Source organism: Dermacentor silvarum, chromosome 1, assembly GCF_013339745.2.
Source record: "Dermacentor silvarum isolate Dsil-2018 chromosome 1, BIME_Dsil_1.4, whole genome shotgun sequence".
Classification (NCBI taxonomy): Eukaryota; Metazoa; Arthropoda; class Arachnida; order Ixodida; family Ixodidae; genus Dermacentor; species Dermacentor silvarum.
The window spans coordinates 284,164,567-284,236,655 of NC_051154.1; the positions used below are offsets into that span (position 1 = coordinate 284,164,567).

The following is a 72,089-nucleotide window of genomic DNA, read 5'->3' on the forward strand; positions in this document are numbered from 1 at the left end:
AACTCTGCCATGAACACGTGGTACAGTCGTTCACCATCGCATCGCGGACACCAGTCTCGTTCACCACAAACACGTCGCCCATCTTCCCGTTCGCCGCAGCCACGTCGCCTTTCTACACCTGTGGCGTTCGACCACGTTCCTTCGGAAAACTAAGAACTGCAGCCCTCGGAGGTGGTGCTGCATTGGCAACTACTGCAGCAAATCCTCTGTCTGTGCCCACAAAGAGAAGTATAATTGACGTCAAAGTAGACGGCGTACCTGTCCAAGCACTCGTCGACACTGGAGCGCACATATCTGTGATGAGTGCTTGCCTACGTAGACGTTTAAAGAAGGTCCTCACCCCAGCAGCTGCACAAGTGCTTCGTGTGGCCGACGGTGGCGTGCTGGTTGTTCTCGGAATGTATACCGTACGTTTAAGTATAGCCGGCCGCCCTACTTCTGTTCTCTTAGCTGTGATCGACAACTGCCCTCACGACCTTATCCTTGGGTTGGACTTTTTATCCAACCATATTATACTCTCATCGACTGCGCAACCGACGTCCTTCAGTTGGAACTGCCTCAACTCGCCGATGCTCCAAGCACCGCGCCGCCACCGCGCCTGGGCTCGCTTCAAGATGTGCGTCTGTCACCCGAGGCAGTCACTTACGTCGCTTTGACCGCACAGCCACAGGTTCCTGACGGTGAATATGTGCTTCGCCCCATCGTCGACGTGCTTTTGAACCGAAACGTTGCTGTTTCGCATACGCTGATCACGGTTACGAACAATGACGTCGTTCTCCCGCTTCTGAACTTCAGCCTGTGCCCTCAAGTGCTTCCGGCCGGCATGTTCTTGGCCAGCGTTTCTAATACGTCCGAATTTGACATTGAGAGTATGGATGCCGAGAGTGGATTATTAGCACCAGTTGCAGCTCACAGCTATGATTCTTTCATGGATGACTTCGCCAAAATGATTGCAACTGACCTCACCTCTGCTCAGGCCAAGGACCTCAGTCTCCTGCTCGAATCGTATCTTTGATTTTGGCGACCGCCCTTTCGGCCAAACATCTGTTGTTCACCACCGTATAAACACTGGAGACATGAATCCTATTCGTCGGCGTCCCTATCGTGTATCACATGCTGAACATAGAATAATCCAATCAGAAGTGGACAAAATGCTCCGCAAAGGGGTCATCGAACCATCAGCTAGTCCTTGGGCTTTGCCAGTCGTCCTCGTGAAGAAAAAGGATGGTACCTGGCGTTTTTGCGTCGACTATCGCCATTTAAACAAGATCACGCGAAAGGACGTCTAACCATTACCACGCATCGATGACGCCTTGGACTGCTTGCACGGAGCTACATACTTCTCGTCCATTGATCTTCGATCCGGCTACTGGCAGATTTCTGTTGATGAAATGGACCGCGAGAAGACTGCCTTCATAACACCTGATGGTTTATATCAGTTCAAAGTAATGCCCTTTGGCCTATGCGACATTTGAACGAATGATGGACTCTCTTTTGAGAGGCTACAAATGGACCACCTGTCTTTGTTATTTTGACGACGTTATTGTTTTTTCTCCCAAGTTCAGCAGCCACCTTACGTGACTGGCTGCAATCCTTGCGGTCTTCCGAAAAGCCGGCCTTCAGCTGAACTCTACGAAATGTCAATTCGGGCGCCGTCAGATTACCGTGTTGGGACATCTCGTTACGCAACCGGTGTAGAACCAGATCCGGATAAAGTTCGCGCCGTTCGCAGTTTCCCTGTGCCTCGTTCTGCTTCTGACGTGCGCTGTTTCCTCGGCCTGTGTTCTTACTTTCGCCGTTTCGTCAAAAACTTTGCCGACGTTGCTCGCCCTTTGATAGATCTTCTAAAGAAGAATACGCCTTTCTCGTGGGACCCGGAGCAGGCTCACGCGTTCGCCTCTCTCATCGGTTTTCTGACCACCCCTCCCATACTTGCCCACATTGATCCATCTGCACCGACCGAAGTCCACACTGACGCCAGTGGCCATGGCATCGGTGCTGTTCTCGCCCAGCAGCAGAATGGTACCGAGTGCGTAATAGCTTACGCCAGCCGCCTGCTCTCACCTTCTGAGAGGAATTACTCCATCACCGAGCGTGAGTGCTTGGCTTTAGTGTGGGCTGCCGCCAAGTTCCGGCCATATTTGTACGGCCGCACGTTTTCGGTCATTACACACCATGCCCTCTGCTGGCTGTCTTCCCTCCTGGACCCGACAGGACGGCTGGGTCGCTGGGCTTTGCGGCTGCAGGAATTTTCTTTTATTGTCATGTACAAGTCTGGACGTCTGCACAAGGACGCTGACTGCCTCTCTCGTCATCCCGTGGATCCTCCTGATCCTGTTGCACATGATCCGGAGACGTGCGTGTTGGCTTTCACTGACATGTGCGACATGCGCGCTGAACAACATCGCGACGAGTCCTTGCAGGCCATCATCGCCGCGGAGTGCAATCTGGCAGCACCGACGGCCCGTGCCGCGTGTTCGTGCTTCACGACGGCTGCATTGCGTTCGAGCGTCGTCGTATTCGTCCACAGCTGGCGCGTTTGTACGCTCGTGCTCTGCGAGGTGAAGAGGTTTTGCGTGCTATGAGAGCGAGAGAGAGAGAGAGCGACGCATTCACGGAGCGGGTCTCCTGGAACGCGATGTCGGCATTGGAACGCTGTGTCGGTGTTGCAAGCTGCGCTGTGCAACGCGCAGTTTCGGCCGTAAATCCGAGACGCACGAAAAGAAATTATCATCTACATGAGTGATAAGATGAAAAGTTCGCGTGCACTTCCGGGAAAAGCTGGGCTACGATCACACAGCTTCGCTGTTTCAAGCGTTGCGCGGCTGAGTGCAAGGATTTTATTAGCACTATGTGTGATATTATCGAACCGGGATACAATTTTTGTGGATGATTGTGTACTGTGTGCAAGGGCATCTAATGAGTCATTGTTTTTATTGGCGGCCGACTTGAAGCGAGTATAAAAATGGTGTGTCACTAATAGCATGTTCCTAAACATAAATAATTATGTAGACATTAGCTTCACTACAAAAATGTAACAAAATCAGACATAAGTATTTGTTAAGTTGAAATAAAAAAAGTAATTCACCAGTGAAATATTTAGGTCTTATGCTGTCAGATCGAGGATGGCTCTTGGTCATAACATGTTAATACCGTAGTTAGAAATGCAGGGAATGCCCTTCACTTCTGGCAACAAAGTTTAAAACACACAAGTATGAACGTAAAAGAGTAGCGTAAAAAACAAGTTTTACCAATGTTGGTGTAGGCATGCCCTGTGTTGAATGCGGTTTCTGATGTGCATATCAATGCAGAATTGGGTGAACGTTAAAGAAACCCACGTGGACTAAATTAATCCGGAGTTCACCACCCCAGCGTGCCTCATAATCAGATCGTGGTTTTGGCACGTAAAGCCCAATAAATTTTTTTGCATAATAATGCTCTAGAAAAAGTCCAATCCGTCGCGACACTGTTCGACCTGGGGATATACAACCGCTTTCTAAGTGTAAGAGGAAAAAATAACGACTGGATCCTTTTGCTTTAACAGGGAAGCAGGTTACGTCTTAAGCTGCTTTATTCAATCTTTCATAATCATATTAACACGTATACATGTTTATCTTTCACCGGTTACCGCTTTTCACCGGCTAACAAACGTTAAACGTAATCGCTAGGCACAGGACGCGCCTGCATGTATCGGAAGTCTCTCGAACGTTATTGATGCTTCTATCCGTTGTCCCTTGTCACCGACGCCCATGTAATCTCATTGTATGAGCGATGCGAATTATCTAGAACTTTTTCGAAGACACGCGGGTACCAAGGATTATTCTGGCACCTTCGATGACTCATGTATAAAACCCGACGCGTTTCGCCGCTGATCAGATTTCGCCGTTCGCCGTCTGTATTTGCCGCTTTCGTTGTGCTTCGAGTGTAGCTTGATTTTGTGGGCCTGCAAGGGTTCGCCGTCAACGCGCCACGTCCACAGCTTGGCGAGCGGCCACGTGACATCGCCGACTACCTCGCCAGAGCCCAGTGGCAATCACGACGACCCTCACGCTCATGCCGTTACATCTCGACGCATCGCCGGCTGTATGCCGGCCCAACCCGGGGCCGATCCCCCAGCCCGTACCCGGGAAACTAAAGGCAGCAACCGATGGACGTGCGGTTGCTGTACGACGCAATGCTGAAGATACTCCACCACCGACGAATCATCATGACGAGGTATCAGCATAGCGCCTGGCAAGAGCCTTCACGACAACACTTCGCCGCCGAAAGTAGACCTACCAACGCGACGTAGCAGCAGCGCAGCAAGCCGACGCAGCCGTCATCCGACGCCACGACTTAACCATAACGCCAGACGATGGTCTACTGATCTAGACGTGCGATTCGATGGTCATAATGTCACCGCTCTGGTCGACACAGGAGCAGACTATTCCGTCTGTAGTGGCGAGTTCGCCGCGAAGTTGAAGAAGGTGAAAACGGCCTGGCAAGGACCCGATATCCGGACAGCGGGATGACACCTAATAACGCCGGCTGGAATCTGCACAGCGCGAGTCACGGTAAACAACCACACTTATCCGGCGAGCTTCTTAATCCCGCAGCACGGCTCCAGGGATGTTATCCTAGGCATGGACTTTCTAAACCAACACGGTGCAGGCATCGACTTAAGGTCCAAGTCGATAACGCTTTCAACGCACAATGCGATACCACCGGATACAAACATCAGTTACCATGCCTTGAATGTGCTAGAAGAACAAGTCACCGTTCCGCCTCGCTCCAGCGTAAGGATTTTCGTCTCTACCGAAGTGCATGCAGACATGGAGGGCGTCATCGAGGGCGATCATCACTTACTGCACGACCGTGAAATTTGCGTTGCTAGAGGCATAGCTGAGCTACGTGAAGGGAAAGCAAGAGTGATGCTCACGAACTTCAGCCACGAATACAAGCACATTAACAAAGGCACAACGGTCGCCTACATCGACGAAGTAGTACAAGCCAGCAGTGCTTTCGCCTTCACGGATTCTAGTGCACCTGCACCGACGACTGTAGTACCTGAACCAACTTTCGACGTCAACCAGAACCTTCCCAATCATAAGAAAGAACAGCTAAAAGCTCTGCTCCTGCAATACAAGGACTGCTTCTCGTCGTCGTCAAAAGTTCGACAAACCCCTGTCGCTAAGCAGCGCATCATAACCGACGAATATATCCGCCCACTCCGTCAGAGCCCGTACCGAGTTTCGGCGCGCGAACCTGAGGCCATAAGGCAACAAGTTGACGAAATGCTACGGGACGACATCATCTAGCCGTCCAAGAGTCCGAGGGCGTCCCCCTGGTGTTAGTAAAGAAGAAGGATTTAATTAACGCCAAGTTTCTGCGTCGATTATCGTCACCTCAATAAAATCACGAAGAAGGACGTATACCCTCTCCCACGTATTGACGACGCCTTGTATCTATTCTACAACGCAAAGTTTTTCGTCAATGGACCTCAAAACCGGCTACTGGCAAGTCGAAGTCGACGAGAGGGACCGGGAGAAGACTGCCTTTTTAACGCCAGACGGACTGTTCGAGTTCAAAGTCATGCCGTTTGGTCTGTGCTCGGCACCTGCGACTTTCCAACGCATCATGGATAATGTACTGGCAGGCTTGAAGTGGCAGACTTGCCTCGGTCTATTTGGACGACGTCGTTGTGTTTTCCTCAAGCTTCGACGAACACCTCCGGCGCCTTCAAACAGTTCTTCAAGTAATCAAGACCTCCAGACTCACGTTAAAGCCAGAAAAGTGCCGCTTTGCATACGAGGAGCTCTTGTTTTTGGGCCACGTCATCAACAAGTCTGGAGTGTGCCCTGACCAACAGAAAACTGCGGCCATCGCTGACTTTCCTCCGCCCATCGACAAGAAGGCAGTCCGTAGATTCCTTGGACTGCGCGCCTATTACAGTCGCTTCCTTAAGGATTTTTCACGGATTGCTGAGCCACTGACGTACCTCACGAAGGTCGACGTGGAGTTCAAGTGGGAGACGCCGCAAGTCGAAGCACTTGAAGAACTGAAGCGACGCCTGCAATCGCCGCCAATACTTGCACATTTCTACGAAACGCCGATAACGAAGTGCACACCGATGCAACCAGCGTATATAGGACTCAGCGCCGTGCTTGTGGAGAGGACTGATGGACTAGAAAGGGTTGTAAGTTACGCTAGCTGGTTGCTCTCGAAGGCAGAAACAAATTATTCCACAACCGAAAAGGAGTGCCTCGCCATCATCTGGGCTACTTCAAAGTTTCGCCCCTACCTCTAAGGCAGGCCCTTCAAAGTTGTGAGCGACCACCACGCCTTGTGTTGGCTAGCTGACTTGAAGGATCCTTCAGATTAACCCTTACGAAAATGTCAGATATGGACTGATATGAAAAAGGCCATATATGGGCATATTAAAAATTGGGCAGATATGGCCATATATGGCATATATAACCACTACAACGGGTATAGAATTTTATATGAATATATCTCCAGTCAAAAATTCCATCCGGCTATCAACTTACATGTTTGTTGGCTAACACTAATTTCAGACCTTGATGGTCTACTAGCCAATCGACATACAAGTTTACAGGTCCACAAGCCTACAAGTCTACTACCTGTCTACTACCTATTCTACAGTTTGTCGGTATGCCATTGTATCAGAGACCACTGTTCAAATGAGTATTGTTTATTGAATTGATAAATTTTGACTGTGATTGCATTACAGTCTTGCAGTCTTAATTAGAATATATTCAGTGCCTTTAAATACTAGAGTATGCCAATCGGCACTAATGATGGCTCACTGCATAAATATGCTCACCATTCCATCCAAAACTTCAGGTCATGGTATGTGTGTGATGTGGAAATCACATTTATAACCTCTGAAAGCAATATTAGCAGAGATAAAACTTTATTGCAAAGTTCACTACTACAGCACATTACCCCCAATTGCTGCAAGGGATACCAGTCCACTGCTTTCAGTCTCTCTTCCATAACCTCCTTTGACACGGTGTCGTCCGCATTGTGAAAACAGCTGCACAAACAAATGAAACATTATTGCCATAAGACAGAAAACTAAGTACAATACTTGTTGCGTTGATTAATACACGGAGAAATGTTGAGTAATTGAGCACAAACATTTTTAAAGGAGCAACAAGTGGTGAAAGCAGTACAAGTAATATTAATGACTGCTTTGAAGCAGGCTTTGTGGCCGGCGAAGGGTCAATTGGAAGCAAATGCATATTTTCAAGTTATTGTAGGCCAGGCACACCAAGCTGTTTTCATTAGACAGATTTCTATTGAGTGGCAGCAATAATCCCAACATAGCTAGGCGTTACTGCGTACCTGCTTGCTTAATAATAGTACACACCGTAAGTATGCACACAATGGAAATTCACATATCCCCCCCTCCCACACAATGACCGCACTTGTAACTCAGCACTCCAACCGGTGGCCTGGTTTTGACTTCGACTGATGATGATGGCCAGCTGCAGATGCCAGTCGCAGTACCAGCACTGGAGCTATCTAGTGCTATATGCACAAAGCTAGTATTTTTCCGTTTATTTTTTGGCAGTCTGGACAGGTCACGCCACGCATGCATGGAGTGATCAGACTGCTAGCGTGCCACATGAGGTCGTAAGCAAGCTACAGCACCCGCTTCAAGCTCAAAGCATTTCAACATACTTTGTAGAATGGCAGTCGTTCGTTGAGCAGGCACTTCAGCGTCAACTAAGTACACATCTGCCGTTGGAAATGGCCACATGAAAAGCTGAATGCTACCAGCAAGGCAAACAGGAATTTACGCTGACCGAAGACTGATGTTTACCTGCAAGTTGAAGTAGCAGTGCTTTATAGCTCAGAAGCCTCAGGATACACAGCTGCGCTGTGTAAATTTAAATGATACACAAGGAGGCTAGCCGACTTACAAGGAAGCAGGGCATTCCAACTACTAACTTCAACGCAAGCGGCGATTGGATGATGTGCTTCATGTGGCAGCATGGGCTTCATGAGAACATGTCAGCAGCTGCCTTCTACATACAAAGAATCACAGACTTTCACTGTTTGTGATCATTCCCTGACACCAGGAGGCAAGTTTAAAAGGCTGCCAGTGGAACTGTTGTGTGCATTGGTCCTAGAGGCACAGAGTATGATTTTTGATGACACTGTCATCAAAAGCTTCAAGAGAACTGGCATCTGAAGCTCAATTGACACCACTAAGGACCACCTACTATGGGATGACACTACTGAAGTTTAAGAAACTGGAGTGCCAGCCAGAAGTGCAGATTTCTCAAGCTCAAATTCTTATTTGGAATGTGTGTTTTCAAGGTTCGAAAATAAGACTTGGCCATTCTTGTAAGTTACACCTATGTTTGATTCTTTGGTAGCTGGATTTTTGACACAATCTTAGTCTGCCGTAGATTAGGCTGAACTAGGTGGCTGTGGAAATTCACTTAAGAATTTACCCTTCATATAATTGTACCCTCCAACTTTTTGTCATTTTCTTAAGTGTTTAAAACAGGAATAAACAAACGAATAAAGAATACCGAGTGCGTATGCTAGTTCCACAAAAAGTATGCTGCAAAGTTTCAGCAGGACAAATTTGGCTATGCGAATGAGAGCTGCACTTGCCTCAAGGCAGCCGCGGCTGAGGCTCTTCAACTAGGCCGTCTGTGGTTGGACAATAGGTGCCCAGAGAGCACGCATGAAATCTTTCAAGATGTGAACCCTCACAAGAAGCTGAGCACCAGCCCAAGGGACATCTCTACCCATCAGAAAGAAACGGAGCATTTCTGGCGGCACGGGGATTTGAACTCGGTACCTCCCACATACGAGGCGGATGCTCTACTGCTATACCACTACTGTGGTAGATTCATCCAGTTAAAATGGTTGGTCATGAAGACCTGACACCGCTTTAGCATCCAAGAGAACAGAAAATTGGGCAAGCTGTTCATGGTTGAAATGTTGAAAGCGGCATGGACAAACGCAGACAAAGGAGTGCTTGCATTCCCTTCATTTATCTGCCCCTCAGTCTGCATTTGTTTTTTAAAGGGACAGACAACCGCTCAGAATATGAATTGAGATAACCCCGCGGATGGAAAGATCGTCTATCGTATTGGCCAGAACGGGCCCTGTTTTTCTCATTAAACGTGGATTTATATTTTTAATTCTTCACTAAAAGTAGTGAAAAATGACCTTTGGCACCCCATGCGGCAAAAACATGAACCTAATTAAGAGGTCTACCACGTGACTTGCTACCAGCGTATGCTGTTCCTGGTCTTTTTATTGATATTGAAATGCAGTAACATTCTTTCTATTATAAGTTTTTTCTAACTTACAATGTGCAGATAAGCCTTCGTTTGTACTGAGTAGAAAAGTGGTGCTGCCTTCGCCTTCGTTTTCGATGACTTGGCTTGGCTCGTCTATCGACTGAATAACGACGATGGGTGCCAGCCAGCCATGACGTAGGCGTGTACTTGGGGGAAAAAACGCGGTGCAGCTATAATACAGGCCTGTACAGCAACGCAAACTCATTGTACCAGTCTATTTACATTTAAAAGTGGCTCGAAATTGAAAATATAGGTGGTTAACCACAGTTGCACTTTCTCCAGTGAAAGCAGGACGATGGGTGGCTTTCACAATTTGCGAGGCGGGCTATCGGCATCGCTATCACTTCTCAGCGTTGCTGGAGGAGGGACTCCTATTTTTTTAGAGGCTGCTCAGATCGAAAAATTCTGCTTACAAAATATCCACGCACTTTTGGAAGTAACCGCTGCAGATGTAAACACTACCGAGGGTGAGCTTTTCGTTGCGCCATAAAAAGCTGGGTCCATAAATATCGGTTGTCAGTCCCTTTAAGTGCTGTAAACATTCTAATCGCTTTAGCTTTACCCATAACAGTCTTGTTTTCATTGTCGACCTATTACAGCACCTTGCATTGCGTATATAGCACAGGATGACTAACATGGGAGTGCCATGTTGCTATAAGTGATTGCCATGTACTTAACACCAGAAAAATTTATGGGGGCGGAATGGAATAAGATGAGTGTCTGCAGCTCCAACATTGTCCCATATTAATATTATTAAGCCCTTGTCTTCTAGGAGCCTACTGGATAATTAATAGGATAGGAACTTTTCCTTGTGCATGTTGAGAGCTTTATTAAATGCATTAGGAGCAACTTCCTGTTGAATATCTGAGTTTACTTGTGTTTATGCATTTCCATCACGTGCAACACATGCACATGTAACACTCGGTGTAGCTAACCACAGCGTCGCTGTTCGACCATCTTCACGAACTGGAAGGGGCGTGGATTTTTTTTATCCAGCGGCCATGCCCTAGCTGTCTACGTAGTCTCCGACGCCGTTCAGAATTGGAGCACATCCTCGGTCACCTCTGCAGAGTCGCTCAGTTACCACGGTTGCCATCATAGAAATTTAACAGCGGAGCTGTTTAAGCTTGGCGAAATTCCGGTGTGCAACGCTAAAATTGGTTCAGCGAGGAGGAGCCACGCCTCTCGCGAGCCACGCGCTACGGTCGCGAGAGGTGTCTGGTCATTGACGTCATAGCTGCGCCGAGCACGTGTTCAGCAGAGTTATGTGACCGCACAAATGAAAGCGTGTGCGCGCGGCGTCCGGGCATTTCACCGCTCTACCGAGATATGGCTCGACCTAAGCGCACCTTGGCGCCGGAAGAAGAGGCTGCGCGACGAGAGAAGCCCCTTAAAGCCACGCGGGAAAGGAATCGCCGGCTTCGTGCCGATCCAGCCTACCTCGCCAACAAAGCAGCCGATATGCGACGCTGCAGAGCCCACCTGGAATACCAAGAAAGCGAGAATCAAGCCAAGCGTCAACAGCCAGTCTTGCAATGATAGCTATAGTCTTGCCCTGATAGCCTAGCCTTATGTCCTGATAGCCCAACCTTGCCTAGAAAAAGACAAGTTAAGCCACCTTAAGCCTACATCAACTAGTTGCTAAGGGACGTCGCGCAGCTCCGCTATTTCTTCACACTTGGCACCACTAGTGTCAAGCTGGCCGCATTTTTTCCCCACTATATTATAGTGAGAAATTCCGTGGTGCTGGTATGGGTTCCAAGAGCTCGCCATTTTTGCACCTCCTCAACCATGCATATGTCTTGCCTCTGCGGGGTCTCTGCCAACCAGGGGACGATGGCGGGCAACTCCAGGTGAAAGCCACGTCGCCGTCGGTAAGGGGGGGGGGGGGGGAGGGCAGCATCTGACATGGCCAACTGAGCCTTGCTAAGATCGGCAGTATTTCTCTTTCTGTTTTAATGAATGGCGGAGGCTTTATGTGGGATGCTAGACGGGTGCTTGCACGCGATGAGTGTGGGTGAGTGAGCCGTATATAAAATAACGTAGACAAGACCGACCTTGTTTGAACATTTACACGCAGAAAAAAAAGAAAAAGAAAGAGGGCTGCATAAACGTTACTATAACGCATCACAAAGCATCGTTGGGTATACTTAGCATACCCCCCCTCCTCCCCTTGTTTAGGGCACATAAAAACACCATTACAAGATGTAAAAACATCGTAAATATTGTTGCAGGAAGAAAGCAGGCCCAAGAGTGTAGAAGGATGTATATTTACAAGCGAAGAAATATGGCGTTCAGGCAACGGCCAGAGACTTCGTCTTCCTCTCGTTCGCGTCACCTTCTTCTTTCCCTTCACCGTAACATCACCCTCCCGGTGGGGTTAGCTCCGTCCCGGTGCAGGTTATGGAGCGTCGCTTAATGGGGAGACATAGGGCTTGAGCCTGGCGACGTGAACAACATCGCTGGTGACGTTTGGGGACACTGAAGGCTGACCGACTGGGGCGATCTCGTATGTCACGTCGGACAGTTGTCGTAAGATCTGGTATGGACCAGAATAACGGGAAAAGAGTTTTTCCGACAAGCCGACTCGACGTGAAGGCGTCCAGAGAAGGACAAGGGAACCAGGTGAAAAATGGTGGTCTCGGTGCCGAAGGTCGTAGCGTCGTTTTTGAGAAGCTTGCGAGACTGTGAGGCGATGACGGGCGACCTCTCGGGCCTGGGCGGCTAAGGCAATAGCATCGCGAGCGTAACCAGTCCTGGGTGATTGTACTGCGGAAGGTAGCAACGTGTCGAAGGGCAAGGTGGGGTCGCGGCCATACAAAAGGTAAAATGTGGAGAATCCGGCAGTATCGTGACGGGACGAGTTGTATGCGAAAGTGATGTACGGTAAAGCGACGTCCCAGTCGCGGTGATCGTCAAGAACGTACAGGGCCAGCATTTCGGTTAGTGTGCGGTTGAGTCGTTCGGTGAGGCCGTTCGTTTGAGGGTGGTATGCGGTAGCGAGCTGGTGTTCTGTAGAACAGGAGCGGAGCAGATCATCGACGACCTTCGAGAGAAAGTAGCGGTCGCGATCCGTGAGTAACTGGCGAGGGGCGCCGTAGTGCAGGATGACGTCGTATAGTAGGAAGTCGGCGACATCTGTAGCGCAGCTGGTTGGCATCGCTCGTGTAATGGCATATTCGTGGCATAATCTGTTGCTACAGCAATCCATTTGTTTCCTTTCGTATAAATAGGAAAGGGGCCAAGGAGGTCGAGGCCCACGCGGAAGAAGGGCTCCGTAGGGATAGCAATTGGTTGAAGCAAACCAGCAGGAGGCATAGCAGGCGTCTTGCGGCGCTGACACAGGTCGCAAGAAGTGACATAACGGCGCACAGAGCGATAAATGCCGGGCCAGAAGAAGCGGCGCCGCAGGCGGTCGTAAGTACGAGTGATGCCCAGATGTCCAGCAGTAGGAGCGTCGTGAAGTTGCTGGAGCACGGCCAGTCGAAGGTGCTTTGGAACGACTAGGAGCAGCTCCGGGCCATCAGGACGAACACTACGACGGTATAAAGTTCCATCGCGCAAGGTGAACATCCGCAGAGACGGGTCATTAGGCGAGGAGCTGAGGCGTTCCATAAGTGTTCGAAGAACAGGATCTTGGCGTTGCTCGTCGCCAATATGGAGAAAGCCGGAGAGAGACAGAATACTGATGTCCGAGTCTGCATCGGTATCGTCCGGTTGATCCACGGGATTGCGGGACAGGCAGTCAGCGTCTTTATGCAGGCGCCCTGACTTATACGTAATAGAAAAAGTATATTCTTGTAGACGCAATGCCCAACGTGCAAGTCGTCCAGTTGGGTCCTTCAAAGAGGAGAGCCAGCAGAGGGCGTGATGATCGGTTACGACGCAGAAGCTCCGACCAAAAAGGTACGGCCGAAATTTCGCGACCGCCCATACGAGCGCGAGGCATTCCCTCTCAGTGATGGAGTAATTTCGCTCGGGCGTGGAAAGAAGGCGGCTGGCGTAAGCGATGACATGGTCGTGGCCCTATTGACGTTGAGCGAGGACAGCGCCGATGCCATAACCACTCGCGTCAGTTCGTACTTCAGTAGGCGCAGAAGGGTCAAAGTGTGACAGAATCAGGGAGGTTGTAAGCCGCTCGATCAGGGTAGAGAAGGCTTGCTCCTGCAGTGGTCCCCAAGAGAAAGAGGCACCTTTCTTAAGAAGGTCAGTGAGAGGGCGAGCGATGTCGGCAAATTGTTTCACAAATCGCCGGAAATAAGAGCATAAGCCCAGAAAACTACGGACATCGTTTGTGGAACAAGGTACAGGAAAATTGCGCACAGCGTGGACTTTCTGTGGATCAGGTTGGATTCCGGCGGCGTTTACGAGATGGCCGAGCATGGTAATTTCACGGCGACCGAAATGGCACTTGGAGGAGTTTAGCTGAAGGCCAGCCCTGCGAAACACAGAGAGTATGGTCGTGAGGCGCCTCAGGTGGCTCTCAAAGTTCGACGAAAACACAATCACATCGTCGAGGTAACAGAGGCATGTACACCACTTCAAGCCGCGCAGCAGAGAGTCCATCATGCGCTCGAATGTAGCTGGCGCATTGCATAATCCAAAGGGCATGACTTTAAATTGGTACTGTTACCGTACAGACCGTCCGGTGTGACGAACGCGGTTTTCTCGCGGTCCATCTCGTCGACGCTAATCTGCCAATAGCCGGAGCGGAGGTCGATTGATGAAAAGTATTGGGATCCGTGAAGGCAGTCAAGAGCGTTGTCAATGCGAGGCAGGGGATAAACATCCTTCTTTGTTATCTTGTTGAGGTGACGGTAGTCAACGCAGAAGCGCCACGAGTTGTCTTTTTTCTTTACTAAGACAACCGGTGATGCCCACGGGCTACTGGAAGGTTCAATGATGTCCTTGTCCATCATCTTGTCAACCTCTTTCTGGATTATGGCCCTTTCTGTCGCGGAGACACGATATGGCCGCCTATGAATGGGGCTGGCGTCACCGGTGTTGATGCGATGCGTGACAACAGATGTCTGACCAAGTGGACGGTCGTCCAAATCAAAGATATCCCGATAAGATGACAGGAGGTGACGAAGAGCTGTTCTTTGCGCGGAAGGAAGGTCAGGGGCGATCATCTTACAAACATCGTCCGCAGGCGTCGAGCACGAAGGAATGGGTGACAAAGGTGCGTTGGTACTCAGGAAGGATTCGGAGGCCAAAGAAGAAATCTCAAATTCATCCAAAGGAGTGATAAGTGTGACGGCAATGCCGTGTGGCAGCACATGCGTCGAAAATCCAAAATTGAGGATGGGCACCCGAGCGCAGTTTTCGAGGATCCGGATTAAGCTCGGTAGGGCAATATTTCATGACAAAACCACGTCAGTAAGCGGAGACACGACGTACTCGCCATCAGGTACGGGAGGACAGGGCGTCAGGAGGACATTGGTAGCCGCCTGTGGAGACAGCCGTGCAAACTCAGCAGAACATAAGCGGGGTGAAGCACAAGTTGTTGCGTCTGCGTCGGCAGGAAGCGGCAGATCCAGCTGTACAACACCTGCGGAGCAGTCAATTTGGGCAGTGTTTCGAAAGGAAGTCGAGGCCGAGAATTAGGTCGTGTGGACAGTGCTCGAGGACGATAAATAAAACAACGCTATAATGGCCCGCAATGGTCACACATGCTGTGCACATTCCAAGAACAGGTGAAGTACTCCCATCGGCGACTCGCACAGTGCACGGTACGGCGGGAGTCAGAACCTTTTTGAGCCTTCGGCGGAGAGCAGCGCTCATAACTGAAAGCTGCGCTCCTGTGTCAACGAGAGATGTGACAGGAACACCATCAACTTCAATGTCCAGTAGGTTTCCACGTGTAGGCAGGGTCAACAGAGGATTTGTGGGCCGGGTCGGAGTTGCAGCTTCACCTCCGGGAGCTGCACCGCCTAGTTTCCCGAAGGGAAGCGACCGGTTGCAGATGGGGACGAAGAGCGGTGAACGAGAGGCGAACGGGACCGACGGCCTTGCGGAGACGAGGAGCGGCTGGATCTTGGTGGGGCACTGTCGGCGTTGATGTTCCGAGGCGGCGTGTAGGGCGAGAAAGTGCGATTGTCTGGTACTTGGCGGTAGTGACTCGGAGACGACCACCGAGGAGACGACGACCAGCGATTACGGCAATGACGGGCGATGTGTCCAATACCGGAACAATTAAAACAGATGGGTCTGTCATCCGGTGTGCGCCAGTCAGCGGGGTTGCGGCGGAGTGGCGGGAAGCTTTGCGTCTGGGAGCGAGCGGCCGGAGAAATCTGGTAGGTGTTCGTATGGCGGACCGAGCAGAGAGATGGAATGCCCAAACTCGCTATTTCTTCCCGAACGACCGCTTGTATAAGCGAGATAGCGGGCACACTTTCCCGACAGTCGGAACGAAGTGGAGCCGGAGCCATGGCCTCAAGCTCACGGCGAACGATACGCGTTAGATCTTCTGATCCTGTCGGCTGAACGAACCGCGGCGGGTCTGCGCACGAAGATGTCGCGGCGGTATTGGGCAGCCTGTCGAAATGTTGAGGGACGCGGCGGCCTTTCGCTTGTTCGAAGCGCCTGCACTCCTTTATAATTGCATCCACAGTGGCACAATCCTTACACATCAGGAGATTGAAGGCGTCGTCTGCAATACCTTTTAGTATGTGACCAATCTTGTCCGCCTCGGTCATGGTGTTATCAGCCTTGCGGCAGAGAGCCAGCACATCCTGTATGTACACGACATAGGATTCTGTGGACGTCTGAGCGCGGCATGCAAGTTCTTTTTTTGCTGCCAACTGACGACCGACAGGTCTGCCAAACAGGTCACGCATTTTTTCTTTGCAGACATCCCAGCTTGTTAGGTCAGCTTCATGCGTATCGTACCATTGCTTCGCAGTTCCTTTCAGATAAAACATGAGGTTTGCTAGCATCATTGTTGGACCCCACCTGTTGTTGTCGCACACTCGTTCGTACATCACAAGCCAGTCCTCGACGTCGGTGTTGTCCGTGCCACAAAATGTCCCCGGGTCCCGCAGATGAGTGAGGATGACCGTTGGCGTGGACTGCTGAGGCGTTGTCGGTTGTGTCGGTTGATCTGCCATTGTGGCGGCAGGTAGATGACGTCCACTGCGAAGTTCCGTGATTGTACCCAGCACCTCCACCAAAATGTTGCAGGAAGAAAGCAGGCCCACGAGTGTAGAAGGATGTATATTTACAAGCGAAGAAATATGGCGTTCAGGCAACGGCCAGAGACTTCGTCTTCCTCTCGTTCTCGTCACCTTCTTCTTTCCCTTCACCGTAACAATATATTACAAACACTGCTCTCAAATGCTTGCAGAATTTTCTCCCAATTCGTCATCCGTTTGGCAAACGCATTACATTGCAGTCACGCGAATTCAATTGAATACAAACTTTTTTTTCGTTTTCGAGCCAGTTTTTCAAGCACTGCGTCACTGCAGTTTCGTCTAACACGGATTTTAGAGCTCATCCTAAGATGAATCGTGAGAAGACAGAGTTGTACGCCGCGAGGTTAGACATTATAGCGGCTGGACGGCGTCGGAGCGCGGAAGCTCAACCTAAGAATAGGCGGAGATTTTCCAACAGCGTCAAGCTCATTTGTGAAACGGCGCCGCTGAATCTCAGTCTTTATTTCTGGCGGTAAGGTTAAGATGTCCATTGTGTATACCTTTAACGTATTCATACAAGCACAGAGTTCGCTCTCTGTCGTTATTTTGAAAACATAATTCGCGATTTCTTTGTGCAGTCAGATTTCGAGTTATTCGCGAACTCATGTTTAACATACCTATATGGCGCTTCACGTGCCTGTCCATCCACTCTCTACACCATATTACATCTCATTCACGCCGAATTGCGCAAAGATCCACGTAGATATATCCCTTATATCAATTTTCTCTATGGAAGAAACGCACGGTGAGGCACCGGTTCTTCTTTCTGGGGTTTAACGTGCCAAAACCAGTTCTGATTATGAGGCACACCGTATATGGAGGGCCCCGGATTAATTCTGACCACCTGGGGTTCTTTAACGTGCACTACAACGCAAGCACACTGGCGTTTTTGCATTTCGCCTCCATCGAAATGCTGCCGCCGCAGCCGGGATTCGATCCCGCGATCTCGTGCTCAGCAGCGCAATGCCTTACCTGACTGAGCCACTGCGGCGGGTGCGAGGCACCGGTTGGAATTCACATTCCATTTCAATAGTACAGAACAGGACTGGCACTGCGAACGAGAGTTATTGGTGGCTGTGGAGCTTAGCAGGCCAGCAAACTTGCGGAGCTGCGTATTCGGAAGAGACAAGTTGCCCTCTACACAAGAGTATAGCTCGGAGCTAAAAGGAAACCTTTCATAGGTTTTCTCGGAAGGGCAGGCTAAAGCGAAAAAAAAAATGTCTTGGTCCACTGGTGCGATTTCTTTCAAACACGGCAAGGCTTTTATTTATTTATTTATTTTGTTGCAAAATTTCTATATTTATATATATAGAGAAATGCGAAGCTACGTGGACACATATATAGATTAATTTATATATAAAGTTATAGAAATATTTATATATAAAGTTATATTTTGCATGAAACTGCCGGAAAATTCCACTTAGTTATATTATTTCACTTTGATTGCGCGTTACTTGTCTCGGCGAAAGTCTTGCGTCGTCCAATCTTTCCTTCCTAGGTATTCTTGCCTCCTCTAGTCGTCGTCCTTCTCCTTGTCGTTGTGACGAGCGCGCACGTGTCTTCTCAGGTCTCCCATGTTGATGCGCCCCTTGCCGCAGTGCGGGCAGTGTAGCGGGTACTGGCGGTCGTGGACGACCTGTTTGTGTCGTTTGGCAGTGCCGCGCTGTGTGAACCTCATCCTGCACTCAGCGCAGGCGTACGGCTTCTCACCCGTGTGGATCAGCAGGTGACTGTTGAGATCAGACCTCTTCGTGAACCCTTTTCCGCACTCGGGGCACACGTGATGTCGAGTGCTTTGGGCCGAGTGCTGCAGCCTACGGTGAGTCGCCATGCTGGACGCCTGGGTAAAGCACTGGCCGCAGTCTGGGAACTCGTACGGCATCTCCCCCGTGTGTGTGGACCACCATGTGGCTGTTGAGATATCCTCGCCGGTTGAAGCCCATATCGCAGACGTGGCACACGAATGGCCGGTAGCCCGCGTGTATCCTCCCGTGCCTGGTGACATCGCCCCTGCGAAGGCGGGGATGAAAAAGAAAGTGAACAGTGCTGCATTTTGATGCTGGCAGTACACTTATCCTGCCACACATGTTTTCTGAGTTTTATTAGAAGTTAAAGTGTCACGTCGGCTAAACTAATATGCAAAGGAGCCAGTTTTCATACTAAAGATCTGACACTGCAGTCATATCAAAGATTGAAATTGTCGATATATGGAACGCTCCGAAAGCTTGTACATGCGCGAATATCGCTTGTAGCTTTCAGCACTAGTGCTCATGTCCAAGCCATAATGTCACCATTGTTGAATATCTATGCGCATAGTTTACAACCTCGCTCCGTTGCAGGCTCCAACGACTGTGCACGTTGCCGACACTTGAGGACTGATTTCATCCGTAAGCGTCTTCCTACGCTTTGAAATTCCAGAATACTTGATGAAGAATGCTAGAACCCAAGCCAGGGGGGTAGCCAGAAATTTTTTTCGGGGGGGTCACCGGCCCGACTGGGGGGGGGGGGGGGGGGGGGCAAGCTTCTGCTTTCCTCTGCGTCACGTGATCGATAATAAATATCGGCAGGCGCGGATCCAGGGGGGATGTCCGGATGTCCTGACCCCCCCCCCCTCAGATTTCTGCATCGCCCCCTCGCTGACAGGGGGATGGCCCTGTTGCAAGAAAATATGACCACCAGCATTCTTCAAAAGTATATTTCGCGACTACCAGTGATATCAGCCATGTAGAAGTAAAGCTAGCTTGCTCACAAGCTTAGTTGTATTCCGTCGGGGTGTGGTGTCGCGAAGTTGCCGTAGTTATTTTTTCTCATGAACACCATGGACCTCCTGGCGCCGACGGTGCCTTACTCGTCCCGTAGGTGGCGTCGAATGAACGAAGGGACGTCCCTTTTGCCAAACACGCCGATGTCCGCGCGAGAGCCTTCGCGCCTGATCAACTTAGTTGCCCCTTGGGGTGTCATCGGTTCCGCGACCAACCTGCTTAATGAAACAGACCACTTGCGGAAGTGTTCATATACAGGGTTTGTCCGAAAAGTAATGTCAGTGATTATATTGTGAAGCGACTAAACGTCGCAGCGCGCTAAGACCAGTTGGGATTGGTGGAAGGGGAAGTTAGCATACGCACGCGTGGTTCGCTCAGTCGTCTGCGACAATCTGGAGAGTAAGGACAAGGTTTTTCGTCAACTCATTTTTATTTACCGTGCAAGCCATAATGCAGCACTCGTTGGAACAAAGGATTGCCATCGAGTTTTGTGTGAAACTCGGCAAGTCTGCAGTGGAAACTTTTCCAATGATAAAGACAGCTTTTGGTGATGATTGTTTGTCAGAACGTCAAGTTTACCGAGGGCACAACGTCTTTTTAGAAGGTTGTGAAGAGGTCAGCGATGAAGCCCGCGCTGTACCGCCATCAACGACCATCAGCGACGAAAATGTGACGCGCGCGAGATATCTTTTGTACGCAGACCCTTGTTTGAGTGTCCGTTTAGTGGCACAGACAGTAAACATTCCAAAAAGTACCGTTCACGAGATTTTGACGAATAATTTTCAAATGCGAAAAGTGTGCGCGAAGATCTTGCGCAAAATATTAATGGACGACCAACAATAAAGCCGAGGTGAAACATGACAGGAGGTTTAGGACTTGTGCGAAAGTCACCCCCACGTTTTGGACAATGTCATCACAGGTGACAAGACTTGGGTGTTTGAATACGACCCCGAAACAAAAAGGCAAAGTGCCAAGTGGCACAGCTCGGCGTCCCCTCGCCCCAAGAAGACAAGAATTAGCAAGTCAAAGTTCAAGACGATGCTGATTGTGTTCTTTGACATCAGTGGCCTTGTCCACCATGAGTTTGTACCCCATGGAACAACCGTGAACGCCAAATTCTACGTGAAAGTGCTCAAGCTACTCAAACGAAGGATTCATCGCACCCGGCCTGATATCGGGGGCGATTGGAAACTTCACCATGACAACGCACCATGCAGCCTGCATCGCCTTCCTTGTGACCCGCTTCCTGGCCGATTGAAAGATGTCAACGGTTCCCCAGCCGCCCTACAGTCCTGACGTGCCTCTCCCAGGCTTCTTCTTTCTGCGCTTGAAAATTCCCATGAAAGGACATCATTTCGCGACAGTTGGCAAAGTCGAAGAGGCTTGCACCAAGGCTCTAAAGGACATTCCTAAGGAGGCCTACCGTGACGCCTTCGATGGTTGAAAATCTCGCTAGATCTAAGCAATGTAACGACGCAGGAGGAGCCTATTTTGAAATATTTTATTGTGTTGTACCGATCGGATCAATAATTTCTTTTTAATCGACTGACTGACATTACTTTTCGGACAAACCCTGTATAAACTAACAGCTAAACTAAGAACTACGCATGGGTAACTTTTTTTAACTGTAGCACTCATTAAGATCACAGTTACACGTTCACAATATCCAGTATGAGCACAGTACCGTTCGTACGCTACGTTTTTCATTGTAACTTTACTGCCGTACATTAGGCATCGTAGGGTCAAAGCCGCTGGATCCGTTTATCTGAGTGGGCGTTCTCGCGGAGCGGGGCGAAGTCTCGAGCAGCGGCTGCGAAGTTGGGGAACGTGACGTCAGCGGTCAACGCCAGCGCGCGGGCCAAGGATGGCGTCGCGTGGTTAGAGAAACGGGAGCAGATGCGCGCCTTGTGTAAAAGGATGGCGTCGCGCGGGAAACAAAACATGAAGATGCTGGCTCGCGCTCTCGGCTACTAAAACACATCGTTCTTCTTGTAGGTGGCGTCGTGAGTCTTCATACGCGGTGATTCGCATATCGTAAACAACCAGCGTAGTGGTTGCCGCGTTGGAGCTCCAAAGCAAACGAAGGTGTCTCAGCCGAACAAAAAGAATCTCCTTAAGGAAATCAATGTGTCCCAACAGAACGCCAAAGACGGGCCCGTGCTTACGCATTTATAACGAACCTGCAACAGATCATCCCAAATTTTATTTTCAGAAACAATACAGGCTAGATATACCAGGTGTTCAAAATTAAGCATTATGGTTTTCTTAAAGTTAGGCACTGGGAGGCACGTGAAGAGCACCTGCGCAAGTAAGTTATGTGGCCAGGGGGACACAAAGTGAGGTGATAATTATCTCTGTCAGCAGCCGAATTGACTAAAATGGAATAATTAACTTTTTATTGACTGCAGTAAGAAACACGACTGCCTCTAAGTTTTCAATACAAACATACCCACTTACAGCAGTCGACAAAAAATAATTGTTCAATTTTAGTTAATTGGACTATTATCATCTCACTTTGTGCCTCCATCGAAATGCGGCCGCCGCGGCCGGGATTCGATCCCGCGATCTCGTGCTCAGCAGCGCAACGCCTGAGCTGACTGAGCCACCATGCCGAACACAAAGAGCAACAGGTGTTGCTCTAGACGTACAAAACGCGGGTTTATCGTGAGCAGAAACGGTGAATTTCGATAAATAAGAAAGGCTACTATCATCATCATCATCATCATCATCATCATCATCATCATCATCATTGACAGAAGCTGACCCCCCCCCTCAGAAAAAACCTGGATCCGCCCCTGAATATCGGTAGTTTAAGCAGACTCTATACATGGATATCAATGACATGGGACCACCCCCACCCTCCTCGCGTGTGCGTGTGCTTGTGAAGAAATTAGGTAAATAGTAAATTAAGCTCAGTAAATACAGTAAGTACGACAGGTACAGTGGGCGTTTGGAGCAACGGTCTCTCATCGCGCCAATAAATGGACCAGTCTTCGAAAACGCATCATTGAGACGACCCGTCCGATCGGAGAAGACATCATTATTGTTAATTTCCGTTAAGCGTCGATGGCGTCGTCCTCGTCGGGGCGAAGTGCGTTTCACAAGTCAAGGACGGCTATACACGTGAAAATTCACGTGTGACCAGGCTATACCTACTCCCATAGCAATAGCTTGTTCGCTGCGTCTTTGCGCTAGAAAACCTAAATACGCGCAAGAACGCCTAAGGCTTTTTTTTTTCGAAGCTTTCGTCGCCCTGCTCCCTCATACGAGAGGGTTGCATTTCCTGCGGCAAGTGCATGGGCCGCTGTGTCTTCCACTGTGTGCGAGCGTGCAGCCGTCATTTGCCTTTACGTCAACAGATTCAGAATTGTACAGAATATTTCACCGCACAGCATAGATATGGCATGTGTACGCATTTTAAGTAGTGCGTGCAACTCATTTCTGCTTCACTTACGCCGGTGCAAACAGGAAGCGGCCTTGTACCTCACAGAATCTCGACTGATTGGTGTACTAGTGATGCAGGAATGAACTCCGGTCTCGTTCAGTGCATAGTGCACATAATCAATTTCTCAGGACGCGTGAACTCCGACGACAACTGTCAGCGCCTGCAACAAGAGTTTACTTACGCTGTACTGCGCACAGCAGTAATCCATGCTTGTCGGCTGTCTGTTTCGTGCCTTCTGTTGCGAGTCAGTGGAATTTCACTGCTGTCACCAACCCCTTCGTGTGTACATTGCTGGTTTGGGATTCCACAACACAACAGTAATTACCAGCCTTCCGTAGGGGCGCAATCGCAAACAAGAGACGTTTCGAGCGCAGACTAAGGGCCCATTCACACTTGCGACTAGGCGAGGTCGCGCGACCAAGTTGGTCGCAAAGCGACCAGTCGCAAGTAGTCGCAAATGGTCGCTTTTCTCGAAATGCGACCGTTTCGGGCCAGTCGCTCACTGCTCGATTTTTCAGCCGCGCGACCGCAGTGGCAGAACAGCTGAACCAATCAGATGCGAAGGAACAGGACGTCCGTATACGCTGACGCTTATTTTACGCGGCGATGACATTTCAAGCAGACGTGAACGGCATATCGTGATACATTTCGGTTTAGCGACTCGTCGGTCGCATTTGTAAGTGTGAACATCGTTCGTCTTGAGTAGTTTTCTGGTCGCCAGTCGCAATTGGTCGCGCGACCTCACCTAGTCGCAATTGTGAATGGGCCCTAAGGCTACGTTCACACTTGGGAAGCGGCAAGCGGGCGGAAAGGCCAAAGCGGCCGGAAAACCTTTTCCGCGCCTGTCCAAGTTGCTCACATTTGTTTTGCTACCGCCGCGGCCGCCGCTGCCGCTTTCATCCACATCCATCTAGTCTGCGTACGTTTGTCGGCGTGGTGGCGCTAATTATCGCATTATTTCGAGCGGTATGTTCATTCATTGACCCACGTACCTTCATCAAAAGCGATCATTTTACGCAACTTCGCGTGTCATCTGTGACCTTCGGTAAATTCCTCGTTGGCGTTCCGTAATTCTCCTCACACGGGCACGGTAGCACTGAGTCACAGGTTGGTGCCTAGGCGTGATTATATTTCTTTAATAGCTTTTATTTACAAGTTGTAATAACATTTCATCATTTCGTATTGTCGGCGCCTCCAGGACACCAAAGGGGCAACGGGAACACTACAGCTAAAACCTGGCCTGGCCGTTGTGTTGGGGCTCGCCAAAGCCTGCGCGTCCTACGTGAGACCTACGCTCCCAATATATCGTAGCGACGAGAAAAGCACCCCGCGACTTGTGCAATATACCGTACACGTGCGAGGAGAATTATGGAGCGCCAACGAGGAATCTGCCTAACTATTGTCTGCCATGGAAGTGGAAGAAGAAATGGCTTTTATACTTCTACCTACTTGTTTTCTAGAAGTGGACAATGAATAAACGGAAGACACGGACACCTCGGAAACGGCGGTGGTGGGTTCGCCTGGCTTTGCAAAAGCGCGAGAAGTTGGGTCACGCCAAGGCTTCGTTGCCGCACCTCCGGTCGCGCGACGTTGAATACTATCGCGAGTATTACTGACAGTACGTTTTAGTGCCACTCTTGTCGTAGAGCAAGGGGTGGTTCTTGATCGCGTCGATCAGCATTGCAGCCTACATTTTTGGTGCCATGTTCAATTTTACGACCGGTTGTTTACATGCTAGTGTAGCTTCCAGTCAAGAAGAACGACTTTCCGCCGCGTGTCCGCTTCGCCATGGCGAAAAAATCGGTCCGAGACCGATTTGGCTCGCCGCCTGTTCTTCTGCCTGTTTTGCCGCCTATAGGCGGGCGGATTTTTGCAAGATTTTGCCGCTTCCGACAGCTTCGAGACCAAGTGTGAACGTAGCCTAAGATCCTGCGCGAGCGCGGCCTAACCGCGGCACCTGAAGGGAAGCGGCGGAAATGTATACCGGAGATTTCGACCACCTGGGGTCTTTAACGCGCACCTAAATCTAAGTAAACGGGCCTCGAGCGTTTTCACCTTCATCTAAAATGCGGCTGCCGCATTTGTTGCTTCATTTGTTGCGCATTTGTTGCTTCAGAATGCGGCCGCCACATTCTCGCCCAAAACCTCAGAGTGTCAAAGCCTTGACAAATACCGTGACAGTTTTTTCATTATGCAGACATAATTCGCTGTAAATTACCAACCCAAACGGAAGCGCCCAGGAATGAAATTGTGATAGTAGCACCGGCTTCTTGAATTATGTCAGCGCGAAGCGACGAGAACACAGGGTGGGTAAGTAGGGGGGGGGGGGTTGTGGAAAAAATTTTGGGGGGGGGGGGTTCAAACCCCCCCCCCCCTGGCTACGCCCCTGACCCAAGCATATATAACATTTGTGCATTCTAAACTTACGATAGTGCAAACAAAGGAATATTATTTCTCATCAGCCAGCGAAAAGCCGCACTAACAACCAACAAGAAACATCAGCAACCTCAAGTGCCTGCCACATCTTCACTCACCTTCTGTTGCTGGAGTAAGGGCAGTGGGCGCATTGGTGCTTTCCTTGGAGTATGTGCATGTGCTTGAGTCACCGGTGGTTGTCCAGCAGTTGCTTCACGGTGAACTGATCGCCGCATTCCGCGCAGGAGAAGACCTCACATGGTACAGCGGCGTTCAATTCGGCCGCTTAAGACAGAGAAACGAAGAAACAAACACTGTGAATTACGATAACCGAGGTACATTTTGAAATTTATGTATATCTTTCTTTTGTTCATTTCTTTCTTTAGAAAAGTTCTCTTACGAAGGTAAAAAAATGCGAGGACACATAAGCACTTCTTAAGAGTGGTCAATGCGAATGCATTAATGTCCAATTGAAAGCCGCTGAGCGGTCCTTCGAGTTATGAACTCCTCGCGGGCAAGCGAGTGCGTTGAGACGTTTGGCCAACGTCTCCTAGGCAGCACAAGGCTGGTGCACTTCGATCCGATACGTCATGCTACCTCGCCCGAATGCCACGGAGTCTAATGGGGACAATCCCGAGTAAGCCGCAGCAATTTTGACGTCATCGCTTTCGTCACGCCGGTCTTGGCAATGGAAATTTAGGTCCAGTAGCATGGTGTCATAAAGCAGACTACACAGGCTTGCTATCTAGGAAGCACTGGCTTAGCCCAGTGGGTAAGACACTCGGCTTCAGAGCATGGGCGTGGCGTGGGGTCGTAGGCTCGAACTTCACTACCGCCAACATTTTTCCTGTAGAATTTATTCTATATTTATACACTAATTTATTTATATTGATTACCGAGGGAAAGTTAGAACGCAGACGAGAGCTTGCGGAGACAAGGAACGTACACGCGGACAACACAGGTTTCCGTTGCATTATCCCGCCCGAGGTCTTAGAAACAACTTCGTTGGATGCTATGTTAGGTTCTCTGAAACTTTGACAATTAAGCTTGTGCCCTAAAATGCACATTTTAAATCTTGCCTTTTTAAACTTAGCTAAGTAGCTGAAAATAGCCCTTTAAAAAACCTCCTTGAAAAAAATTCTCATGACCAATAAGACCACAATGTCGTTGGTCTCATTTGCCTAAAAAGAACAAGTTTCTGTAAAGGTTTGGTTCAAGTTACGTGAAACAGCCCGTATAGACGATTTGCAGCAGCCGGTTTGTGCAACTGAAATCAGATGGCGCCACCGGAGCGCCGCGCGTGTTGGACATCTCTGGCCTTGGGCGCGCAAACGAAACTACCATTGCTCAGTCGCGAAAGCGTAGCCAACGGCGTTTAACAAGCGCAGTTTGTCAAACGTCGAACAATAAAATATTCTGCTCCATGTGGAGATTAGGAGGGAAAACGTGTGCTGTGGTCGGATGCAAAAACTGTGATGGCGACATTAAGCTGTGGAACACGTCGGTGTGTGAAATACACGCGCCACAGCTGCATCCAGACTGTCCGTGCCCGAGGCCGTTTTCCATGCGCCGATTTCCTCAAGGAGAGAAAAACAAGCTCACCCGACAATGCTGGATAGCGAACCCACAGAGAAAGAACTTCAATTAAGGCACATCGGCAGGAGTAAGTGGCAGATCATAGTACCGAATAAGCGAACGCGCTCGGCTTGCGGAATAGTGTATCAACTTCCCATCTTGCGCTTGCTGTACATTAAGGTCACCGTGCGGTGTTTCCGTGGCAGAACTCAAGCATTAGCGATATCATATTGGAACAGTCACCTGCTATCTGTCATGTTTATCGTTAAGCGAAATTACACGCCACGTGCGTATATGCGCCGGGATCGGTGCCACTTAAGGCGTACTAGTTGTCGCGGTGAGAACTCCTGCAAAAAAAGATTGGAAAAGTGCTATCTGAATCGCATTTTTAAATCGTTAAGCTTGACGAATTCCTGCCTGCGCGTCTGATTTTACATATGTTGGTTTCGCTGCTGTATCGGATGCACGGTGTGATCAGAACGTAGACCTGGCGTTGTTTGTGGCCAGCAACAGGTGCGCGAAAGCTAGCTGTGTTGACGCTGTAGCACAAAATTATTGTTTTAAACAACGCTAGAAGCGTTGGTTGCGTGTTTATCGTATCGTTTATCGCAAATGTCAAGAGAAACCATGAAAATAAAAGTAAATAATTTCAAACTCACCAGTTTGACATTATTTGATTAGCTGCGTATTAAAGTAGTGGTAACTACAAATCAGCTGTTTCGTTCTGCCTTGTGTCTTTCAGGGTTTCCCCAAAGCGCATGCTGAATATATATATTATATACTTTAATTTTCGTAGCCTCTTTTGACATCGCGAAATTGTGGCATTATTTGACACTATGAAATTATGACATTATTTGTGATTATGGAAAAGACATTGGCAGCACATTGCTATTGCCTTTTTTTGTCACTTTTGTGGCAGTTTGCAATAAGAACTGCATGCGTTACCCATGTGCGCGCTTTTTATTTATGTGGACTCCTTTATTCTTACGTTCAAATAAAAGCAAACCATTGTAATTATTACATGAATCACCCTTTTATTTCAGGTATGTTCTATTCACTTTGTTGATGGGCGTCCAACCAAGGACTATTCCTACCCAACACTGCAGCTTGGAACACAGCTTTATGCTGCAGATGCCATCCTTGGATTGACACAAAGCTTTTCCAACATTGCCACTGTCAAAAAGGTTGATGCCCTCTGCAAACCCCCTGTAGTCCTGTGCAGGCTTCCCATCTTGGTCGATTGCCTTGACCATGTAGTCGTAGACAACTGAAATAGGGGAGAAACATTTTTATGTACTGCGGGAATGAAAAAAAATGGCAATGAAAGCTGATTTTTTATTTACTCCTCAAGACATCTGCAGATGTTTGAAAGAACTAAAGTAACACGATAGATACAGTCTGATATTAAACTGATCGTTTGGATTTATAAATTATAGTTCTGGAGTTTCAATAATTCATACATATTTGATTACTAAGCTGGTGTTGCTCTCCTATGAAGAGTTTGAAACGGGACCTCTCATTTATAAAACGCTTGAGTTACAGCTAGCCAAAGTTGTGCCCCTGTCACATGGCCACTTTCGATCGCGATCGAGCCTCGATCTGGCTCGGACTTTCGATAGCAATCGAAAATGATCGCTACTACACAGTCCAAGGATGACGATCGTGTTGTTTGGGCTCTAACGCTTTAAGTGTAACTAAGTCCGAAGCAAATAATAAACGTGCCTAATAGGTAGTAAAGGTACGTACAAATCAATTTTCAGAAAAATTACTTTTTCATTCAGTATTTTAGGTAAACGACGTGCCACGTCCGCTGATTCTGATCGTCTGCAAATCTCAGAACTACGTGCTAGGCGTCGACGCAGCACACAGATTTTCCAAAATGTATGCGCATAAAAATAAAACGGCCTTTTTAGAGGGGTATTTCTTCGGATCTCTTTCTTTATCGTTGTACCTCGTTTTCTGTCACACTTAGCTAGAAGCTGCTTACGTCGGTCTCCGATCGAAATCGGACACTTCGATTTCGATTTGCGGATCACGACCGACTGGATTCGGATCGAGGCTCAATTGCGATCAAACGTGCCCGTGTGACAGGGGTTTCTACTATGAAACAACACCCGTTCGGGGGCATTCAGTTAGTACATCCAACAATCACAATCTGCCGCTCTGAAGTCAACTACGCGAAACTATTGCGTGCCCGCCGCACGGGTGAATTCTGCAGAGATCAGTGCACCAGTATCGAGGCAAACGCTTACCTCAACGTATGTCGGAAGCTAAAATACCAGCGAGCGAGACGTCAACACACAAGCGGACACGGATTTTTCACTCGGCGCTCAAGCATACACATTCGAGGCCGTCAAGCAAAGCGCGAGAGACTGGGCAACCACTTCAAACAGCTCAGATCGTAGCTTAAGTACACCACACTAACCACAAAAATAAAAAGAACTAGCGAACTGACGTGAACGCCGCACAAGAAGCCTCCATGAGCTCGAATCGCTCGGCGCGAACGAGCGACGCGCATGCACGATGATCGAGCGCCAGAGCGCTCCGGCGCGAGCACATACAACGTTAAAATGACAAACAATGGTTCACTTACATGATCGTTGAACCATGGGCCAGAGCTTTGTGTCGTCGATCTAGCAGCTGTCCATCGGTGGACCCGAAACAACGCCGCTTGCCGCACCGTCGCCCACGACTACAGCAGTACGGCTCCTTCGCTGGCCTTCAACCCAAGGCCAGTCATGCCGGCGCAATCACGTGATCAAACATGGCCGCGCCCGTTCGCCGTTGCTGAAAACCGTCTATACAAACGAACGACTAGGCACCTTGGTCTTGTGCCCCTGCGTTGCCGATGAGACCCAGCTGCTTGGCGAAATCGTCACCATACCACACTAACTAGGGTGCCTCGATGCCAGCGCCGCCGTTCAGGGTGGTGCCATCCTTTGACCGCACCCGCGCCGCCGCTTTCTCGCTGCGACGCCATCTTGAGTCACAGCGAGCGGTTGCGATTGCTTGGTGCCGGTGCTTAGTTCGAGACACAGTGCGCGCGGATGCCTCGATGACGGTTCTACTTGCTGGACAGTGTTCAGCCGCATGAATGACAAGCTTGTCAAGTGCATCGAGTCGACATGACGGGCTGTTGTGTTCCCAAGTGCACCGGATCGACGCGTAAAGGCTTCGTACGTTGTTTACGCTTCCCCCGGGACCCAGAGCGAAGGAAGAGATGGGAAGCCCAAGTAAAGCGGTATCACTGGAAGGCAACGGATAACTCCTACATTTGCGAGGTAAGTGTCAAGAAAGTTTAGACTATCGCATCGTGTTTTTCATTTAAATAAGAAAGTATTCTCTGATTCTCGCTCACGTACCTATGTTCGCTCACGAACTAAGCACTGCACCGATGCTGTCTGAGTAGCCTATGGTTTGCGAGCGCGCGTGGCATAGGCTTTTGCCGTTTTGATCGGCGCAGTCTATGCGAGTAGTACCTTTATTTTAAGGACTGACGAAAATGCTTCGCCGCGAAATAGCCTTACATTATAGCTACAAATCGTCATGTAAACCACCTATTTTACTTTTTCACGGGAAGCACACATCGTGTGTCTCTTGTTTCTTGTTTTTTGTTTTTTTTTCCTCAGTTTCTTTTTTCGCTACTGGTTATTTGGGACTAAAGAACGCAGTGCTTCTTCTGGGGAGAGCGGCTGTTGTGTACGTGGCAAGCGAAGCATTGTGATTTTCTCTATTTTCAGAAGATATCTTGCGGATCTCAGGTTGTTACGTTATATAGCTGATTTTTTAGACGAATATATTTGTAGCGTGGTGCTCGTAAGCCGATGGTCATTCGTGCTCATTCCCGATCGTAGTGGGTACTGTGACGGTCTTTAAATGCCTGTGCACGGTATGCCCAGGTGTAGTAGAGTTAAGGGACATCATGGGACCAAAATGTTTCGGCGCTTTCTGGCATGGTGTCTGTTGTAGCCTGTGCATTTCTTCGAAACGTGTGAAGCGAGGTAATACAGCATTACTTCTGCGAAAATTTATTTTTAAGCACTGTAATGGGTTCTCCGTATTTACAAGGCAACTTTTCATATCAATAATCACTTTTGTTGTTTTACTTGTACTTTGAAACACTTTGAAGAGGACCAGTACGAGGGAAATGGACAGGATGAGCGCCGCCTGTTAAAGTCAACAGCCTTACATCATCATGGACTATATTTTCGAAGTGAAAACATTGCTAATCTGTATTTGACTGTCTTAGTTTCATTTACGGTTTTTGTACGCGATATGTATGCAGTGTTGTTTATTGTTTCAATGTACTTATCAGTGTTCTAATGGTTATTTATAAAATGTTCTGTACTCGCCATCGATGTGTTTGGCTGATGCGACGTATTCGATGGTAGCTGATGTATTCTGGCTTGATATCTTGATTAATATTATCCGCGGTTGCGTTTTCTTGTTTGCATTCTTGTTTTCGATTTATATTGTGTGTAATAAGGTTGATGTACTCACTTGAACCCCCCCCCATGTAATGAATAAATTAAAAAAAAACTCTCACTATCCCGAATTGTGTGTCGAGCCTAGCTTGCGAATTTTTTTTTATCTCGTCTTTCAACATAACCTTCAGGCGCCACACAGTACATATAATTTTTCATGTACATATCTCTTTCATGATTGATTGTACTAGACATTATAAGTAAATGTATTTTGTGGATCGTTTGGTTTCTTGTGTGTACTACGCAAGATTGACGCAGAGAAGTTACGTGACATGTTTCTCTACAGCACTAACTAAACCTTATTTTCACATCGCAGTTATTTTTACACCAGCGTAATCCTGCCAGCACACAGTTTTGTGGGCAAAAAAAAGCAAAATTGCGCGTCGATATCGTGAAATAATTGCAACGAACGCGAAGAGCACGCGCAACGCAAGGGAAACTAACCGCCGTACGCGAGTGGCTGGCTACGGTAAAGGAGGCGTGACGTGTAAACCAAAATACAACAGCGAAACAGAAAAACTTCCACACACAGGGGGTCGCAAACCTTATATACCAAGCATCGAAGCGCAAAAAAAAAATAGTGCGTATTTCAAACATACACACGGCGTGTTAAATGTAAATTGAATTAGGCAACTTGGGGCATGTTCCCGGCGCCATACATTTACGTCTTGGACCTTCGACGAGTTAACGGCTATTGGTTATAAAGATGTGCAGATGCGATACCGATAAAAAAATCCTCATCAAGACAAAGCACTTGGAAGTGCGCCGCGAGTAACACTATTTATGAACGCAAGCGTAGCTGAGTCTCAGCTCGTGTGACTCAATATGGCGGCGCCAGCGGGGTTGTCTCCACCCTGGACGGCGGCGCTGGGCATCGAGGCACCGTACCACACTAACAGCTCCTCTGCGGCGTTCACCACTTTGCATGTGCTGTAGTACACGGCTCCCTGGCGCACGAACGCCGTCAGGTTCTGCTGACTCTGCTCTGGAGCACAGTTAACGTAGCGCATCCAGTTGGCACGGTCCAACGGGCGGCCGTCCACCAGGAACACTCGACCATTCTGGAGGATCGGGAACGGGCCACAACGCACGAGTGCTCTAAATCTGGCACTGATCAACTTTCAGCTGACGGCGCTGCCTAAGACACAGCACAAAGGGACGAGACACGACACTGTATTAGACCCTTCCTTCTGTCTTGTTGAGTTATACGTAGTGTATCATTACACTCGTTGCACTAGTATCTATCGGGTGCCTGTGATTGTTTCGGCACACTGACACGCGTGATCACACATAACACGCACCTGCCAGGTGTAGCCGTTTGCTGCGCTGCTGTCCACCTTGACGCCCTCGTACGCACCAAGGCACAACCTCTTGGGCAGCCGCTTCAAAGTAAACAGGCCTTTGATGGTTGAACGGCGCACAGACAACCCATCGGGCACGGTCTTATTTGCGCGCTTTGGGTCACCCAGAGGAACCTGCAATAGATATACATAGGAAATATTTCCTAGGTCGTGGCTATACTATATACAATAAGTCTATCGTCTGGTCACAGCTGCTTCCTGGCAGGACTTTGTTGGTTCTGCTTCGCAGTGCCGATTCAGCCGGCACATCCCGGTCATATAGGCCGGGATGTGCCGGCTATATGGCCGGGATGAGGCATCCTCGAATTAAGGTATAATTTCCAACTGCTTGTTTCACGATATATTTGCGACGAGATATAGCGGTGCAGCTCCACAATTAAGGGACTTGCCGCGTGTAAAGCATTAAACGTCGCACCGTCGAGTCACAATAGTTACCCGCCGAGCGCGGGATGATTAGTAATGGGCCTGCAGTGACGAGAACAAAATGTAGTTCTCCCAGAAACCTGACCTTCACAGGGGACCGTAGGACACGTACATGACAAAACAAAAAGAAGCTTTTGCGATACCCTTGTCCTTCGTCATTGAAACAGGAGTACTCCAAATGTTTGTGTATATCACTTCGCCAGTGAACTGAAGTCAAGCTGTTTCGACAAAAACACAGTGTCAGCAGTTACAAAAAAAAGGCTAAGTGTCGATGCTAAAGAAGACAAGTTGGAAGTGCACCCGGCCACAAAATATTACCGACCGTCATATCTGAGAAACATCTGAACTCTCCGCCGCATCACAACGCAGCCTGGTATTTGGATTTCGGGACTTGACTAGAATATGCTAACAACACTGCCGTATACAGTTTTACTGGCTACTCGTACAGGCTGCTCGGAAATTGAAGGTTTTCTGAGATGCCGTGGTCCGTAAACTTTTGTGGCCGGGTGTACAAAGCGGTTAGTATGATTCGATGACTGAATGGTCGGTTATATCATAATCTAAGTTTCATGTTCATTATTCACTCATTTCATGCTTTATTCTTATTGTATTTGATGTAGAATTACTACATCATCTCGTGTATTTGATGTAGAATTACTACATCCATCTCGTGCGTCGGCACGAGATGGACCCTTTCTTGTGTTTATGTTTTTTGCTTATGAGGCCAGGTGCGCCGATCCCGGAGATAGGGCAATCTATGGTGCAGTGTGGTAATTTTCGAACACATTGGCACTGAGAGCACACGTACCGTTAATTTTACCTACTTGGCAACTAATTCTCGCTTCATGTGGGTACCGGCGAAGCCGCCTTCCTGACACCATTGCCTCGCCCGAGCCCACGCTCATTCCAAGCAAACTTGCCCATTTTACAAAGGTATGCCGTACGGTGGCTTTTCGTCAGCATCTTTATATCTTCGATGATACACCCTTTACAGGGGTAAAATGAAAGGTAGTTATTCACGAATCTATTGGCGCTAACATTACCTACTCTACGACTGATTCTCCCTTATAGAAGTTATGGTCTTGTTAAGTCCTATATTATTGCGATAGCAATTATATGGACACATCAACCGGATTTCTGCCGTCGCCGTCGCCGTGAGGTTCCCTATAGATAAAATCTGCGCCACGCGCCGTATGCCCGAGCGGAAGCGTGCGGGGACCCGCGCTGTCACGGAGAGCGAACGCACTCAATCTCCCACGCGCAAGCAAGGAAGCGGGAAGCCAGCGCCGGAGGGAGCGGGGGGGGGGGGCGCACTTCTACTCTGCCAACAACCGCGCTCGTCGCTCGCCCGCACCGCCTCTTATGTCCACACGGCTCTGACCTTGATGCGCCGTGCATTCGCCGCTCAGTTTCCGTTGAAGCGATAGACCGCACGTACCTTCGCCCGCTGCGGCGTATGCGCTTGCTGCCAGCGTTTTGCCAGTCGTTGTCTGCAGTCTTTCAGTGTGATCTATTCATGTTTGTTTGTGCGCGCTCACACCACGCTTGTTCATTCAGTTAGTAATAGTCGGGCCACATTTTCCAACGCACGCTACACATGCAATGATGCCCGGATCGGCAGTGCAGCGCTACAGGTGTGTCCCTTCGCACGCGCTGCCCACGGGAAGCGCTTCTCATCAACACCACCGTTTCACACGCGCCTTCTCGTGGTCATCGAGTCTCTCTTCATGTCGGTCTACTTATGCCGCAGCATACCTGCTTACTTAATCAGCTCATGTTTACTACAACTCATATTGCTACGAAAGCCGCTCGCCTTACTTCGTATGACATTGCTGTGTTGCTATCGCATTCATTGCTTCGCCCTTAGGGCGAAACTGTGACATTTTTTAGAGATATTGCAACTCGCTACCATGCTATGTACACACAGAAGGATCATTTTTTCTCTCTCTTTTCTTCTGGAAGTGATTACAAGATAACCAGATCCCGGATGCGTAAACCACATGTGAAGTCAACTAAGGCGACCTTGTCTTCGAAATTGTGCACAGTAGAACACTGCACGGGCTCGGGCTTACCCAAAAGCCCGGGCCCGGCCTGGCGCAGCCCGTGGGCCGTATCGGGCCGGGTAGTGCAGTTTTTCCACGGGCTCGGGCAGGGCTCGGGCACGGCATGTGCTTGTTGACCCGGGCCCGGGCCGGGCTCGGGTATTTTGACGCGGGCCCGGGCCGGCCTCGGACTTTCTGGTGGTGTGCATGTAACGTGCAGCGAGTTATCCTGCGCGTCTCGACCTTGAAAAACCTGTTGCCCCGGCGCAACTGGAAGCTAGCAGTGCTACTCCTGTGTACTTCCCCTTTTCTTCCGTCGTATTTTGCGCTGTTTGAACAGAATGTAAAAGTTCAGAAAGACCGAAGTGGCTTCAAACCAAAGGATGTCATTGTATTCCTTACCTAAATGAATGTAATTAATGATTTCAGCGCGGTGTAAGCGCGTTCGCAACTCGCTGATTCTTTATAGGCGAATTGGTAAAACGATGACCGGTAAGATTCGTCACGCGGCTGAAATATGGCACTGCGTCCATCCATGATTGCACGCTTGTTCTCAACCGGTCGCTTAGCAGCAGCGAATTACGCTGCATCATGGAGGAACGAGAAGCTTTCTTTCTCCATTTACTCCATCCATGCGCTGTGCTCACGACCGGTCGTGACTGCGCTTCGGCTATGGTGTACTAGAATACGGTTGAGTGGGACGAGCGCTTGCGGCGGCGCATGCTCTGCAGTGAGGCGCCCGACGTGGAAAAATACTGTGGCGGCGCAGCGATAGAAGTAGATTGGGCCGCATCAAGGTCGCGCCGTTGGAAACTGCTGGCGATACTGCTCGCAGGGACATTCGTACTACTTTGCGCGCTGGTATTTGCGTTCAGACCGCTCAAGGGGTGTTCATAATTGCATATGACATGTATTTATGCCTTAAGAATAAATTCCTTTCATTCTCTTCTTTATTTTATTTTTTTAATGCCGTTCGGTGGTCTTTTTCGGTCTCGGGCTGGGTTAAGCCGGTTTCGAGCCCGTCCGGGCCGGGCTCGGGCCTAAGGTAAAGTGGTAGCGGGCCGGGCCTGGCGGGTAACGTAGATTATTTCCGCTCCCGGGCCGGGCTCGGGTCTCGCCATAAAACTTTTGGTCGGGCTCCGGCGGGCACCCCAACGTAAAAACGGGCCCGAGCCGGGCCCGGGCTGAAAAAATTGGCCCGTGCAGTGCTCTAGTGCACAGTACGCCGGGAGGCGTTTCCACAGTTAGTGCAAACGACCACGACGTTGCCTCTCAAGGAGGCATAATTATAAGGCCTATTCGGTGCACTGAAAGCAAAAGAAAAAAACTCAAGCGGCACTTAGTTATCCCTACGTGGATGAATCCGAAAACATCGCGGCACGTCAGCAGAAGCGCTGCGACGTCCAGTGACGCCACTGGCGAAGTCACATGACTCGAGCTGCCCCGTCAGCAGAACCGCCACGACATCACGTGACCCATGGTGTTCCTCACAAGGTGCGCACGACGCAAGGTCGTGGGTTCTACTACCACCAAAGGGCGAGGGTGCGACTACCCCCCCCCCCAAAAAAAGGGTCGTGGGTTCGAGTTTGTTAATTACCTCAACCTTAATTAACTGTGTCTTAATTAACCTTGCCTAAATAAACTCCAAAAGTCGTGGGTTCAACTCCAACAAACGGTCGTGCGTTCGAGTTCGTTAATTAACTCTACCTTAATTACCTGCGTCCTAATTAACTTCGCCTTAAGAAACCCCAAAGGTCGCGGGTTCGACTCCCACCAATGGTCGAGGGTTCGTAGCCTTTTTGGACCATCGTGTGGTCACGCCAACGCCAGATTTTCCACCTCATGAGCCGTATAATGCTTTCGCATTAAAATTTGTATCCCGTGAGTTTTACGGAGTGATGTCCAGGAGTGTTCGCGACATGCTCCTAAACGTCATGATCATGCATGCAACGGAATGGTCTTGTCGCAGGTGTCATCATCATCATCAGCCTATATTTATGTCCACTTCAGGACAAAGGCCTCTCCCTGCGATCTCCAATTACCCCTGTCTTGCGCTAGCCTATTCCAACTTGCGCCTGAAAATTTCATAACTTCATCATCCCACCTGGTTTTCTGCCGTCCTCGACTGCGCTTCCCTTCTCTTGGTATTCATTCTGTAACCCTAATGGTCCACCAGTTATCCATCCTACGCATTACATGGCCTGCCCAGCTCTATTTCTTTCGCTTCTTGTCAACTAATATATCCGCTATCCCCGTTTGTTCTCTGATCCACACCGCTCTCTTCCTGTCTTTTAATGTTACTCCTAAGATTTTTCGTTCCATAGCTCTTTGTGCGGTCCTTAACTTGTTCTCAAGCTTGTTTGTTAGCCTCCAACTTTGTGCGCCATATGTTAGCACCGGTAGAATGCAATGATTGTACACTTTTCTTTTCAGCGACAGTGGTAAGCTCCCAGTCAGGATTTGGCAATACCTACCATATCCACTCCAACCCAATTTTATTCTTCTGTAAATTTCTTTCTCGTGATCAGGGTCCCCTGTGAGTAATTGACCCAGATAAACGTACTCCTTTACAGACTCTGGAGGCTGACTGGCGATCCTGAATTATTGTTCCCTTGCCAGGCTATTGAACATTATCTTTGTCTTCTGCATATTCATCTTGAAACCAATTCTTACACTTTCTCGATTAAGGTCCTCAATAATTTGCTATAATTCGTCTCCATTGTTGCTGAATAGGACAATGTCCTCTGCAAACCGAAGGTTGCTGAGATATTCATCGTTGATCCTCACTCCTAAGCCTTCCCAGTCTAAGAGCTTGAATACTTATTCTAAGCATGCAGTGAATAGCATTGGAGAGATTGTGTGTCCTTGTCTGACCCCTTTCTTGATAGGTAACTTTCTACTTTTCCTGTGCAGAACCAAGGTAGCTGTGGAATCCTTGTAGATATTTGCTAAGATATTCACGTATGGCTTCTGTACTCCTTGATTACGCAACGCTTCTATGACTGCTAGTATCTCTACTGAATCAAATGCCTTTTCATTATATATGAAAGCCATATAGAGAGGTTGATTGTACTCCGCAAATTTCTCGATTACCTGATTGATGACATGGATATGGTCCATCATAGAATATCCCTTCCTGGAGCCAGCCTGTTGTCTTGGTTGTCTGAAGTCAAGTGTTGCCCTGATTCTATTGGAAATTATCTTGGTGAATATTTTACACAATACTGAAAGCAAGCTAATGGGTCTGTAATTCTTCAATTCTTTAACGTCTCCCTTCTTATGGATAAGTATAATGTTGGCGTTCTTCCAGCTCACTGGTACACTTGAAGTTCTGAGGCATTGCGTATAAAGGGCCGCAAGCTTTTCAAGCATGATATCTCCTCTATCTTTGATTAAATCTGCTGTTATTCCATCTTCTCCCGCAGCTTTTCCCCTGGTCATGTTCTTCAAGGCCCTTCTAACTTCACCGCTAGTTATAGAAGGAGCCTCTGTATCCGGTTCATCACTATTTCGAATGAAAGTAGCTTGGCTGTTTTGGGCACTGTAGAGGTCACTATAGAATTATTCCGCTGCTTTTACTATGTCATCGAACTTGCTGATGATTTTACCATGCTTATCTTTCAGTGCATACATCTTGCCTTGTCCTAAGCCAAGCTTTCTTCTTATTTCATGCTGCGTCCATATTTTATGGCTTCCTCAATCTTTCCCACGTTATAATTTCGAATATCCCTTACTTCCTTCTTGTTGATCAGTTTTGACAGTTCAGCGAATTCTATCTGATCTCTTGAGTTGGACACTTTCATGTTTTGTCGCTTCTTTATTAGGTCCTTTGTTTCTTGGGAGAGCTTACCTACTGGTTGCCTTGGTGCCTTATCTCCCACTTCAATTGCTGCTTCTGAGATCAGCCTAGTTATGGTTTCATTCATTACCTCTATGTTATCTTCATCTTCCGGTTCTAAAGCTGCATATTTGTTTGCGAGCACCAGCCTGAATTGGTCTGCTTTTACCCTTACTGCGTCTAGGTTGGCTTGTTTCCTCTTGACTAATTTCACTCTTTCTCTTCAAATTGAGAGATATCCTAGACCTCACTAACCTATTGTCGCAGGTGTATTCATGTCTAAAAGGAATTTTGCGATGAATCTACAAGCGCGCCGGTCACCTTAAGTGGATGATGACGAGTACAAAACAATCAGTACGATTGAGTAAACCGCACTCCTAGTAGCATCGTGTCACAGTAAAGTAAAACGCAGGGCATCCATATGATTGGTGTCAGTGGTTGTGTTAATGGTCGACCTTTGATATACTGAATTGTATTCTGGAGTTTTACGTGCCAAAACCACGATCTGATTATGAGGCCCGCCGTAGTGGGGGACTCCGGACTAGTTTTGACCACCTGGAGATCTAACAGGCCCCCCAATGCACGGGACACAGGCGTTTTTGCGTTTCGCCCCCATCGAAATGGAGCCGGCGAGGCCGGGATTTAATCCCGCGACCTGGTGCTTAGCTGCAAAACGCCATAGACGCTAAGCCACCACGGTGGGCAACCGTTGATAAACTGCGTTGCAGTATGTGGAATTCCGCATCGTACATCACTTGCACCAACTTCATAACCCCGTTCAGAACGGCGACAATGCCGGGAAGGCCTTGGTGGCAATGGAAACATATTAGGCTGTATCACGACTCTGGTTGTATCATGAGATATTCCTTGTAGAGAGCAAGAGTTGTGTTTGAAAGTACAAGAACTCGAGTACATGTCATTACTAAAGCAGTTACAGTTCCACCAAACAACAGCGCGAGCTGTGGCTCATCACATATGCTTAGAGCTTTATAGACATTCAGCACTCTTAAAAGCTATAATGAGCTTTCTTGTAGTGTTGAGGAATTCTAAAGTAATCTGAAAAAAAAAGAAATAGAGGCACCCGACAAGTTCAGTGCAGCAGCACGGAGAGAGGAACAATGATGCGCCAGGTTGTCAGGTTGAGTGAAGCATCAAAATATATGAAGTATCCTCCCTCAAACATTACGTGATTTTACCGCAGCCGTGGCTTCGTGGTTGAAAGACCTCTGTTCCATACGGGGAGTCGTAAGTTCAAAACCAAAGCTGCTGCGTCCCCGGCTATCCACGGGTATAAAACTGGGTACGAGCGCATAAACCCAGCACGGCACTCTTCTTGTAATCGAGAGTTCGATGGAAGCCGGTCTGGTCGGGATGAAACACCACAAAGAAGCACTTAGACCTACCAAATAGACCAAAATAGTCTAAAATACACCAACCAAAAGTTTTATTTGGTCGGTGTACGTCTTTCTTTGGCACTCGCCTTGAAACTCACGGGGAAACTCGTCAGCAACCGTGGTTCACGCGTCAAGGAAGATGGTACCGCCCGTATGAACACACAGGCGCCCAACTCTCGTGATAAGTAACAAGATTATAATAACACCAGGGCGCTTCACTTACCGGAGTGTCCTTCACTTGCGTTAGGGGTCCATGGACGGGACAGTCTCCCGGGTAGTCCATCTTGCAGTTATCATAAACTGAGAGTGGGAGAGTTCACAGCCCTGTTGGGTTACAACTACAGCTAAGAAATCGTGACATATATTTGTGCTGGCTAAATTGTTCTATATTTGCCAAAATGCTTGCACAGTTTATAAGCATTCGTGACAGCCCAAAAGGGTGCGTCGATCAAATGTGGTATATTACGTCTTGTGTGTGTCCGCGTGAGTCGCGAATAACGTTGCTTGCCTACTTGGCTGCCATGGCACCTTATACCCAAAGAATGAATGTTAGGACGTTCACTCATATTTAGACCGTAGCCCACCACTGTCATTGGTTAAGAAGAAATTGGCTTAAACTAGCAGATCGCTTATTGGTTAAAACTCCAGAATCCCACAATCAGGAAAAGAAAATACGTTCTTAGACTAAAGAATGAAGGCCAAACACTGACTTTTATAAAGTTTTGCTCCCAACCAGGGTACCTATGATGTCATGATGACGTCATTGTGCATTTTCCTAATATGGCTGCTCTCTTCTCAGGAAAGTTCCAAGAAATTGCCAGATTCACTCACTTCTTGCTTACATTTGTATTCAGTGCAATAATTTTTTTTTCAGTATTGGTAGACAACTACTGTCGAGCAAACGCTATCAAATTTGTTACGTCTCGATGAGCTGGTACGCGAAATGCAAGGCGCCGTCGCACCCTGTTCCGCATTTTTTTTTCAACCTCTACTCAGGTTTCGACCATGAAAGGAAGTGCACTTACGCCCGTATGTATTCAAACTTGGCTAATTTATATTTAACGTTCGCCTGAAGTTCACAGTTGCAGTTGGCGGTGGAACGAGAAATTTCTAAGCCTGTATAGAGCAACTCTCCTCTTTGTTGCAGATTTAAAATGTCTCGCGCATTTAGTTTGAGTGAGTAAATAAAGGTAAGCTGAAGAAAACTGCAAGTTCAGAAATGACGTGTGTGTCTGTAATTCTGCCACTGAGCTGCATGCAAAAAAAAAAGAAAAAAAAATGTGGCCAGCTTGCACTAGTGGTGCAAAGCTGTAGTGAACAGCGGAGCTGGTGATCGACCTAGCTTCTTCCAGGTTTTACTAGGTTTGGCTTAGTTTTGCTAGGAAATGCTAAGTGCTGCTAGGCATGGTATTCCGAATCGGCTCGTCGCCGACGCGCAGATTCTCGCTTGGCCGCGGGACGCGCTTCGAGATGAGCGGCTTCTTCGGGTTTCCCGATCTTCTTTGGTCGTCCCATGTCAAAGCTACATGTACTCGCCACAGAGTCAACGAAAGTTGTGCCGCCATCGCGGCGGCTCCGCGCTTTATCTCCCCGGTGACGTCACGGCCAAGCTGCGCCTCCAGACTTGCCGGGGCGTGGCTGGTCGAAACCTGCCGAGCCACCGCCAGATGCACCTGCTGCAGTCACGTACACCGCGCGCGTCAATGCAATTTGGCGCGGGGACACCCCCCTGCCAATAGACTGTAAAACGGCTCTCGTAACCTTTATTCCTAAAGCAGGCAAACCAATTGACACAGATAACCTCCGCCCCATCTCTCTCACCTCCTGTGGGGGCAAACTAATGGAGACAATGGTGCGGGACCGGCTATCTGCATATCTTGAACACACAAATGTGTTTGCGGACACCATGTTCGGATTTCGCCCACACAGATCCGCACAGGATGTCCTCCTGCAACTCAATCGGGAAGTCCTTGACCCCCTCGAATGCCCCTCTAATGACCGAGCAGTACTCGCCTTGGATCTTAAGGGGGCATTCGACAACGTAACACATGAGATCATACTCACTCACCTAAATCAGACTGACTGTGGCCTCAACACATTCCGATACATACGCCAATTTCTCACGGATCGACATTCCTACTTCCGCATTCAAGACAGAGAGCACGGTCCTTATCTACTCGGCACGCGGGGAACCCCCCAGGGCACGGTACTTTCCCCACTACTTTTCAATCTGGCCATGATGCACCTGGCGGCCCAGCTGGGTGGTGTCGCCGGCGTACAGCACGCCCTGTACGCCGATGACATCACCCTGTGGGCCACGCAGGGCAGCATATCGGACATTCAAACCAGCCTGCAAACAGCGGCGACGATAGTAGACCACTACGCTCGCCGCAGCGGTCTTCAATGTTCCCCTAAAATATCAGAATTTGTGCACCTGCGACCCTCGCCGAAGTGCACAACCAAAATCTCTGTCTCTTGACAGTGGTCCCATACACGAAGCTGAAGAGATCCGGGTACTCGGACTCTACATCCACAGACACAGACGGCCAGATACTACATTGGCCAAACTCCGTAAGGTGGTGGACCAGGTGGGCCGCATGGTCCGCCGGGTTTCCAACAAACGCGGGGGGTTACGAAGTAAGGATGCCTTGCGGCTGGCAAACGCCTTCGTGACCAGTCGAATTCTCTATTCGACTCCTTACCTTCACCTACGGAAACAAGAGGAGGAGGCCCTTGAGGTCATCCTCCGCAAAATTGTTAAGCGTGCCCTGGACCTCCCCGTCACCACGTCCAACAGCCGTCTTATGGCCCATGGGGTGGTGAACACTTTCCGGGAGCTCCGGGAAGCGCACCTCACAAACCAATACACATGCCTGTCGCAAACGGAGTCAGGTCGCCGCCTTCTTGCTCGACTCCATATCCAACACACCATTCCCATGGATGATAGGTTTCGCATCCCAGAACTGTGGAGACGCGCCCTCCACGTGCGACCTGTTCCAAATAACATGTCACATGAAGATCATAGTGGCCGGCGCCTGGCGCGCGCGGAGGCTCTAGCCCGACATTATGGCAACAAAATAGGTGTCTACTACGTGGATACCTCCGGTCCTCACCACGGGGGATGGTACACGGCGGCGGTAGTTCACAACAGCAACACAGTTAACGGCCTCACCTTTAGAGCCCGCAATGCAACACACGCGGAAGAAGTCGCCATCGCTCTCGCGGCCTCACATTCCGATTCGAAATACATAATCACCGACTCGCGAGGGGCCTGTCGGAACGTCGAACAAGGCTGGACCCCCTCTCTGGCCTATCATATTTACAAAAATTGCATACGGGATACGGACCCCGCACACCGTTACCTTATATGGTGCCCTGCTCATCAGGGGTTAGCAGGAAACGAGGCAACAGACGCAGCCGCCCGCGCGCTCTCTCACCGGGCTGTTTTCTCCTCCCCACCCGATCAGGTACCCGATTTTAATCCGGCCTATACCTTTAAAGATATTACAATCTACTTTCAAGATAGTCATCGCCTTTACCCCCGCCCATGTAAAGGCCTCTGGAAGGAGGATGAGCGGCTCTTTCTCCGCCTTCTAACCAACACTTTGCTGTGCCCGGCAGTTCTAAAACATTTTGATCCCTCCTTTAGTGGCAACTGCCCCCACACTGTGGTGCGGTGTCTTCAGACACCTATCACATGGTGTGGGCCGGCCCCTCCAACCCGGCCATCCCCCCCATCCCAACCCAACCCGGGAAGACTGGGAGGCGACCCTGCTCGGCTGCCACGACTTACAGGCCCAAGAAGCCTTAGTTGGGCGCGCCCGGGCGGCGGCTACCGCCACTGGGGTCCCGAACTAGGGACCTCCACCCAGTATTTGTAAGGACCAGTCCCTTACGGGATGGTCCAAGCATATTGCGAAATAAATGTTTTCACCACCACCACCACCACCACCACCGCGCGCGTTCGGCGCGAACACGGGGAATAGGGGAAACGCGGGCGACTTCGGCAGCCGCTCTGCGCGTTGCCTCGTTGGTGCTGCTACAATTCATTTTATTGCCATCGCAGTTATATGGACACTCCAAAGCAGATTTCAGCCGTCGTCGTCGCAGTGAGGTTCCGTATGACGTCAACGGCGATGCAATCGTCGCCGCACTCCGGACGCTGTATCTGCGAGTGAACGGGCGTGAGGGACGCGCGCTTTCAGGGGGAGCGAACGCACGTCGGAGAGCAAACGCGCGTTCTGCGCCGTGCTCCCTGAAGGGCTGCAGAACTAAGCGTCTCTTACCTCCTTTCCATATATACAGAGCAAACGCAACTTTTTCCGTCGCGCGAAAGGCTGTGGGGGGACGGGGGGGGGGACGCGACGTTTAGCTGCGGCACCAAATACGTATTGATATAAAAACGCCACGCACGTTTGGTGCGAACGCGGGCAAAACGCCGACGGCGTCGACAACAGTTCTGCGCGTTGCTGGTGCTGCTGCATGTCCAAGTATATACAGCTGATAAAACTACTATCCTTACTCCGTATAGCTCTCTACTAATTTGCTATCGCAATTGGTGCTTCGCCTTTCGGGTGAAACTGTGACAAATCTTTTTCTCTCTCTCGCTCTCACACTTGCCGGGGCGTGGCTGGTCGAAACCTGCCCAGCCACCGCCAGAGGCGCCTGCTGCAATCACGTAGACCGCGCGCGTTCGGCGCGAACGCGGGGAATCGGGAAAACGCGGGTGGCGTTGCCAGCAACTCTGCGCGTTGCCTCGTTGGTGCTGCTACAATTTTTTCTCTCTCTCTCGCTCTCATTTTCTTTTTCCCTCTCCCGAGCACTGTGCGTGCCGCGCGTATGCTCTCCATCCCTCTCCTTAATGTCCCATGTCAAGGCAACATGTGCACGGCACGGAGAGGAGGCGAAGCACACGCCGCTCCGCGAGGATGTTGCTAGTCAACGCAGTGACGTCATAGCTCGGCGAGGTTTTGCGGCTCGCGGCACAACTTACGGCCGGCTGAAACAGCTTCGCTGTTAAAAAAAATTTCGCAGTTTCACCCGAGAGGCTATGCATCAATTGCGATAGCAAATTAGTAGAGAGCTATACAGAGCAAAAATAGTAGTTTTATCAGCTATATAAGCTTGGACATACAGCAGCACCAGCAACGCGCAGAATTGTTGTCGACGCCGTAGGCGTTTTGCCCACGTTCGCACCGAACGCGCGCGGCGTTGGTGACTGTTGCCGGTGCCTCTGGCGGCGACTCGGAGGGTTTCGACGAGATCTTAACGGGACGCTCGTCGAGCAGTGTCGGAATTCTTTACCACCTTCTCACCTCGCAACATTTTTATATAAATACGCATTTTGTGCCACAGCTAAACGTCGCCTCCCCTCACTCCCGTCCCCCCACGGCCTTGGGGCGACGGAAGTCGCGTTTGCTCTCCGCCGTGCGTTCGCTCCCCGTGAAAGCGCGCGTCCCTCGTGCACTTTCGCTCGCACATACAGCATACGGCGCGCGGCGACGATTTCATCGCCATTGGACTCTATACGGAACCTCACGGCGACGTTGATGACGACACTAACGGCAGAAATCCGCTTGGAGTGTCCATAATTGATATTGCAACAAAACACACTCGCGGGCGTGAAAGAAAAAGACACAACGCGCGCGCGCGCGTGCGTGTGTGTGTTATGTGTGTGTTCTCAAAAATATTTTCTTTGGCAGAAACCATCCCATGATGAGTTCAGTCGATGGTACAGCGTGTATCATTGAATCGATATAGTCAAAACATTTTTTAAGCTACATACTGAAACGTTGCCTGTGAAAACTTGAATGGCGGACAACGGATTGTTCACGCAATAGGTATAGACTGCCGGTTGTACAGGCAGCCCGAGTCAATCGAACATCTATTCATCGACTGCTGGGACGCTTTCCTCTTCTGGAACGTGCTCCAGTGGACGCCAACAAAATACATACTGTTCTTCCCCCTCGTCCTCCACAACAGACCTCCAGTTATATAGGCGGAGAAAAGCTGCGTGGAAAAAGCTTCTACACAACCCGCGAGTGACAAACTGGAACGATTACAAATGCATAGCGGCCGCCTTTTAACGTACAATTTCTAAAGCGAAGGGCGATCATAACATCAGGCACTTTGATTTCTTCTTCCAAACACGCAACAGTGGGGCATTGTTCCGCTTTCTGAGGCCACGGAAGATTATTCAACCATCAATTAATTCTGACCTACTTGTTCTCACGCCGAGTGAAATTACTGAGTTCTTGGAACAAATTGGCGAAGGGCTTGAGAGCCGCTTTTCATCTTACCTCCCTTGTCAGCCTTTATTGCTTGGCTCTGTGGACGATTTCTAGGAAGTGTCATTACCGGAATTGGCCTCACTGGTTGTAAGTTTCCCCGCTGCTACCCCAGGTCCGGATGGGGTGACCACCGTAATAATAAAAATGTTGTATAAGGAGTATCCTGATGACTCATTGGTTCTTATTAATCATTCTGTAGATAGGACTTGGATACCATTTAAGCGGAAACTCGTGAGAGTAATATTATTGCTCAAAAATCAAGGTAGCGGATATACACCGGACAATATTCGGACTATTCCATTAACGTCAAACCTTGTTAAGCAAATCGAAAGAATAATACACGTCCCAATCATGAAGTTCATGAACACCAGAGAACTGCTGAGCCCTTTCCAAATTGGTTTTAGACCAGACTTGTTGGTGTGCGCACGCAGACATGGAGAGCCGAATTCATATGGCACGGCATCACAGGCAATGTGCTGCGCTGGTCATGCTAGGTGTCGCCAAAGCTGATGGCAAGAGGCCGGATCTTTAGGCATTAAAAAAGAGCGTTTTAGGAGCCAAAAATAGGCAGGCAAAACAACGTTTTAGGCCTCCAACGTCGAAAATATAGACACAATAAATTTTTACATAAATGCAAATAATTTCATACGAAGACGTGCGCGGTCTATATTTACGATAGAAAAACAGGAAATGTTATTGCCTACAATGGCACAAAAGCGCCAACAGTTGAACATAGCCCTGCAATTGTCCCATAGAACTGCTGAACTATTGACGCTCAATTGATTTAATTCAATAAGCACACTACTCATATTCTTGTTCAATGGCCACTGCACTCGAGCGTCGCATATAGTGAAACACGCGTGAAAAAGAATACTTGAAAGCTGGGAATACTGATTAAAAAAAAGAGATACTTTATGTCTGCCTGATGCAATTAAATTAAGACACAACAAAAACAGACAAATAAGAAATGGAAGAGAGACTACGATTTATTATGAAATTAGCATGTTCTTACATGAGGACTGTTAGCTACAACTCTTGGCAATTTTCTCATATACAATGACATTATATGAATTGTACAGGCAAGATGTCCCAACACTGCCAAATACACTTCCGCCCATTTGAAGTGCACATGTTTGAAGAAATCTGTTTGTAGAGCACGCGGAATAGCCTAAGAATCACTGTGAACATTGTGGAAACAATATCAAACTACCACAATCTCCAGATTTTTGGATTCAAAATTTGGCCTCTTGGCACTGAGAATGATCTCATACGCTGAGAAGGAACGCCCGACGGCGGTGAACACCTTAAAAAGTAAATTACAAACAAAGCAAAAGCCGCCTGAACATAACATTTGTCTTTCTTCTTTTGCTCTTCACTCTCCTTTCCCTTGGCGGCTCTCTGCGGTTTCGCATTCGCCAACCGCTCGCGCAATGTCAGCGCGGCGGTGTATGCTGGCCGGCGCGTCCCATTTCAATGCTGCTAGCAGTTGTTTTCCGGGAGTTGGTTGAACTAAAGGACTATATTGAACCCCATAGAGTTCCGAACAGTCAATGTTGCCCGGTAACATGAATAACGGTCTCTACCTGCACTCGAAAGCGAAACTTCAGGCTAAATAGTGTTCATATAGGCGCCGATATTGAAAATAGGCATTTATAGGCATTTAGGCAGAAACGCCAAAATAGGCATTTATAGGCACTATAAAAACACTATAAAAGCCCTTCTTAACCTCTAATTCATGCTCATATATCAAAGTGAGGTGATAGGAGCCCAAGGAACAAAAAAGGCATTTGCCTAACATCCGGTCTCTACTGATGACAGTGTCGACCATTTCATATTGTTGGAGAGAATGAAGGCACTATATCTTCCCGAATACTTTATAAGATGGGCAGTCGAGTTCTTGAGGGGGAGAGAATTCTTCTTTGTTTGGAATGGTTTCACTTCTAGAAGATTTAGACAGACCCGGGGTTTGCCTCAAGCGGCCGTTTTGTCACCCCTGTTTTTCAGTATATTACTTAGTAATATTCCTTGTCATGCTGACGTAAACATACACGTCTATGCAGATGATAGTGCATTTTTTGCCTCTGCAGACGACATTCAGTGCTTTTACAGATTATTGCAAGGTTACGTTACCACACTTGAACAACGGCTCGAAGGAATTCACATATCTCTCAACGTTAACAAGAGTGCTGTACTGGTCTTTCCGATAAGGAGTCCAGTGTATCTATCTCTTTGTTACTAGAATGAATTCATCCCTCAAATTGAACAAACTAAGTACCTTGGGTTGATTTATGACAGCGAACTCAATTGGCTACCGCATATATTGATCATGTTGCTGCAAAAGGGGGCCGTGCTCTTGGAATATTACGACAGCTGAGCAATAATCGGTCGGGAACGCGAAGAGACACGCTACTAATGAGATGCAGCATGCATGTAAGGCCAATATTAGAATTTTGGTGTGTTCTCTTCTCTGGAAGCCGGTACCACTTACAAAATTCGTCCCTTTGTTCTAATAGAACGGCATTCGTTCCGCCTACGCCTTGGCCTCCCCACATTGGTATTGAACGATACCACTGAGCACGAGGTCGCGGGATCGAATCCCGGCCACGGCGGCCGCATTTCGATGGGGGCGAAATGCGAAAACACCCGTGTACTTAGATTTAGGTGCACGTTAAAGAACCCCAGGTGGTCCAAATTTCCGGAGTCCCCCACTACGGCGTGCCTCATAATCAGAACTGGTTTTGGCACGTAAAACCCCATAATTAATTAATTGAACGATACCAATGTGGGGAAGCTACTGGAAGCGCGAGTGCCTTCGCTAGTGGCTAGCTTTCGACTATATTAACAGTCCAAACCTTTCTACGACTGCATGGATCACATTTTAGAAGACACCAGACAGTGTTTATTAGTCAGCCCACTTGATTTTTACAGCGTAAGCTGTTATGGGCTCATTCCAATAGCCGTTTCTGGTCGCGATGATGCCACCGCTGCCCCGTAACCGCTATAGATATTGCCGGAAATACGAAAAGAAGTATCCGCTCTCCGCCGGGATCAAAACCCAAGCCCGCTGCGTGGGAGTCGGATACTTTACCACTGAGCCACGCAAGCGCTTGCTATCAGGCAGAAGAAAAATTCCCTTTATACGCGCCCTATAGGCCGGCGCGCAGGCGCAGACGACCCGAGCCTCCGCCAGTATGGTGGCGCCATCTAGTTAACGTGCCTGCAACCGCCGCGTGCGACGAGATGCGATTTAGACGTGATGTGATTCAGACGAGGCGCGCAATCAACGCTATCCCGATGTTAGATGTGCGCCACGTATTCTGGGTACCTCTTTGGTACACGTTATGGCGTCTCTTCGCAAGGTACGAACCGCTGCTGAAGAAGCGAATCGTCAAGCTAAGTGCGCGGCTACAACCACGCATCATCGGGCTCAGCAGACTGCTGTGCAGAGAGCATTACAAGTCGTAGCTCGCCGTCAACGCCGGCGGACAGTTCAGATCGTTCTCGTCAAAATCAAGGCGAAGACACTTTGCCGCGAAGACCTTGTTGTGCGTGGTGCCGAAATTTGAGCTAATCTTGCGCCGCTCAACCAGCTTACGCTGTGACTGTTCTGCGTGTGCCGCGCAGGCCTGTGACTATTTTTAATGTCTATTGGCCCCGTTTTCATACGCCACAAGTGGTTCGTACGCACGCACTATACTCGAGCCCTTGAATGTTAAACTATAAAATGCCAACAAATTTTTCCAACAAATTTTGCTCTATAAAGTGCCAACAAATTTTGCGTGCGAACTTGGGAAACTAAAGCTGAATGCCAGACTTGGGCCGCACTCCCTCATACAGGACTAGAAGGACACGCGGGCATCAGTGAGCGCTGATTTGCTCTCCGAGGCAGAGAAGGATGCTGCATTCGTCGACAGTATTACTGCTGAAGACGAAACATGGTGTTTTCAATACGACCCTCAAACAAAGAGGCAGAGCGCCGAATGGTGGTCCACAAGCTCTCCAGCGTCGAGAAAGGTGCGGCGACAGAAGACCAAAACAAAGACGATGCTGATAGTTTTTTTCGATGCTAGAGGTGTCATACACCACGAGTTCGTACGTCCCACAAGGGCAGACGGTGAATCAGGAGTTTTATATCCGCGTGCTCCAACACATGCGTGATGCACTGTGACACCGTCGACCTGACTTATGGGCATCTGGACAAAAGAGCCATCTCCACTATAACGCAAGGCCGCACATTGCTCTCAGCGTGACAAAATTTTTCGCCAAGCACAGCATTACTGTACTTCCCAATCCGCCATACTCGCCTGACCTCTCCCCATGTGATTTTTTCCTGTTTCCTCGTGTGAAGGGAGCCCTAAAAGGTCGCTGGATGGAGAGCGTGGAGGCCATTCAAGACGCCACGACAAAGGAACTGACAGCCCTGCCAAAAGCAGCGTTTTTCAATTGTTTCCAAGATCTCAAGAAGCGTTGGAAGCTGTGTATATAGACTGCAAGGGAGACTATTTCGAAGGGGTACTGCAAATGATTTCAATGTTAAACGCATTTTTTTATGGACTCAGTCTCGGAACTTTACGGAAAAAGGTTGTATATCGCATATCTTTGCTACAGAACACCAGCGTCTCAGATTCGTATTCACGGAATAAACATCGATGTGGCACTGTGCGCTACCAAAATGTTGACAGTCGTGGGTTCGAGCCCCTTAACTCTATCTTAATTAAGGTACAGTTCATTAAGGCACCCTAACCCACGACCTTTTTTGGTGGCACCATGTGCATGTTAGCACCATGAATTTCGGTGCCATTGAATTTTGGTGCCATAACGCCGGGCGTCGTATTTTTCTACCCATGAGCCATCTAAGGCTTTCGCCATAATAGGGATGCTCTCTGCATATCCGGACGAGAGCGCGAGCTCGGCACCAGGTTCTGTATACACCTTTCCACCGTTTACATGTATACAATTTGTTGCAGCAGCTTCTTTTCGTAATGTTGCGATCAGGCGAAGAAGGAATATCCTGCATCATGTGCCCTCACGTGCTCTTGCAACAGCCCAGCGTGAATTACGGCGACGTCCGAGAAATACAGCTCTGGTTGGAAATGCGGTTGCTGCAGGCGCATGTGTGTTGGTAATGCGCCGGGCCTGTGCGCACGTCACACGTGGGCGTATAGATCACTATGCAGCAATCTGTATTGTATAGTCCAACATGCGGTAATCCACAGAACGTATCATTTATTCGCGAGTTATTGCATTGCATATGTCTGATGCACTTGTCGGATTCTCATTAAATATGTGTGCTTAAATCCTTGCATATTCTACACATCTTTTTCTTTCCTCCACTTGCCTCGGCCAATGGGACATGCATCATTGTAAGTAATTATTTAAATAAAGTCGCAGTTTCATCCGAAAGGCGAAGCGTTGATAGCCATATCAATGTATTGGACGACTATAGCAATGTTCGTAGTCTTATTAGCTGCGTAAACTACAGTAAACGATCGCTTACCTATTCAATTATAACACACGATGCCAATTAAGCACGCAGAAGCAAGCATTAAAAGATCTCACTCGAGGACCCCGAACACTCGTTGTGACAACGCTGGCATAATGAAGAGAACCAGCAGCGGGGAGCGAACAATTCGTGCTTTCTCCCGCTTCAATGCGTCTGCAAAACTTGTGACTATGCGACCTCCAACTCTTAACGGGGCCCATTGCTCCCGGGCATATGCTCCCGGGAAGACAGCGCACATGAAGCGAGCAGCCATCTGTGGTCTCCCAGTGTTTTGCACCTGAAGCTGATTACCTCCTAGATAGGGCGCGTTGGTCACGATGCGCTCAGCCGCGTGGACAGCCATGCGGAGCCACGTCAGGCCTAGAGGAGACATGTGTCGCATGCCGCCCCCCTTCCCCACCACGAGCTTTATCACGTGACCACGTGTTCGACTTCTGCCCTACACGTTCGCTCACGTGACATCCAGCGTTGGGCAGGCGGGATGACGGCGCGCATCATCTCACCGTTCTTCTCGACGCGCCCTCTCCCGCTTTCCTTCGCACACAAGGCATATGGCGTGGGACGCCATCTTACCTCATTTTGGCTTTAGAGAGGTTTAGCCTGTCAGGTAATTGGGTAAAGGCGGACGGACCGGGCGGCATATTTGGAATATTCAGTAGGTACAATGCATGGCAACCGCAGAGCCACGCTATTGACTTACACGCCTGCGGGACGCTGTGATGTCACTCCTAGCAACGGCCCCAAGCGACTACTCTCGTTCTCGGTGCTTTATCGCCTGGCTCTTCTTCCCCAGCGCCACGGCTGTGCCACGGCCGCTCGATCGAGAGGCCGTGGCTGTGCCAACGTGTTGTGTTCGGACTGATCGGACTGTTTTATTTTGTTTCTCCAAGTGTTGTGATTTTAACCGCTGTACGCACGTGTTCTGCGGCAAATGTCAAGCCTGACTTTTTTTTCCTCCGGCTGTGCGCACGTGGGTGTTCGGACTGTTTTTTTTTTCTCGCTCTCTCCAAGTGTTTTGTGTTTAACGGCTGTACGCACGTGTTCTGCGACTAGTGGTAGGCCTGACTTTTTTTTCCGGCTGTAGGCACGTGTGATATATGGACAGTTGTTTTTTTTCTCTCCAAGTGCTTTTTTTAACGCCTGTACGCCTTTGTTTTGCGGCTAGTGTTCCGACTGACTTTTTTCTTTTCTCTCTCCGGAGTGTTTTGCACAACCGGCTGTGCCAACGCGGTTGTCCGGCTATGGCCGCTGCGGACAGTGATTGTCTGACGTCGACGAACTTCGCGATGGAATGCGTGAAGGACCACGTCAACTCATGCGCTGATGTTGAAGTCCTTCGTTCCAACATCACAAATGACAATGACGCTTTTCGATGGATTCTATTCTCCAATATTTATCTCTAATTCATGGCCAATAAATCTGCGCTCCTAGCTCCTTGTGTGTATATTGTCCAAAGCGAAAACTGTATAAATTGAAAACTGTATGCCATGGTTGTGTCCTTATTGCGGCGTGACTTGCACAGAGCTTTTTAGATATGGTAATGTTTGTATAGTATGTATCCCAACAAATTGAATGTTTCCCTCTCCTTCTTGGTGTTGACGTGATGTAGTGGTCGCAGAAAACATTGTCTAATTGCAACAGTATATACCCTCTGAACAATGCGCAGGCCAGAAGCAAGCTATAAATGGAACGTTATGGATAAGGATGGAGACCAAATCATTAGAAGGGATGCTTTATTGATGATGACACTAATTGTCTAATAAAGTGTTCCGATATAGCAGTTTCAGCCAGTATATTGAAAAACAGTGTCCCCAGTCAGTGTCCACTATTTCGAATTGCTGTGCTTTAGAAATGCACATAAAGCAGTGCTCTTAAATTACAGTTTTTAGCTTGCACCGTTTCCAATGCTATTAATGGCAGTTCGCTTTTATCAATTTTTATCCCCGTTGTAGAATAATGGGAATTTCTTTTTGCAAAGAACTTTTTAAACAATATTTAACATGCACACCACTTACGTCATAAAACTGACATTGTGCATCTGGAGCAACTCCAAAGTATATTAAGGATATGGGGACATGGAGAAAACCAGAAAAACAAAATAAAACCCGAGAAAGTTCTTTGCAAAGCGAAGAAATTAGCGCATACCTGCAACATTTATTGAGATAACTTTGTAACATCCAAACAAAATAGGCTCTTTCTAGGACTGTTTATTACGTTTTGTGCAAACGCACCTTGAGGTTAAAACAATATTCAGTGCTTTAATGCCGTGTCGATGTCGAATTGCATTGATAGGACGTAAGCTGCTGGATAGTCGCAAGGGTGCTTTGCTTCACTTTGGGGGCGTCGCTTTACTTGTCATTTGTAGTAGTGATGGAATACGACATCTCTATCTCACAGGTTCCAATCTTGTCGGCATGGATTTCAAGCATCAATCCTCGCAGCGTAAGCTCCTGCACCGGCGTAGGTCTCGATTATATCAGTCGGCAGGGCACGAGGGCACTTTGGTGGTTGGGACGAAAAGTCTCGCTCTAGAAAACGCGAGGACATCGAAGCGCGAAGCGCGAAGCCCAGCCACGACGCACAACAAGAGACGCGAAGGGCGCTGGTGATGAAAGCACTTCACTAGGCTTGACACCGCGGCGGCGCTTCCGCAGCCGGCAGCTAATAGCATAAACAGTCTGAATATCGCACGTGCACACAGCCGGAGAAAAAAAAGTCAGGCCTAGCACTAGCCGTAGAACACGTGCGTACAGCCGTTAAAAACAAAACACTTGGAGCGAGGGAAAAAAATACAGTCCGAACATCCACGTGCGCACAGCCGAAGGAAAGAAAAAAAAGTCAGGCGTGACACTACCCGCAGAACACGTCCGCATAGCGGTTAAAAACAATACACTTCGAGAAAAACAGTCCGATCAGTCCGAACACAACACGTTGGCACAGCCACGGCCTCTCGATCGAGTGGCCGCGGCACAGGCGTGGCGTTGGGGAAGAGAGCCAGGCGATAAAGCACCGAGAACGAGAGTAGTCGCTTGGCGCCGTTGCTAGGAGTGACATCACAGCGTCCCGCAAGGGTGTAAGCCAATAGCGTGGCTCTGCGGTTGCATTGCGTTGTACTTACTTGATATTCCAAATATGCGACCGGGCGTTGGCGCGTTCTGGCGGAACCGTAAACGTGAGCGGCCTGCATGGTGCTGCCACCTGGTGGCGCAGAGCTCAAACAGACAAAAACAGCTAATATTGCAGTAAGCAAGTGTATTCTACTTCTCTGCTGGTGTAAATTTTCGGTGGCAACAGAATTACGCCACTGTCGAACATATACACCAGCAGCGAAGTAGATTGGTTACTTGGTTTATGCAATATTAGCAGTTTTTTGGCTGTTTGATTTCTGCGCCACCAGGTGGCAGCACAATATAGGCCGCTCACGTTTGCCGTTCCGCCAGAACGCCCCAACGCCCGGTCCGGCCGCGTTTACCTGATTACCAGACAGGCTAAACCTCTCTTTTATAAGGAACCTTACGGCGACGCCGACGGCGAGAATTCGCCTTGAGTGTCCCTACAATAACAATTAAAAGAAATATCTCATCTCCCGTCTCTCTTCCCACATAAGGGGATAATACAGGTCAAAACAAAGCACCTTTCGCCTGATCTCTCCGCGCATTTCTCTCAATAAGGTTTGGTGAGCCTTTGTTATGGACACTATTCGAATAAATTTGAAAAAAAAACATAGCGAAGCTTGCACTAGTAGCGCAATGCTAAAGAGACAGCGGAGCTGATGAGCACCTAGCTAGTCCTGGCTTTTGGGCTATAGGTAGGGCTCCGTGTTTTCGGTTTTATCCTAAAAAATCCGATAAACATTCGCCGGTAAAATTTTTGACCCTTCGGATTTATCCGATAAACTCCGATTTCAAGGGACAATATGATCTGGTTCCGGTCTTTATCGAAAAGGCAAGTTCAAAGCGCTCATTGATACAACTTCTGGTTTGACCGATTTAAAGTTTACCGCGCGTCGACAGTATCTCGGAGACCGCAACCATCGCAGATTTAATAACGGCATTGTCGCGCACGAAGCGAGAGACGTCAACAGGTCAACGAATGTAGGCGCACCAGAAGAGCGCGACGACAAGCTTGATATATGGTCCCCTGGCGACAGCGGCGCTAGGGCGCCTAGACAACATCGAATATACGGGCCCCGGGCTTCGCCGCCCGCTGCCCCCCTCAAGAGAAATTGTGAACCCAAATGTGAAGCATGAGCTTCCCTGCGAGTTCGAAACCTATGCGCCTATTTTTCAATTAGTGCTTCTTGAAACTGACGACTTGAGCCAGCTCCTGAATGATTTTGCGAACTATCAGTGCTATGAAATACGTAACATTGTTGAACCTCTGTCGTTTTGGAGACTTCACAATGTCGAGTGGCCAGTGCTTTCTCGCTGCACGCTGCGTCTTCTGGCGCTTGCTGTTTCTAGCGCTAACGTTGAAAGGGTGTTTTCAAAGCTGAGAGTCGTCAATAGAAAGGAGCGCGTTTCGATCACTGACAGCAATCTCGCAAAGTATGCTTGCTTGTTTTACAATAAGCTTTAAGCTAAGGTTGTTATACGCAAAATTAAAGGTGTTACGTGTTCAAGTATTTCGCTTGTGCGTATACGTTTTTGTCCATTCAAACGTTCTAGCAAAAATAAAATGCGATTCGTGTGTTTTGATATTTTAGTATTCAGATATGAATTGATCTAAGATTTTCGGGTTTTGAGCATAATGCAAAACTCCGAATTTCGGAGAATTGGGGATTTACGGGCAATAAGCTCCGATAAACGCCGTATTTCCGCCAGAAATATAAACTCCGATAAACACCCGCCGATTTTCAAGAAAAATAAACACCGAAAACACGGAGCCCTAGCTATAGGCAAGCACTACCAAGTCATCCCGAGCATTTTCCGGAATTTAATAAATATTGATCGATTAGCTATTGATTGGATATCGTAAGGTATTTGCCACGTATTTGGGCTAGGCAAAGGACTACCAAGTCATCCCCAGCATTTTCCGGAATGTATTGATTATTGATCGATTATTGATTAGCTATTGATTGGCTATCGATGTCTGACTAAGCTTAAGTAGTCCCAACCATGCTTAGCTAGACTTATCCAGGTTCAGCTTCGCTAGTTCACAGGGGTATCTGCTATTGGGCTTGGACCCTTTCTGCACTACAGCCAGGAATCTGCCCACAGTTTTTGTCGACGACGGACGGACTAGCGGCTGGCTTAAACAGCTCCGTTGTTAAAATGTGAAACTGCATGACATTTCATGCAGACAAATTTCATTCACCTTACAGAAGAAATCTTTCAAAAGAAGCGATTTTGAACTCTTGGTAAAAACATACTTCCGAGTTTACACCACCGTCCGAACATCGAGCCTGAGCCCACCGCCTTTCCGTGGCAGGTGTGCTGTAATCTGAGTTACCCAGGGTCTTCGTAACTGTAAGTTCACGTGTCCCCCTCCCAACCCTCCAGCGCAATTCTGAATAAAAAAGAAATAAGCTTTTCATTCTCCGCGAGCAATTGTGGTGCTTACGGGGAAATGAATTAATGGTCGTCGCTTCAAGCTTGCAGTGCTTTCGCTTATCATAAGATTTGAGAGATGTTCACTTTGGATAGAGATGTGGTTTACAGGGTGGCTGACCTTCCAGATATTCTCAAACAGCTCATCGCCAAAAATCCGGAGAAAAACGCGCTTAAGAACCGTGTCCCTACCTGTGTGGTGTTGGCTGGCTTCTTCGGCTGTTGCTTTTCGCTGCGTGATTCTGGAACAAAACAATCGTATCACGATACAACAAAAGCACAGGCGGCATATTTGCACTGCGTTTAGCGCTGCATATTCTTCATTTCGTTAATTATATTTGTAGTTACGCGCGGGCACCTCGAGATATGTCCTATGACAGGTGTTGCCACAGCGTAAAGTAAACAATGTTAACTGAACATGGTACAGTGGATGTCCAAATGATATCCAGAGGATGTAATTGCGGTCAGGTAGAGAGAGATTTTATCAAGAGAGGCAAGATGGCCATGGCAGTGATTACAGGACTATAATTTACCCGAATTCCGCACAGGTTCATCATCAAAGCAAAATAAATAAATTAATTATTAAATCCCCGCAGCAGAAGAAACGTTTGTTCTAATCAATGTGGACAGACTTTCTAAGTGCCCGCAGGCATTTTTTGGGTGACATGCTAGAAACGCATCGGTGGCAAGTTCTCATCACCTGCGCGAAAGTTAACGGTGCGCGTTCACACTTGCAAAGTACAGGAACACACGAGAGAAAATACTCACGAGCGCTGTTCTTGTTCACGCGTTTTGGTGCCACCGGCTTGGGCTTATAAATTCCGGCATGGCCGGTTTGAGATCTGAAAAGTTCAGTGTTGCGAGTAAAAAGAGTAGAGTGCCAAACATGGCATTCCATGGGGAGCAGAGTTTGCTTACCCAAGGCGGACATGACATCGTAGTTCCTTTTCATGTTCCCGTATCGCTCCTTCATCAAATCCGGCATCTCTGCCCACTCTTGGGCAGTGAAGTAGCAGCAGACTTGGCGCAAATATTCGTTTTCGGACATTATTTCGCAGATCTCAAAAAAAATGCCCGGAACAAGAACTCCGCCAGCGGCGGGAAGCTTCTTGAAAGTTTCTCCTCGGATGTTTATTCCTTCGCGCTAAAAACATAACAGCGATACTCACATCTCTACTAAACAAAATTTGTTCTCTGGTTTCTTACAGATACATTTTTTAATGATTAAATACTCTAATATTCTAAGAATTGTTAGTGCTGAGTACTTCTAATTGTAGCCGCTAGGACAGGTATCAACAATCGGAAGCAAACCAAAACGCGGCAGTTTCGCTTTCGCCTGTACACTGCACATGTTGAGTGCTTCAGTTGGTTGTAAAACTCGGCGGCGTTGCGCGGAACCGCCACCCGCCCGCGCCTTCATGGCGCCGCCGTCGCACCCATCTTCGCTTCCCCACCAAGTTGGTTCTTTAGTCGATGTGCCCAGTAGCCGGCTACGCGAACTGGCCGGACAAAACACGCGGTGCAGCGTTGGTGTGGTTGGTTGTTGACGGCAGATTTCAGGAAGCATGTCATCCGCGAAACTGTAGCCATCGCCGCGTTTGTTAAGGATATTAGTAGACGATGCCGACGTGCTGCGTTCCTCACTGCAACAAGCGGCTATCGAACGATGTCGACAGTTCGGCACGCCACTTCTTGTGTGCTCCCGGTAATGCGACACTTCGCTCGGCGTTGAACAGAGCGATTCCTCGTCCCGACCGGGAACTCTCTGCGAAATCCATGGTGTGTGATTTACACTTTCATGAGCAGGACATCTTATAGTGTTTGTGCATATTATCAATGGACAGGCGGTTGAGGTGTCACTAGACAAGTGGACACTTGCCGAGGGTGTGGTGCCGAAAGTGTTCCCGAACCTTCCCTCGGATCTGTCGAACCCACCCGGGGGGGGGGGGGGGACGAAAAGAGATGTTTGGTGACCTGTTCTGGGCCATTTTAAAATAGCTGTCAGAGAATACGCCGAGTCGTGTTGGGTGCTCCTTGCGCTTTCAGGAACTGAGTGAACGTATTATTAAATTTTTAACAGTGGAGCTCTTTAAGCTTTTTGCTTCCCCGCGTAGTGTTCGCAAAAACTCGCCTAGCGATGACGTCACAGCGCACAGCTGCACCTCGCATCACCTTGCGATAGCCAATCAATAGCTAATCGATCAATAAACAATTCATTCCGGAAAATGCTGGGGATGACTTGGTAGTGCTTAGCCTAGCCCAAATACATGTCCAATACCTTGCGATAGCCAATCAATAACTAATGGATCAATAATCAGTAAGTTCTGGGAAAGGCTGGGGATGACTTGGTAGTGCTTCATCATCATCATCAGCCTATATTTTATGTCCACTGCAGGACAAAGGCCTCTCCCTGCGATCTCCAATTACCCCTGTCTTGCGCTAGTGCATTCCAACTTGCGCCTGCATATTTTCTAACTTCATCATCCCATCTGGTTTTCTGCCGACCTCAACTGCGCTTCCCTTCTCTTGGTATCCATTGGGTTACAGAATGGTAGTGCTTAGCGTAGCCCAAATACATGGCATTACTTTGCGATAGCCTATCAACAGCTAATCAATCAATAATCAAGAAATTCCGGAAAGTGCTGGGGATGACTTGGTAGTGATTAGCCTAGCCCAAATACGTGGCCAATACCTTGCGATATCCAACCAATAGGTAATCGATAATCGATCAATAATCAATAAATTCCGGAAAAGCATAACCCGTAAGGCCAGGACCACCTAGGTGCCGATCAGCTCCGCTGTTTCTTTAGCCTTGCGCCACTTGTGCAAGCTACACTAATTTTTATTTAGTCACGCGCATACCTTGCAGGAACCTAGTATAAAAATGCATTCTTGGGCAAGGTTCCTGGAGCAGTGGCGGGGATCCAGTCTTGAAGGGCAGCCAGGAAACATGCCAAGCTGCTGTAGGTGGAGTTGGTTTCCACGTAGGCCCAAATCATTTGCCTAGATTATGTCCCTTCTAACAGTTTAAGTCTCAGCTATATATATATATAGGGGCATACAGTTGTTTTTACATTGTTTTCTTTAATAAAGCATTCATTGGTTTACAAGAAAGTTGTGCTGTTATTTTTCTGGATAACAAATTTGGTCTTGCTAGCTGGCGTATAACTGCCCCAGACCAATGTGTTAAGCAAGTAAAAGCGGCGAGAAAACGTGCTAAACTGCTGTATGGGAAAAGTCAACTGCGTGAAAGGTTTAGGTGGCAGGAAGAAACACATGACAATTAAAAACGAAGCTTCTGCGCTTTGTCTTATGCGTTTCTTCCTATCTTGCAGTTTACCCTTCTTTCAGTATGAACCAACTAGCCCCATATATCTTATTGCTGTAGGTGGATACCGCTGTCGCATGGTATCACCAGCGAGCGTGAAACACGCACAAGCTGCTCATCCGCACGAGCTCCAGGCTGCGGCAAGGCGCCTGCAGTGGAGCGGGATGGAACGGTGCCGCCATCTGGCGGCTGCCCAAGGAGTGGCGACAGCGGCGGTAAGCGCACGGGTAGAGAGTTTTTTACAACTGATGCTAGTCTAGTAACGTTGCTAAGAGCATTGGTTGAGAAGTTGTAGTGAATAGTGATAAAAGTTCATTCATTGAATTCCAGCACCTACGCAACCGCGACGTGCTAGAACTTTATGCTGTCAACCGTCGTGGTGAAACCCATCTATTGCCTCCTTTATTCTTCATTCTACAGGTAAAGGAACCCGTCACAATGGCAAGATTTTCTTGAACGATAGCATCAATTCGTGTAATATAAACTTGTTGCTTTTTTAGCTCGCAGAAATGAGATGTAAAATATGTAATGTGAAAACACTCAAGGGGACAAAATCAGGGAAGTAAGATAATATCGCTTGATTGTTCGGTCGGCGTGTGTTGTTTTGTTATTGGTTGCAGCGAAATTCTTGCATATTTCCCAGTTCCAAGACCTACCGTGCCTGGTCATTCGCATATGATACTCGCGCCTAGGATCCAGTCTACACAGGTGAAGCATCACTTAAGTATAAAGTCTACAAATGCGTTTACAAGGTCACCATAATCTCCGCGTCATTGTTTCTATCCCAGCACTGCGTCCAACGACATCGTTTATGAACGTGTGTTCTCATTTGAATGTGCGCTGTGGTCACTGTATTTTGCGTTGTGCTTCGTCGAATAATGTTTTTAAGGTATTCAGTTATGCATTATTGCTGACTGAACACTTTGCATCGGTACATGGTAGTAAGCAGATACTGTGGTAGAGAATGCAGAACCACACACATGTGCTGTTCTCATTCATATGCACACCTGGTGCTAAGGTAATGCTGGTTCTCGTTATTTTGGGTTCATCACACTCAGTCAGTGGCGTTGCCATAAATATATATGTATAGTTTTTTTAGAGGGGGGGAGATTGACATTTCTTGTGAATTGTTGCAGGGGCATAGGCAGGAGGTGAGGGGTTAACTACGAACATACCCTATCCCCAAATTTCTGTGTACTGGGCATACCTGGCACGAAACAATCTGCGAAAAAACCTGCCTGCCCCGCACTCAACCCATGGTCAAGTGTAGAAAAATATTCTTGGCTGAGTCACTGGATTCGATGGGGGCGAAATGCGAAAACACCCGTGTACTTAGATTTAGGTGCACGTTAAAGAACCCCAGGTGGTCCAAATTTCCGGAGTCCCCCACTACGGTGTGCCTCATAATCAGAACTGGTTTTGGCACGTAAAACCCCATAATTTAATATTTTTTTTGAGTCACTGGATTGTTGCATGTTTACTGTATTGCTTCTGCTCGTATTTCATACATACAATTTTTCTGCGTGGCAGCCTTATATCTGCAGTCAAACGTGGCAATGTTTTCCTCAATCAGAAACTTTCGTTGCAGTTGCCTGCTAAGATGTATGCAGTGCATTTTAAACATTACTATTCTCGCCAGTTTTTGGGATTATCATGTCTTATCTTGGCATATATGAGGTGAAGTGGCTCTAGATGGTCAAGCACTTGCCTCTGTATGCTGTCATGATTTTTTTTAATGTTTAGGAGCATCAGTTGGCCTGGTACAAGCCATCTGTGAAAGAAAGGTGGGAGATTACAAAAATCGAGCTAGACCTAATGCAGAATAACCAGGGTTTGTACACCTCCTTGAAGTCCTGAAAAATCCTTTAAAGTAGGGATGATGACTGGCACTGTCATTTCTTGTTTTTCAGTTCTGCTTTCTTTGACATCACCTACTCCTCACATCAACCTGACTTACCGGGTTCACAGCGTGCAGCCCCCTAAGATCATCTTCTTGCGGTCGCAGATCTCGAAGGCTGACCTTGACAAAGCTCACTTTATTGATTTTCTAAGTGAACCCCTAACATAGTCTAAACAGCATAGACAAGCATCCTTTCAGCTATAAGGTCACTTTTACACATTTATTGAATCTTGCGGCCACTTCTGGAAAGATGCGAGCCTCCTGCCAGATTTCACGAAACTTGTGTATAGTTTCAGAATTACCACAATGATTGCTGGTTTCTGTTAAATTCTCAATTATGAACAACACTGTTCAGTGAGCAACCATTGTTTGTGCTAGTCACTACCATTTAATGGCTTGCTTTACGTTGCAAAGCACAAGTTCACCCACCGAAACAGTTGCAGCCTCCCAGATTTATCGTCTCTTGTGTGCGCAGCAGGTCACCAACTTCACGTGACAATGTGTGGAACAGTTTGCTTCAGATTCAACACACAAAGATGTGAAGTAGAAGAATGTGATAAAGCAGTAAGCATAGTATTTCTTTATTAAATAAAATAAAAATAAAAGAAAGTGTCATGCCTTGAAGCTCTGCAAATATGGCAGGTGGGTCCCATGTTGAGGCAAGTCCACATGACTAGCTCCACTGTGTAATATCACAGGTAGTTATAACAAGCAAGTTCAAATAAAAAGGACCGAACAAGTCTAAAGAACATTATGGAAAAGAAAAAAACGAACAATTTGAATAAACAACAAGACAGTTTTCAAGCCCGTCAAGGAGATTTGTCCACCGAGAACTATCAAGGAAATAATATGAGGACATATCTGGTGTCACTATTGCTATGACAAAACAGACTGGCTATTTTCATGAACAAGAATGTGATGAAGGAACAGATAGCCACTCTGAAATGAAAGAACCATAAGAAAAATGTCTGGAGTGCAGACAGGAACAAGCTTGTGCTGTGCACAGCTCTTGTGCCGTGCACATATCTACTGGGCACTTTAGCATTTGCCCACCCAGATGGTTACAGTTCCTCCTTAATGAAGCATTTCCTCACAGGTAACAGGGAACACAGTTTGACTAACGTTGCATCATTGGCTAGGCCATGTACCATTAGGTTCGAACTAAATACGAGCTAAAACAAACCAGCTCACATTCTCAGAATTTCTCTGCATGGCAGCGTGAAACAACACAGTTATGTCTTTCTTTTTTACTTTCACACATTAGTACTGTGCTGTTGCCTTGTATTCATGCTTTTTCTGTCCTATTCTTGTGTTTCTGGTTTTTGTTATCCTTTGTCTCCTATGTCTAGCGGTTCTTTTTTTCTGTGGGCTAATTTCTAATGGTGTTCAATTATGTTGCTTATGTGAATGCTGCTCTATTTCCATTTATTTCTATTTATTATGCACCCACCTAATGCTTCGTTCAACTAACTTACGAGGCCACTAAGCATTTAAAAAAAATGAATGAATAAATAAATAAGGCTTATCAGGTGACCACAGGAAGAAACAAAAAAGCGAACAAACAATAAAACAACAGAAATACTGAGATGGCTTTGCGTTTCCCTTTTAGGTGATGCAGGAAATAGTAACAGAAAATATCTGAAGATATTGGTTTTTCACCAAATGTGTCAAGAGGGGACAGGGCTGCCCTGTCAGTACACATACAAAGACAATGTTGTCTCAATTAAATAATTGCCCATGCCTCACGTAAGACCCCATACCTGGGGTATTTGAGGTATTATTAAATAAAATTTAAAAACAAAAAAAGAAATGTTGGCACAGCAGTGGTGCTGTTTGCAGGGCTGCTTAAATGGTGGTCGCTCAGGAGCTGGGCTGTCGACTGATTGGCGGGGTGCCCTCTTCTTGCTGGTTGACTTCGATGACGACTGGGTCGTATGGCCGATCCTGGCTGAGATGCGCCAGCTGCCGCTTGTGGAGACCTGCAGGAGAAGCTGGAGCCATGAATTTAGGAGCACCTGGTGCTTTTGTAACTCATGCGTTACAAGGGCTGTTGACCCTAGATCCAAATAACTATGGTATCTTGTTCACTGCAACAGCATAAGCACAGTCTGTACTTTGTTTTACCCTACCAGTGACAAACAATGCCACCAGTCCAGTGCAGCAAAGTTGGCATTTTATTTACGTTAGGCATCGCGGCAGACACCATCAGAAAACAGTTTTAACTCCATTGATATCACACTAACCTACTAGTGCAAAACTTGGAAAGCACACATACACAAAAGTGTAATTTTCATTTTTTTCAGTAATAATATACCATTTCCCACCAAATACTCTTGAGAGAATGCTACACCAGTCCAAACAAATTTGTAGTTGCCATTTGGTGTCAGTTTAGCTGTTTTCACAATTTAAAAAAAAAATCACACAATGCCGAAAACTGGAACTGATGGGCTCCCATAGCTGCCTATATGTTTGCCGCAGGAACCTGCTCTGGCTCATCCGGCGCTGCCTGCTCTTCTGGAATGGGCAGCCAGTCTTCCTCGGCTCCTGCACACACCAAGATTCGCATGAGCAACAGTGCCCCAGCTTGTGGCCAGGGACTGCCTACTCCTTAATGCCGACTTCCCATCAGGGCCACAGGGTTTCTCACAATGCAACCCAGAGGAAAATCTGGTGCCACCGTGGACGTGAGTCTCTTAAAATGGTGCTTCCAATCCATCAGAACCTCAGGATATGAAAGGTTTGGCTTGTATTGAATGTGGCCTGGCCCGAAACATGGCCACGAATGTGGAAACAGAGCTTACTTGGAATAAAGTCTTCAAAAGAGAGCTGGATCTAAAGAAATGCATGATGCCTAAAAGCAGGCTTTCACAGTAAAACAAAACTTTTTTTAAATAGACGGCATTGAAACTGGCACCTAGTGAGCACAGATCTTTTTTTGTTTTCCTTCTAACTTTACAAGCCTGGCTATACTGTTACGGTTAAGCAGAAATGTTGACATCCTAGCGCGAGTGCTTACCTTTTAGTAAAAGAAAGAAAGGTCTTGCATAATCACAACATAAAAACATCATATTGCATGCAGTTCTAGCACAAATAAAACATGGGGCATAACTTCATAAGCACAATTGTACAATTATTGTACAATAAGCACACAATTGCACTTATATATTTAACGAAGTTCTGTGTTGCATTCTTATCAGATGTTTGAAGCAGTACCCCCTGTGTATTCTTAAGGAACACATGTAGGATCCTAGACACTCAGTTATGTTTGCTATAATTCTAGCATATATATAGGCTCATAGTTTCCCTCTGCTGCATGCATGACAGTCCATATGCTGCTCGTGGATTTGAGCATGAAATCGATCCGGACAACATTAACCAGGTTTTAACAAGGGTTTCCTTACATGTAAGCTATAGTGGAGGACCTTTTGCACCTACGAGCTAAGTTGGGAATCAAATACCCAATACCTCACTAAAAGAAATTTAGTTGCAGCAAACAGTTACAACAGCAGTGCTACAGATGATCAGGAAATGACTGGTTTGGGACAACTTGATAGGCCGCTGGCTGCAATACACACACCGAGCAGCATTTGGAGGTTTGGTAAGGGTAATAAAACTGAGAGCAATAGCAACCTTCCATTGAGCAGATTAAAAAAATTGAATGAAGCAGTTGAGGAGATAAATTCAAATTGTACAAAGAAAACCAACGTAACAATCCTTGACATGCAGCGAGCCTAGACAAAATGTGAACAAAACATGACAAAAGCCTAGACTTGTGGACTTAACGTAAAGTTCTGCAGTAAATGCACAAACAAATCCTCTTACCGGAAGCTTGTGCTGGTAGTTCTTCCTCGTGAATTCCACTCATGTGTGGAACTGTGCTGCAGGAACAATAGTGGTGTTAATGGGCATCACACTCAAGTGAGGCTGGAAATATAAAACAAAAACACTTACGAAGTCCTTGCTGCCAGCTTCCCCTCAGCACCTGAAAAGTTGGGAAAGGGCAAAGCTATTAGGGAGATTTTCAGAAAGATTCAAATCTCTGCAACTTTCTACGTGGCTTCTGTCAGACTAGTCGAGTGCATGAGTGCCACTTTTTTTTCAAGTTTTCAAGTTAAGTTTATTTCTGTAAAGTTAGTACAAAGTTAGTACAAGTTAGCACCATACAGTGTGCAAACACTGTATGGCCCCTTAGCCAAAGGCTAGTAGTGGGGCCATTTACAAATATATAATTGGCAGTAAGCTTGTCTGTGACCCATTATTGCACAGTATAAATATAAGGAATACATAGAGCATATTAAAAAACAGTATAAATTGACACGAACACTTTGTTAGTATAAGCGGAGTAGTACTGGACCCAATATATCAATGTTTTTTTGACTAGCCTCACAGTTATGCCATCAGCTCCTGCTGCTTTCCCAGTGCTTAGATTGTTTACAGTAATAAGTATTTCCTTCATATCAATGTCATGCATAACAAAAGAATTAACTATAGGGGTGATAAAATAAAAGGGTAAGTTATGATCAGAAAGCATTTCTACTAAACAAGGCCTATGTTTCTGAAATACACATTAAATTTCTCAAAACTACTTTCTGGTACATTATCACGAAGAATGCTCTGCTTGCTAGACTGGGAGATAGCTTCGTTAACAATCTGCCATATCCTCTTGGAGTTACCTGTAGCTTGTTTAATCAGCCCTAAGTAATAGTCTTTTTTTCGCTTCCGCAGCGCCGATACTGTTATATTGCGGGCCTTTTTATACTCACTTAAATAGTAAATATTGCTTTTGTTGTGTCCTCTTATGGTACCAGTAGTCTTTAGCCTTGAGCAGGTCTAATATATGATTTGTCATTCATGGGCAGGCAGGTTTATCATAGGAATGCTTCAGAAATTCACGTTTGCTATTCTTTAGGATGTCTTTTAATATCTGAATTAGGTTCGAGAATTCAGTATTGACATCATTATGATAAATGTCAGTTTTTCATGCCAACGGAAGGTTCCGAGCATAAGTGTAATCAATTTTCATGAATGTCTCCTACTATTAGATTTTTCTATAACAGGGATTCCTACTCTAAGAAATATTGGCAAATAGTCCAAGATAGATTGTTGAAGGACATGGGTATCTACATTTGGTGATATGTTTGTCAAGATGTGATCAATTAGGGTTGCCGTAGAAGAAGTTACAGATGTTGGTGTAGTGTATAAATTACCGAAACTATAAGACTGTCAAGACATGATCAATTGATGAGCGATGCTTATGCGCGAGTTCGTGACGAGTCGTCTTTTGTTTGACAGTAATGCTTTTCTTTGGAGGCACGTTTGGTAAGTTGCATTCATTATTATTCATTTCTCTGAGGATACTTTGGAACAACAAAGTTTGAGGAACATTCTGTTAGGCAGAGGGCAGTGTTGGTCTCTTCTGATCATGGTAGAGGCAGATAACTTTCCAGGTTAATTTGATGCTTGCGTTCAAGAAAGCGTGACAGCTGAACGCTCGAGAAAGAATAGCGTGAGTGTCTTTTTTTTCCCAGAGATATGTAGAAAGTACGTGTGAGTCTCTGTTAACATAAGTCTGTTTTCGGATTTCATGAGTTTTGAAAATAACGCTGTATCACGTTAGATACTGGTTATTCTAGTCTACTTCATCTGATTTTAGAAATCGCGTGATCGTTGTACCCGCAAGCACGTAGAAAGTACCGCGCCTTAAAAACGGACTGCGCGGATCGCTTTTCGTAATGGTTTACTCAACAGCAGGGGTTCTCAAGCATGTTCATTCCAGGGAACCCTGCTAAGCTCCATGAAGTTCCAAGGAACCCCCCCCCATTTAACCGAATTAAAATGTCCTAATTAACCGAATGTCGAATTACCCAAGGTATCAAGAAAACAATAAATGAATGCTTACTACGTCAACAGGCTTTTATTTACTGAATGAATTAGCAAATCTTGTTTCTATTTTGCACAAGAGCAGTGCGGCACCCGCCGCGGCTCAGTTAGCAAAGGCGTTTCGTGGCTGAGCACGAGGTCACGGGATCGAATCCCGGCCGCGGCGGCCGCATTTCGATGGAGGCGAAATGCAAAAACTTTTGCCCGTGTACGTGCTTGCGTTGTAGTGCATGTTAAAGAACCGCAGGTGGTCAAAATTATTCCGGAGCCCTCCACTACGGCGTACCTCACAGTCAGAACTGGTTTTGGCACGTAAAACCCTAGAAAGAAAAAGAGCAGTGCGGAAGCTGAAGTTCTCGTCATCTCATTACTTATTTGAGCTAGCAGCGGCGAAGGCCTCGCGACATCCTTCGCAGCGCGGCCGCGGCGCGCGTCTTCATCTGAGACACGCTTTTCACTACAATTTTAATTCAATTCAATTTATTTTGTGGGAGATGCATACAAAAACAGGTGACAAAAGCATCTGGGCCCTTAGCAATTTGCTAGTTCGGGCCCGTGCAATAAGTACACAAAATCAAAGCACCCAGGCGCCAGTAATAAAACATGAATATAATGTTTGAACTTTTACATGCATAAAAGATGGGTTACATGAAAATAATAAAATGAAATGAAAGATAGATTACATGAAAATAACAGTCAACAGAAATAATCATAATCATATAAGTGACCAATAAATAAAAAATCAAACCGAATCGGTGTTTTCCCTTTTTTTTCAGCATCCACAAAAGTACATACAATAGCAGGAGTAGAAAAATGCTAGTACACTGTATTTCAAGAACAAGATAGCACACTATTTTCATAGCACTAGAATTCGGCAAGAAATTGAAAATTGTTTTTAGCAATAATCTCCTTCAGTGAGCAAGAAAAATTCGGGCTTCTTTTTATCTCTACTGGGAGAGCATTCCATATCTTTGTGCCTGTATAAGCTAACAGTCGCTTACTGTATAAGTTGTTAACAGCTGGTATATTGAAATTATGGTTATCTTGACTTCTTGTGTGTCTCTTGGGGGGGATAAAGATGGTGGAGGGAAGCGGGTTATTACTCGACAAAATTGTATGCATAGCACGTGCTGTTTGATAGTCACGTGCAACGATAAAGGGCATAACCTGTAGTTCGTGAAACAGTGGTGCAGTATGGTCTCTGCAGTTTGAAAAGGTTAAAATGCACAGGGCACGTTTTTGCAAAGTGACGAGTGGTGCTAGATACAAAGAATACGTATATCCCCATGATTCTACACAGTATGTAAGATGACAATGAAAAATTGCAAATTATAACATTCTCAGTGTACTTAGAGGAAAGTGCTGACGTGCCTGATTGAGCACAAAGCATGCATGTGTTAGTTTCTTGCAGACGTTACTGATATGCTCCTTAAAGTGCAATGAGGAATCTAGCGTGATGCCAAGGTATCGGCATGCGTCCACCTGGACGATTTCTTTGTTATAGATTTTCAAAGTTACTGAACGTTAATTTTGTTGCCCGAGGATGCAAATACTACGTAATAAGTTTTAGTGCAGTTTAATGTCAGTTTATTTGCAGTGAAACGTTTAGATATATTATTTAGTTCTTCATTAGCGGCTTCTTCTATTTCATCATTATCTTTACTGGAAATTAGTACAGCTGTGTCATCAGCGTATATAACGGCATCACCATCATGCAGGCAGTTGGGGAGGTCATTTATGTATAAGGAAAATAATAGGGGGCCTAATACCGATCCTTGTGGTACCCCATGCGAGATTTGCAAGAAATCGGAAGTGTCTGCTTCTATATGCACTCTCTGGCTGTCGGTTTGTGAAATAGCTTCGAAAAAAGTTTAACGCTATGTCACGAAAACCATAGCAAGCTAGTTTGATTAGTAAAAGTTCATGGTCAACCGTATCAAATGCTTTTTTTAAGTCTAAAAATATGCCAATAACTGTTTCTTTGTTATGCAAAGCGTTATATATCGTATTTACAACAGACGTAACAGCTGTGCTTGTTGATCTGCTCGGCCGGAATCCGTGCTGGTTAGGTACTAAGATGTTGTATTTTAATAAAAAGCTGAGCAATCGTTTTGCTATGAGCTTCTCAAATAGTGTATTGATTGTAGATAGAACCGATATAGGCCGGTAATTTTCTAGGAGATCAGGATTTCCGCCTTTGAACACGGGAGACACCCTTGCCTTTTTAAGAATATCAGGGTACGTGCCAGAGTGATAAGCGGCGTTGAATATGTTCTCTAAAAATGGACAAAGTATGTCTATATTTGATTTTAGAAACTTTACCGTAACAGCATCATAACCGGCTGCTTTACCAGTGGGCAATGAGAGCACTAAAGACCTAATTTCCGTAGCTGTTATGTCAAAGAATACAAATGAATGCACAATACTAGGAGGCAATCTAAAATGATTAACCTGGGGGATTTGTTGGGCATGGTTACGGCCAATATGAACAAAATATTCATTAAAATCATTTACCAGCTTTCGTTTTGAATATTCATACAGGGAATAATCTGGAAGCTTCGGTGGGTGCATTTTCCCCTTGATGACTCAGTTAATTGTCTGCCATAGCTTTCTCGAGTTTCGTTGGTTATCCAAAATAAGTTGATTGTAGTATGATTTTTTGCTGCGGCGTAACACTGCTACTAGCTTGTTTCTGAAAAACTTATATTGGTTTCGATAAAAGCAGTTTGCTTTGTTTTGCTTCTGCTTTTTGCACCAGTAATCTTTTTTACTAGAAAGTTCTAAAATGTTTCATGTTACCCATGGCTGAACCGGATGCTCAAAATGTTTTGTACAGGAGGGCGTGGTTATTATAGACTGCGAAAGCGCACTGTCAAAGCAAGCATACTTATTGTTGACATCACTGTCACGTATAATCATATCTCCAACAGCAGTGAGGTTGTCGTATAGCAAGTTGCTGTCAAAACGGACAATCGAGCGACATGCAGGTTTCGGTACACTAGATAAGAAGGAGGCCAACAGAAAAATAGGAAAATGATCGGTTATATCGGTATCTATTACTCCCGAAATTGTATCGTCTGGGATAAATTGCACAAGATATGGTCAATAAGCGTGGAAGAATTGCTGTTAATGCGAGTAGGGTGTGTGATGACATTAGAAAAGCCAAAAGAACCAATCAGTGTTTTATAAGCGTCATTAGTGCTTCCAAGCAAACCTAAGTTAATGTCACCGCATACAATAGAATTCTTATTCTTTAGCGATAAGTGTTCAAGAACGGTTTCCAAGCAATCAAGAAATGAGTTTATGTTAGAGCCGGGAGGCTGATATATTACTCCTATATTTATTCCATTGGCTAGTTCAATAAATAACATGTCATGT

General features: G+C 47.4%; 1 protein-coding gene across 1 annotated transcript; it reads right to left on the reverse strand.

The window, feature by feature from the left end:
* Positions 1-18,035: 18,035 nt before the first annotated feature.
* Positions 18,036-32,213, reverse strand: LOC119441138 (zinc finger protein 764). The gene is made up of 2 exons (XM_049661077.1): positions 32,087-32,213; positions 18,036-18,532 (listed from the first exon to the last, which is right to left on the reverse strand). Exons 1-2 carry the CDS (start codon positions 32,211-32,213, stop codon positions 18,036-18,038), a joined length of 624 nt encoding a protein of 207 aa, XP_049517034.1.
* Positions 32,214-72,089: the final 39,876 nt, after the last annotated feature.

Coding starts and splice junctions, on each gene's coding strand:
- LOC119441138 (XM_049661077.1), bottom strand. CDS start 32,213: ATGCGCTACGTTAACTGTGCTCCAGAGCAGAGTCAGCAGAACCTGACG. Junction 18,533..32,086: donor GGAGCTGTTAGTGTGGTACG/GTGCCTCGATGC, acceptor CCGCCTTCGCAG/GGGCGATGTCACCAGGCACG.